The sequence below is a fragment of the Anomalospiza imberbis genome, chromosome 17 (assembly GCF_031753505.1).
Source record: "Anomalospiza imberbis isolate Cuckoo-Finch-1a 21T00152 chromosome 17, ASM3175350v1, whole genome shotgun sequence".
NCBI lineage: Eukaryota > Metazoa > Chordata > Aves > Passeriformes > Viduidae > Anomalospiza > Anomalospiza imberbis.
This window is the reverse complement of record NC_089697.1, coordinates 12,090,580-12,162,506: the sequence shown is the minus strand read 5'-3', so window position 1 is coordinate 12,162,506 and position 71,927 is coordinate 12,090,580. Positions and strand designations below refer to the sequence as shown.

At 44.6% G+C, this 71,927-nt stretch overlaps 1 long non-coding RNA gene across 1 annotated transcript; it reads left to right on the top strand.

The window, feature by feature from the left end:
• The first annotated feature begins 40,183 nt into the window (after positions 1–40,183).
• LOC137484309 (uncharacterized) lies at positions 40,184–69,437 on the top strand. Its single transcript, XR_011004821.1, has 6 exons — positions 40,184–40,412; positions 54,799–54,930; positions 55,826–55,978; positions 62,243–62,356; positions 68,701–68,753; positions 68,973–69,437. It is a non-coding gene; the product is annotated as an uncharacterized lncRNA (long non-coding RNA).
• The last annotated feature ends 2,490 nt before the right edge of the window (positions 69,438–71,927 follow it).

Genomic DNA, 71,927 nt, shown 5'->3' with positions numbered 1-71,927 from the left:
AGCAAGAGCAAAGCACTGCTCATGCCCCAGAGGCATCAGAAGCCAAGAAAGCAGCAGGATCCAGGGAGTGCACTAATCCATGAGAGGGCAGAGGAGCGGGCAGCCCTGGCAGTCAGATGGGCTGGGACAAAACTGTGCTTCCAACTTCATCTCTGAGCAGAACCACGGCTTCTCCACTTGATTTCTGCGCGCAAGCCTAGCTTACGTGAGGATGTGTTGTAATATGGATTCCAGGTGCCAAAGCTGCATTTGGGATGCTTTCCAGCCTGCTGGGGCCGGGGGCAGCTGGGAGGGCTGTGGGGTGGCACAGCAGCTCCCCCACCACCACAGGGGCCACGTGTTAGGCAGGGATTTGTGCCAATTAGCACTGCTGAGAAGCGTGTTTGTTACAGATATTTCATGCACCTGGAAGCGCCTATCAAGAACAAAAATACCCTTAAACCTGTGGGGGAAAAAAACGATAGAAATATTTGTTTTCATGTGCTTTTCAGATGATGTTTGGCTCAGTCATGGGGTGGATTCCAGTAGGTCCTGGACACCACTTGCAACAAGGGCCTGATGAGTATTGGACACTTTTAGAAATGTGTTTTTTTCTGTTGTTAAATAACGGCTGATATAAATAGTGGGTTTTTTTGCAGGGCATGATTCCTTCCAGATTTCCATGTGAGTACTGAATTATGTGGCTCTGCCAGCTGTGGGCTTTGTGCTGCCATTGCCAGGGCGTGTTAATTATCTTGGAAACTGAAATCCCAGGATATGGCAGAAGCAAATGATGCCACCAAAATAGGTGCAAGCGCTCATTTGTGTGGGGGAAAGTAAACCTATTTTAGTGAGTCAATTTTATAGTCGGTTTTTGTTTGTTTGTTTGTTTTTTTTTCATTTTTCATTTAGTGTAGATTTTTAAAAGCTCTTCTGCAGCCAGCTAATTAAACTGATGCAAATGTTTTCAATGTTCTTTTGGGGAAAAGTTTACAGAGACAGTTCTTGGTATAGGCTAATAAAATTCCAGTGCTTGGCCTTGAAATAAGCACGGAGGGAACTTCAGATGCAGGCAGTCCTACTGCTTTTAAAGTTAAGGAAAACTTTGGGGGATGGGACAGGAACTCTGATTGGCAGCTCCATTGAGATCGTTTGTCTCCCTTGTTCTCCCAGTGTTAATGCATTTCACCAATACTAAATTCACATCTGCCTGCATGATAAGGAGAGGCAAAAAAAATCATTTTCAGTGGATGTTGGTGCTGTCTGGTCATACCTGGGGACAAAAGTTGTGTGTTTAAAACAATTTCAGGCTGTGCAAAAACCATTCTGAAAGCAAATCCACCTGTTCCATAAAGCATTCACTACCCAAACTGCAGCATTTAATTGCTCTGAAGTGAAACCCCAGTTCAGAGGGGGAATTTTTGCTGTCTTCAGCCAAGCCCAGGATTTGTACCACAACATTTTCCCCAGCCCAAAGACGCAATGAGCCTGTGTGTGTGATGTGATTTCAGCCCTCGTGTGCCGCCCCGCCGTGAGTTTCGGTTTGCTGCTCTGATGATGGTTTAGATGAAGATCTTTGCAGCTGGAGCTCAGTTTGGTTCCTGCAGCCAGCCTGCATCCCTGGAGCTGGCTGGGGAACACGCCTGCTCCGACTTGATCAAAGGCTGTGGGGTTCCCTGCTGGTGCCGTGGCGATTGGGAAGCAGCATTCCTCAGCAGGTGTAAAAGTCCCTCAAGAGAAGGGCATGGAGCCTCAGAGCAAAACAGACATCAGCTAATCTCTCATGCCTAGATGATTTTACTGTGACGCTCTGCCAAGCACCCCGAGGCAGTGAAAAATAAACTGCTAGCATTATAGTATCATTACGTTTCTGATTCTCCAGAGAAGCCAATATTTGTTTGCTTTTCTCTGAAGTGTTTCATGTCACCACGTATGTTCTCTCCCCTCCTTTTCAGAGCAGGCAGAGGGGGAGGAGGGGAAAGTTTTACAGCAACTACACAGCCTAGATTTTGTGCTGCTTTGGGGCTGGAGGGCTGGGGGCTTTGTTGCTGCTCCTTTTTTATACCTATGACATTTGTAAGGATTATTTGGCAACCTGTGAGCGCGGTGTCGAAGTGAGCATTGCTTCGGAAAGAGGCCAATGGCTGCAAACAAATTTTGCGGCCAAAAGTGCTGTAAATTTGATAGGTGTGAAGGCAATGTGAAAGGGGCTCCCGGGCTGAGCCCCAGGCGCTTGCTCTGAGGCCAAGGTCCTTCCTCTTCTCACCCGGACTGTGCTGCAGCCGAACCTTTTCTGCATCCGCGGAGCCTCCCAGCCCCGGTGCGGCCCCAGGGCTGATTCCTCCTCCCCCGTCCCGCGGGGTTCAGCGGCCCCGAGGCTTTCACGAGGGGAAAACCCCGGCGGGGTCAGGCAGCTCCCCGGGGGGACAGGTCCCGCTGCCGCCCGGCCGGGGATGCTCAGCCCGGGCTGGCGGCTCAGCCCCGCGGGCAGCCGGCGCTCCCTCCCCGCTACCTGGCAGGCTCCCCGGCTCCTCCCGCAGGGCAGGCAGCACGGCAGCGTCCCTGCTGCCCTGCCCCGTGCGGCTGAGCCCAGCCGGAGCGGCTGCCGCGGGCAGTGACGAGGGAGCGCTGCGCTGCCCCGGGCAGGGACGGGCGGCGCCCGGACCCCGCGGAGCCTCGGGCTCAGGGGACACTGAGCCAGCACCGCCCGGAAAATGTCACCTCACCGAGCTGCTTCCGAACCTGCCGCCTGGCTTCCAGTCCAGAAGAAAACGGGACAGGATTTTTTTATTTTTTTTTCCGTGTGTAACCACTAATTTGCCTGCCCGTAGTAAGAGCTAAAGGCGCTGAAATGATTCCCGATCCGTGATGCCGCTATGAGAGCTCCTGGCAAAACGATTTTATGGGGTTATTGTTCTGGTTTGGCTTTATCTTTTCAACCGCGGTGATTTCAGCAGAGGCTGTGGGTGGCTCTAAGCCCAGAACTGACTTTAGGAGCGGTTCTAGAAACCCGCTCCCGGTTCTGGGGAAGCCCCTCGGGGCGCACATCAGAGCAGAGCGAGCAGCTTCGCTTTTCGCCTCTCTCCTGCTACCTTTGCAGCTGATTTCAGCTGATAAACATCATCCTCCTGCTGCTCGGGCAGCTGATCTCAGCTGATAAACATCATCCTCCTGCTGCTCGGGCTGGTGCTAGCGGCACCGTGAGAGCTCCAAATAATCAAACTTTGGGAAGGAGTCACTGGCCGGCTGCTCTGTCCTGGAGCCGGCTCTGTCCCTATTGTTCCCCGGGTGAAATGTTAACTTGCTTTCCTTTGAAGGCTCTCACAGATGGGAGAATTACCCGAATTACCAAATTACAGTATTCCAGCAGCCTGGAAGCCGGCGTTCTCCTTAGGCATCTGTCCGAAAGTTGCTTTTTACCCTCGCAGATGATAAAAAATATAAATGAAGTTAATTATGGGGTTCTTTTTCCAGTCTACTATCAAATGCTGAATCTTAATGTGAGGTTAAAGTGTGCAACATTTGGGCTGTTCTCATGACTGAAATGCATGAAAAAATAATGGAAATTGGGTCACTTATTTCATTATAGAAATTTTCAAGGGAAGAACCTCAATTGTATTCTTAACTCATGATAACCCTTAAGAATTTTCTTTTCTTTTAGCTTCAATTTTTAAAATATTCATCTGAAGTAAAGATATAGGAAAGGATATCACAAAGGTCAAAGGTAGAACAAATGAGCAGGAGATAAAAGATGCTATTACAAAAAAAAAAAAAAAAAAAAAAAAAAAAAAAAAAAAAACCAAAAAAGAAACACCTTGAACATTGCCCAGCTGTTTAGCAGCACAACATTTTCCCTCTATTTCTTATATCAACATTTGCCTGGAGGAAGGGAAGGAAAGTGATGACAGGGTAACGTTATGATGGGAGAAAGATGATTAAAGGTGACATTTAAAAATAAAAATAATGGTGAAAAGTACTGTGAATAGCAATGCCAGTTTGTCTGCATTGTGATTCCACAATTTACAGGTAATAAGGATTTATTGTTTATAAACATTAGAAAAACATACATTTCAGATTCTAGACTCAATCTTTTTCTTCCATGTTTTAATTTTTCTGGATCCTTATTTAAAAGTTCGGTTTCTAGTGATCAATTAGCATGTCTAGAGTATGTTGTAAATGACTAATACTAAATAGCAGAGATGCAAGATATACCAAGACAGTTCCTCAATTTGCTAAACTTTATGAAATATGATAAACCATTAAAAATGGTTGGTTGGCTCATTCTCTGATAGGGGTAGTGGATTCCTAATTATGGTGTATTAATCTCTTTCCGTAATACTTTTAATTATAATTTTTTTTTCCTGGAGTTATTTGAATTTATCACTTTTTTTTTTCTGTTTTTGCACAAGGAAAATCAGCATCCAAACCTTTAGAGTATTTTTAGAAAAATACATTAAAAATTGTCACTGGCATCAGGGGATGGATTTTATCAGCAGTTTGCACCAGAGAAGGATCTGCCTCCCCACCTGTGTGCTGAACTGTGGCTGCCTCACATTTCAGTAACAAACCCTGGAGACTTCTTGGCCTCTCTGGAAACATTGGATTAGCAGCACTCAGCCTGTTCAGCTCTGGCATTGCCTTTCATTTGCTTTTTGGAAGGGAAAATGGTGAGAAATATTTGCCAGGATTCCCCAAATCCCTCTTGTTTCCAAAGACAACTCCAGCATGTTTCTGCATTAGTCCAAGTATCCCCAGGCTTGGCTTCATTTTTTCTTGGATAAAGGAGGACTTGCTGTCTGCTCTTTGCAGAAAATGGAATCCTTGAACGGCTCCTTGGAGGGGAAAATTTGGCATAATGAAACAAACCAAAAGAAAAATGGGAAAACCAAATTTTTGGGAGAAAAACCATTTTCCCCCACCTCGCAGCTGTTCCAGCATTTCAGTGTGTTGTGGCCACCACAAAACTGATTCCCTTCATTTCACACTTCTCACAGAAATGAATTCTTGGGAGGAGCTGAGGGATCTCCCCCCAGCCTGCAGTGCCTTTGGGGAGGGATCTGGGGATGGAGAAGCCTGGCTGGGATCCACAGGCTGCCAGGGCTGGCTCTGCACAGCCAGAAACGACCTCACCTGTGTGCCCTGGCCTGTGTCACCAGCTGTGCCTTACCTGCCACACGGAGTGCGGGTGACTTGGTTTTCTTTTCACTGAGCAACAGCAAATCAATATGGTTACAAGGAAACTTAGGGAATATCCTGCTTCTTTTCTGTATCAATCCGCTCAGAGTAGAGACAGTTAATGGCTTGTGTCTGTGAGAGGAGAGGGTGAATATTACTGAGACAGAAAGATCAGGAGCAAGGGCAGAAGCTTTGTTGTCATCAAGCCTTTCTGACACTGCTTCACGGTAGGCAAAAATGAACTAAAATTGCATCAGGAATGAGTTTGGCTTGGAGGATGCCTCCTGACTGAAGGCTAGCTTTTGGTCCACTTTGATGTGTAGAAGAACAAGAACTTCCAGTACCAATTCTGCTTATGCTCATAAATCATGGGGGTGGGAGAGGAGGAGAAGTGACACACTGGTTCTGTTTCTCCACGAACGTGGGCTGCAGTCCATCATAGTGGCTATAAAATATCTACAGCTGATAATAAGTGCTCAACACTATCTAAGTCAAGAGGTCAATAAAGCCTGGAGTATTTATACACCTGTGGCTTGAATAGCTGGGTAATGAATGACAAAGCTTATTCTTGCATGTGTGGTTTGGGTTTGTTTTTTTTTTTGGTTTTTTTTTTTTTTTTTTTGCCATTTCTAGCTTACACTGCAGCGAGTCTTGTGCCCTTTGGATTGTTTATACCTTGTCGAACCTGTTTTAAATAAAGCATCGTGCTGTACTTTCGGTTTGTCAGGGAAATTGCTGCCCTCTCCTGGTTTGAAGCGATTCTCGACCAGCTAAAGGCATCTCCAAGCAAATGCCAGTTGCAGTGTGATAATATGATCCAATATGAAATTAATTAAGGCTACACAATAGTTTCTTTAGGACTAAATCAGAAAAGAGAGCAGGCAGCCCTATCTGGGACAATAGGATCGGATCCAAATGCAGTTTTAAAGACGCATCCCGCCTCCCCTGATCAGAGTGCATTTAATGAGATTCATGCAATTTCTTTCTGAAAACAATAGCTTTAACCATTGGTTGCATAACCCAGGATATCCAGCTGAGGCCCCCCAAGTACAGAGTGTTCCACAAAAAGGAATGACAAAAAGTCCTCTAGTTCAACTTAAATAATTAAAACAAGATCTGGAGAAACGGCCAGCCCGGTGAGATGCCTTGCAGGGGATCAGGGAGTGGATGAGGCGAGATAAAACTCCTAAGGGCAAAGTTAAATTTGTCCATTCCTATTCTCTTTCTGGGGCTGAGCAGCACAAAGTGCCAAGACCCCTGAGAGTGCTCAGCCCCCTCGGCCTTTTGGTGGCTTTCAGCACCTTGCAGGATCAGGTCCCATGGCCATAACTCAGAAAAGGGTATCTATTGTCTGCACAGAAACAGAGGAACTCGGCAGCATATACTCCCTGAGACGTGCTGGAGTTTGGGCTGTGATTTGTGGCTCTCATTTTACACGAAGTTTAAAGTTTCTTGGCTCCTGGAGATCCTACCCTGAGCCCAATGATCTTCTGCCATGGAAGTGGGTGGGAACAAGACATGGCAATACAGGCAGTGCTATAGACAATGCTTATTTATGATTGTGGAAGCACTGCAAACAAAGGGAAAAATTCCTCTTGCCCCTCCAGCTACAATAGCTTCACAAAGCATTCAGAGCAACAAATGCCATTTTCCAAAAAGTGTGTACCAGCAATATGAGAAAAGTGTGGCCTTGTGGCCTTCCTGGAAGTGTGGAAAGCCAAGAGCTGTGGCCTCTGATAGGCCATATTAATGGTGAGCACTGTCTTTCAGAAACACTTCATGTCTAGCAAAATTCTCATAGCAGTTTCTCTCCACTCCTCTTTTAAGATTAAACTTATTTAAGCTGTGCTTTGAAGATCTTGCCTTTGCATCCCACTGTGATAGCATGCAGCAACAATCCTGTTTGTCAGGTGATTTTGAAACAAAATGCAGCCTTGTGGCAAACAAAATCTCCTGTTCCCAAGGCAGAAATGAAGACAAATGCTAGGTGCTTCCCTGCTGTCTGCTTAGAGCTGCAGAGACAGATTTCCATTATTTCCAAGGCTCAGAACTTGCAGATGTAGTGCCTGTGAGCAAAGCTGAGGCTTGACTTTTATCTAGTTATTTTACAGGCTGCATTTCCTCTGCTGCTGAGGCCGCACACAATTAAAGCTGCATTACTGGTGTCTTTCACATATTTACTTATGACAAGGACAGGTCTGATTCTTCCTCTTCACAGCAGAGTATTTCACACTTCAAGAGACATGATTTGGTCCAGCAGGGTTCTTCTGCATCCTGTATTTTGTAGGCATCTGCAGCAGCATTTATTCCTAAATAATGTGATAAGTAACAAGAGAAGAATTATCATGAGTATAGCACAGGAGTTTCTTTACTTTGGCCAGATTTACACTGCACCCAAATCTGTTACTGATCTGTGTGTTATGTGTGGACACGTGAAAAATGGACATGCTCCCAACCCATCCTTTTCTGGTCACAAAAAAGCCAAAGAAAGGAAAACCAGGCTGGAGTGGCACAAATGGGATGTCCAGACTGCTTCTTCCCTAAACACCGCCTGAGGCTGGAACATGACAGGGATTTGACGCCTTTTTGAGGGGTTCCTCATCAGATGCTGCCTGACAGGGATGCCGGATAAACACAGTGGAGTTTGTTTCTCACGAGCTTGTTCCAAGTCTAATTCCACCCCTGTGATCACATTAAGGGATGAATTAATCCACTTGCTGTGAAGAATCTGTATCCATGACAGAGCCAACATTTTGTGTGAAACAGAGGAGGATAACTGAGCACTCCCTGTAAATTTTTCTCTCAAGGTGTCCAAGCACAGGCCAAGGCTCCTTCGATGGGAAGGAAAAAGCCATGGCCTGAGTGCCTGGAGGAGTCCAGCTGGGACTGGAGAATGGAGCTGGGGGGTGTTGGGGCTGTGCTGTGGGACATTTCCCTTCTCTCACTGTGGTCAGCCTTGGCCTGCCCTGGGGCAGCTATCACTGCCACACTGTCACTCCTGCTTCCAAGTCCACAATTAATTTTCCTTTTAAACTTGGGCAAGAATTCCAACAGATTTATAGGTTGTCAGAGGTATTTCAGTCTGGGCTGAAGGAGAACTGTAAAATGCTTTTATTTTCTTAAAAATAATCTGAATTTTGACAGAAGCTCCAGCCCAGCTGTTATTTTGTGAACTGGCCTATGCTGTCATCCCTACCTGGATGCGTTTGTGCCCAGCCCATATTTTTTCATCACCAAAACAAGGGACGAGGGCAATAAAACCCCCAAACCTACAAACAGCAACACTGCTCTGCCTGTTACCAGATGCCACTGTGGTGATCTCAAGCATAAGCTGTACATTTTTATCTTCTAAGTGGAGAGGTCCCTTGGGCACAGCCAGTGCCCCTGTCCACAGCTATCCTTGTCACCCGGCCGTCCTCCGCGCTCGGCGCTGCGAGGCTCACACCATACGGCCGCGTCTGCCGCGTGAGGAGAATAGCAGTGGACAAGGGCAGAGATCGAGGTCTGGGGTCCTGGGGACATTGTGGTTCTAAGGGGCTGGCATCTCGGCATGTGGAGTTATCCTTGGGAAGGGCAAGAGCGCAGCCAGGAGCAGCCAGGGCTCAGGGAGCTCTGTGCTTCTACTTGCATTTATTGTTTGCGATCGCAGGCGTTCATCTTTGGGTATTTCCAGAATTAAGGGGTAATGAGACAAGACAACAAAGGAGTCTAAAGCTGGCTGAGGGAGACTGGGGTACTGTGTGGCACTGCAAGACTGAAGCATTTCCAGGGCCCTGTTCCTGACTACCACATCTTCCCACTCTGGAGCCCCCAAATGCCACTGCTCCAGACTTGGGCATTGACTGCTTGCCCCTACTAAGGGCTGGTTCTAAGCTTACCCAGGCAGGTTCTTCAATCCTCATGCCTAATTTCCAGTGTGGGCTTATGCATTATCATGAAGTCCCCAGTTATTCCAGGATCCCAATGAGAATGGTTCCCAGCTGGATTTGCTCCCCACACCAGATGTGCACCATTCCTCTAGTGCAGTGGATGTAAAGAGGGGAAGCCCTCTTTTCTAGGGTCTGCTGTCTGTCTTGCATTGACTTTGCAACGTGGTTTCCTACCCTCTCCCCACAATTTCTCTTTGTTCTTGTGCAAGAAATTCCTCACTGCACATGTTTTCCTAGAGGAGCTCATTTCTACTCCATCCTCTCTCCATCTGATTAGGACAGAAAAAATGTGTTCTTGTCTGCCCCTGTTTGTACTTCAGTAAAGACTTGTTTGGTAGAAAGTGAAGGGTGTCAACTACACGAGTAATCGGCAGCATTTAAATCTGCAGCTTTAAATCTGTCTTTAAAACTTTATGGGATGTTGCCTGCAAGAAAAATTGTCATAGCTCTGTTTTGTACTTCAGTCACAAGTGGTTTGACCATGTGGAGAAAAAGAGAGAAAAACCTAGATTTATACAAGAGCAGATAATGTAAATGCAAAGTAATTAAAGTGGTCATAAAAGACTCCTCAAAATATGTATTTCCAATTACTCCTATCGTGATTCTAGGGCAGTTTAAGCAGCTGCTGCCAGATCAGAGCAGAGTGCATTCACAAGGCAGAAAAATCCCAGCTGTAAAACAAGCTACAACCCCACATGATTCGAATGCAAAACGTTTATCCAGTGACATTCCTAAGGATTTACAAAACAGGGGGTACTTGTGGAAGGTGACAAAGCTCCAAGCAGGCAGTGCTCAGTCCAGCCGGGATTTGCACAGAGGTGACAAACTCAGGGATGTTGCAACCACTGCACTGAGAGCTGCCTGGTGTGAGAGGAGCTGTGAACCTCCTGCCTGAGACATGCTTTCACCTGTTGCCTCGTTTTACGAATGAATATGCAGCTACAGAAGTTAACACTGAGAATACTTGAGCAAAACTTTAAACATATTTCATCCTCTTTTTTTTTTTTTTTTTTTTTAGTTTTTTGAGCTTGCGTGCACAGGGTGAGGGCGAGCAGCTGTGTGTCTTCCACTGTACGTGTTCGCATTTCCATTTCAAAGATTTATTTGGGGAAGATCCCTCTTTAAGCTGTTGGAGGGAATGAGGAGGTGTCATAGGGTTTCCAATACCAGGCAGTCGGTGGTCTCCAGCTGCTGTGCAGAAAAAGCCTCTTTGTATCTACAGAGCATCTCGCTTTCTGCGAGGGAGTGGCGAGTGCAAGCGCGGGGCAGCTCCCTGCCTGTCAGCCAGCACCTGAGAGGCACAGGGAGAGCAGCAGCTCAATAAATCATCCAGCAATAAATCAAACATAGCTGGGAATCGATTTGAACAATTAACAATGATTCCTTTGAAGCTGACAGTGGAGGCCCCAAAAGACAGGAGCACAAGCACAAGAGCAAACTGCTGCTCTCAAGACTTTGGCTCTTGGGAAACGCATTTTGTGTCCAAAGTGTGCTTGGATTTGGGAAGTGAGTGAGTTTCATGGAACGTGGGAAGAATTTAATATTTTTGTAATTTAGGTCCTTGGCTTTACAGTAGTCCTCTGTGTAACAAACACCATGGTTTAAATCTCCAGAGACCTACAAATCCTCAAGTGCTGGTCCTGCTCCACGCAGGGTCTCCAGGTGGGGGATGTACATAGGAGAGTCAAGGCTGAGCCATTTACCAGCTCTGAGGAGTGTGAACTGGATGTTTCTGAGAAATTTGAAAACATTAGAGAAGTAAATGAAGTGAAAATGTAACAAGGCTGGCCTACACTTCAAACATTTCAGAGTTCAGGCGGTTCCAGAAGGCTGTACTGTACATGAGGATCCTCAGGGCATGGGCACGGATTAGGTGACCTCTGGAGACTCATTCCAGCCCAGTGATTCTTTGAGAAGACAAATACACTGGAAGATGCAAATCTTACATGAAAAGTGTAACATGAGGCCCACTTGTGGGATCCCATATACAATTTAGGTTTTGCACAGTTGTGGAAGAAGGTTCAATGAATAACTGCCAGTTGTTCTGGTATTTGGAAGATGAGACTGAAAAACAAAGCAATGAAGACTAAATGAGAAGGTTAAATTTCAATATTTCCTACCTGAGCTGCAAGGTGCTCTAAAAAATTAGTATTTTAGAAATTGCTGCCTTCTCAGAGAGAATGAGACAATGCTGGACGTCTCTCGCAAAGAAATCCTCCTGGACATGGCTGTGCAAAACGTTGTAGGAGATTAAAGCAAAGCATTCCAGTGACTTGTTTGAACATATCTTCTTATATCTCTTTGCAGCAATCCTTAAGCCCCAACCACCAAAGACTATCTCCTCCGAGCAGTGACAAATTCCAATCCCAAACAAACCACCTGGGGCGTGCTGAATCGCTAAACACAAATGTCAGAGGTCTAGATCATTTCCAATATTCTTTGACATTGCTTATGATGTGGCCTCTGGCACATTCCCAACAGAAGAAAGTTCAGTTATATTTCTTTCAATTAAAGAATCTGATTTAGCCACTAATCATGTCAAAGAATGTCTGGGGGAGGGAGAGGAAGACAACGTGAGCGAGTGGTGGTGAGTTCAGATGGGATGGCTCGTGCTGTCTGCAGGGAGGAATGGGCACTGTGGGATCAGGCTGGGACAAAGGCTGGCACAAATAGAAAATCAGTGTATGTGTGTCAAAAATATTATTGGTTTGATAAAATCACACAAATCCTATTAATGCACAACCTCAAGCATGCTGCCGCAGTGAAAATCCCACTCTCAGGATTCCTTTCTTGGGAAGAAGACGAGGAAAGGCTTCGGGATGGCAACAATCAGGATATCAGTGAATGGGAGGGCTCAGCAAGGTTTATCCAGCATCTCCTGCATTCTCACCCAACCCCAATTGTGTTCCTCTGTCAGCCCTAGAAGACCCCAGTGCTGGACATGAGGGCAGGACAGGCAACTCAGAGGGGATGAGACTGACACTGCTGCACCTCTCTGTACAAACCCACTTGAGGGAAAGCCACAGTCCAAAAAACAACATTCTGAGCCCCGAATTTTGAGTGGTTAAGGACATCTAGGATTGCTCCACCCATGTGAATATGTTCCTCAGGTCTTCAGGGAACAGTGGAAAAAACAGACAGTTCCCAAACCTCAGAAAAGGTTTGAGATCCTTGTTAAGAGGATTTGCATTTGGAAAATTTTGCCAGGTTACACAAGCAGATGCAATACTTGGAATATTTCTGCTTAGGTTTTCCAAACCCTTTTTTCGAACATCCCCGAGGTAACATTGCTTAAGATGGGAACGGATGGACCTTTGTACATAATCCTGGGTGAGTCTCGGTGATTTCTGAGGCTGGGGTCTTGCTGGGCACTGTGGCACACCAGTGAGACACCAGCCAGATCTCCACGTGCAGGAGGGATGCTATAAGAGCAGCTGAGACATTTCTTATTCCTTCTCTATAGCTGTAATATAGAGGAAAAAATCAATAAATTGTGAAAATATATCTGAAAATGAACCACAAACACCCGTATGGCCATGAGAGAGACTATGCAATCTTTTAATGTTGCTCACATATATTTAATTGTTATAAAATCCTAGCAATCACTTTTTTGTGGGTTTTTTTTATAGTTTTACACCGAGCGATTTTGCACATTCATTTTGACGTTTTCACACTGGGCTAGCAGCGTCTCAATGGGAAATTTTAGCACTGAGTACCAGAAGGAGGGAAGTTTGAGCTGGCACTATGGACTCACCAAAATCTCATCCTGATGCATCTTCCTCAGGGCTGCACTGGTGCTCCCAGCTGGGTGCACACCCCCAAATGCAGACTGTGCAGCCTCATTCACACACAACTCCATGGCCTCATCCACAGAAATATTTTCTTTACAAAATTGCTCTGGCCCATATTACTCATTAAGTGCAGCAGTATTGATATGAGGGTTCTGCATGACTACACAGATGTGTGAGATACCAAGATTTTGCAATATTCCATGAGTTTGGGAAATCTGTTTTAAAAGCAAGAGCACCAACTGCATTTTTCTCAGTGACAGACGTGGCCTCTGCTGGAGAGAAATCCTTGGTGTGAGTGCTAAGGTTTCTGTAGTGCCTGGACCTTTAGGTAACACCTTGGTCAAGGATCAGTCCTGTTGCTAACCTTGCACTTGGAAAGCTGACATCTCCAAGGAGTGAAATATTGAGGACAGATGTAGAAGCTCTCGGGACGTGGCTGTGTTGCCAATTCTGTGTCATGCTGCACATCTTACATACATTAGGGAGCAAATGGGCTCATTCCCACGGCAGCAAACTTCACAAATCAGAACAAAAATTATTTATCATGACAGGCAGGTGGTACTGCAGACAGAAATGTCTCTTGACCTTGTGGAAATGTGGTTGTGATGGTCTTACACAGGCTGATTTCTTTTCTTCCTGCTGGTTTAAGTGAAATCTTCTGGTTTCAGGCATGGAAAAATATATTTTAAATGGTGATATGTCTCAGGCATGTGGATTTTATAACTTGCTTGCTGTTTGCAACGAGTTAAGGTGTTATACGTGCTGTTTAAAACATAGTTTTTGTTAGAAAAGCAGCATCTGCCTGTGTTTGCACTAAATCTACACCAGCAGCCACTAGAGCGGCCAGCACACGCCAGCTTGACTGGAACAAGGTAACAATACTGCTCCCCAAATCTCTGTGAAATTGGAGATAATTCCATGCAGGGCCGATTTTCAAAGGCCTTGTTTAACATCTCTAAAGGCTCAGCTGAGGGGCTGGGGAATTTTTCGGCAGTGCCCTGCTGCCTGGCGCCTGTCTGCATTCTTCCCGGGGAAATCCTGGAGCCGCTGCTGGGAGTGGAGCAGCAGAGGCTGAGCCCTGGCTCCTGGGGTACTCCTGATGGAGAGGTGGAGGTTGTCACCTATTGGTGTCAGCTGTGGATGCTGTGCAGCTTTCTGCCGGCCCGGATTTTGGGAAGATTAATTCAAACAGCATCAGAGCTATTCATAGGATGCAAAAAGCTTTATTTGCAGGAGTGAGCTTGGTGTGTTTGTTTTGGCAATATGAATGTGAAAGGGAGGTGGGTTTGTTCTCTCTGGGCTCGACTGAGGAAGATAAAAGGAGAGGGAGGATTTTTAAGCTAAATGACAAATGTTAGTGCAAGAGCTACTGAGCAGGGACTAGCCAGGACACCTTGGGGCTGGAAGTGAAAAGATTTATAGCCATGAAGGCAGGGAGGTTTTCTTCCAAGAAAAGGAACGGGAACAGGAACAACACCTTCCCCAGGGCACTGTTAGGATGCCCTGGATGAATCTGTGAGATGTGCTAGGAGATGGAGACAGGAAGGGGCAGAGCAGAGGGTCAGGATGGGTTTTGTACCACAGGATGGTGTTGGCAGGGACGTGTGTCACACATTCTGCACTTGCACTGACTCTAACACACCCAGAGCTGCAGAGCCCCCTGAGACACCCTCTGACCCTACAGCAGCCTGGGCAGCTTTGTCCCCTCTGGTGCCCAGGCCCTGAGCAGTGTTAGAGCAGGAGCGAGAAGCAGCAGTGCCTCCACTCCTTCACTCCTTGCTCACATTCCTGCCCTGCTCCTGCACTTGGGGGCTAAGGCACCTTTTTCAGCATCATCTCTCTTCTCTCAGACACAGAGGATTCACTGCAATTTTTGAAAATTGGAGGAAGTGAGGGGGGGGGAAGCACAAACATGAAGATTTTGGTTTGTTGAAGTACAATTCTGGTGGTTTTTTTGGTTTGTTTGGTTTTGTTGTTTTTTGGGTTTTTTTGTTGGTTTTTTTTTTTTTTTTTTTTTTTTTTGCTTTGCTTGTGGACGACATATTTGCAAACCAGGGGTGCTGCAGGGGAGGAGGGAGGGATTCCTCAACTCTGTTGTGGAATGAATACACTGCTGAACTAATGAATAGAAACAAGATGTTTTAACCACCACCTAGAGAGGTTGCTGAGTAGCCATAATCAGTGCTCCCTAGGAGGTGGCCAAAATGTCTCCTTGCCATTCATTAGATCAGAATAGCTTTTGGTTTATAATGTGATCCTTCTTCCTGACCTTCCTTCTGTTCTTAAGTGACTTCAGGACTATAAATTCCTTCCTAGAAATAGCATTATTTATTTTACTGTCTTGTGTTTGTTATGGTCAGTTGTGATCTTTCTTCAGGAGATGTCATTTTGAATCAAAATGGAATTTAGTGGTGACAGGGTTTGGTGCCCCCCAGTTTTAATACTGAAATTAGCCTTGCATGAGCTAAGATTAATCTGTTTGCAAAATGTTCCTGCTCTTTATAACCTGTCTGTGAGAAACATTCTGCTGTATTAGAGCTCGTTGTACCAACATTTCTGGGCTAATTTGCTGCTGCTTTAAATATCAAGGAAGATTTTTCAGATGGATCCCTAAGGCCTTGGCTATGCAACTGAGCAATACCCAGCTCCCCGGGCACAGGCGTGCTGTGGCACTCTTGGGACTGCCTTCTTCTGTTGGGCACACCAGGTCTCTGTTCCCAGCAGCAGAGCAGGTGATTTCCAGTGCAATCCTGTCCTTGCTGAAACCCCTGGCACTGTCAGGAGCTCAGGCAACCACTGGGGAGCAAGGAAAAATCTCCACGGTTATTACACTTCATCAGCTTCTCTAACTACTTCAGGCAATTTCCTTTTGGGACTTTTTAAAATTTGCATGATAGGTATCTTTACATCCCTGTGAAAAGCACTAGATATTTTAAATTGCATTTCATCCTTAGAAAGTGCTGGGGCTTCCAGCTGAACTCCAAGAGGCAGCTGGGGTTGTTCACCAGGGCATGGAGCTCCCAGATTCCTGCAAATCCCTTGTGAACGTGTCCTTGTGCTGAGAGAGGAGACAAACTGCTGCTGGTTGAGATCCCTTCTGGGCCTGTCTGTGGGAAGAAAATTTGGGAAGTGCAGAGCTGTTGCCTTGCAGGTTTAGGATCTCCTTTGTGTGACGGAGAAGAATAAATGGATTATTTGTATATTTGAATTATTTGTAGAGAGGTAGAGTGGATTTCTGTGCAGAAACAAACATGAATTAGTAAAAATTTTATACCAGAAGGAAGTGCCTGTGGAAGGGTCAGACTTTGAAAGGTGAGTTATAAGAGGACAGAGAGTTTAGGCAAAAATGACAAAACTTTTGGGGCTCCAAAACCCATTGAGTGATTAATAGCAAAACTGTACATTTAAAAATTCATGAGCCTTGGCTCTGTGTGTTGGTTCTCAGCAGCTGGAAATGCTGAGACCTTCAGGGCTTCCAGAAACAATGGATATTGACAGAGCTGTAGGAAACCTCAGCACCTGGAAACAACAGTTGTGCTGGCAGGAAGGGATTTTAGGAGGAAAAAGTACAGGATCTGCTGAATTGCAGACACTGTTGTAGAAAGGTTTAAAATATTTAAACCTTTAAAACTTTATGGACGGCTGTTCACGTGTCCTTCCTGATGGGTGAGGGAAGTGCAGGTTGCCATGCTATGTGTGTTCCACTTGTAAATCTGATGGATATTCCCAGGGGTCTAGAGACCACTGTGAGGACCTTAAGATCCATTTCCAACAGACAGTTTACCTGAATTATAATTCTAATAACTTACTAGAACCCTGCCAATGGCAGAATAAAATGGGGGTTTGTTTGTTTGTTTGTTTGTTTGTTTTTTAAGTGCAGGAATATGGTTTAACTAAGCAATATGGAAAATGTCTGCAGTGGTGTGTGCTGGATGTTATGAAATAAGTGGCTGCATTGAAACCAAACCAGTGATTTGGTTTTCCACATTTCTCAGGAAGTTACTGAACTTAAAATAATTTTTGTTGTTTTAATGAGAGGGTAATGAATGAATAAATAAATAAAAGCACCAGACCAATCTGCAAACCAACAGAGACTTTATGTTTTATTTTATTCTTTGTTTATGAGGTTCATAAAGTTCAGTTTATGTTTTACTGGAGCTGAGCCTCACACACTTCCAGCTTCAGGGCCAGATGTGGAAAGTACCTAAATGCTGTAAAAAACAGTTTGAAAGATTATCTGAGTCTGATGGAACTAAAAACCACAGAGATCTCAGACTCTTGGGAAACTTCCAGCTGAGATTCCCAGATTCCCAGTCCAAGCCTGGGCCTGGCTTGGAGATGGGGTGACCCAGGAGTCAGACACTTGGACTAGTAACTTCTCCAGCAAAATGTCCAAAGCTCTCAGAAGTTTTCCTAAGGTTAAGTGTGTGGGGAGAGGAGCTGTGATTGTCAAACAAATTGTATCATACAGTGCTTTGTAGCTTCTGAGTTCAACAAAGCATGTTCGTTTTGGAGATCAGTGGTGCTCTGCCAGATCACTTGGGGCTGGGTTCAGAGCTCACTTGTATTCAGGAGTGACTCCCTTGACTCAGTAAACTCAGACACTTCCTCTCAGTTTTGAGGGCCTTGCCAGCCTTTTCCTGCTGATGTAATGACAGCCAAACCTAGAAAATGCATTTGCTGCTGGTACCTGCAGACGGGCTTTCAGCCCTGCTGTGTTGGCCAGAGATGTTCCCACTGCAGTGCTGGGGACTATTCAGCTTGTCCAAGACAAACATGAGCAGTGAACCAAAATTACATTTCAGCCTCAGCTACTGCTTAGCCCTGAAGGCTCCTGGGGTCTTGCTGCCCTCTGGGTTGTCCAGGTGTCTTGAGTGTCCTGCCAGGATCGGTGCAGAATGTCTCTTGCAGGGTTCAGCATCTTTTCTGCACCAAAGGTGTGAAACCCACATCCAGGGGTCAGAAATTAAGTGTTTTCTTCCCTCTGTTCCCAGAGAGGCATTCAGGAGCATTCTCAGAGCAGGACACACTCAGACTACAAAACTCAGCCATCCCTTTCCATCCCAGCACCCACGGAGGAGTCAGAGGTGGTGCAATGGCAGGGGGAGGCCAGGCACATGGGCTAAGATCAGGTTTTGAAAACTGAATCGAGTCAGACCGCAGATTTTGCAGAAGTATGTAAGTGCTGTGCGTGCCAGATTCTGGCTGATTACAACAATCCAGGTGAAACTGTCCTTTAATCCCTCTGAACTCAAATCCAGGACAGATTTATCCTCCTTACTCTCACTGCATTGGATTTACATGTGCAAACACCTTTTCAAACCCAGCCTTGCTTCTTCTGCCCTGCAAATTAGTGCATTTCTTCTATTTCTATTCTACAATAATTTTGTGGGCTTTTTAAAGCTGAAAATGCCACAGTCAAGATTCCTTGGTAGAGCACAATGTTGATAACCACTTAACAAAAAATGTCTCTGGCAGATATGTTTAGTTTACCCAAGAGTTAATGGAAAGCAGTGTCCAATTCCAAGTGTTGACATGATTTGTCAAGTTTGCCATTCTATATGCTTGAAGTTTCCTTTGAGTGGAACTGACCCAAAACTGTAACACTAAATAAACACCCTCTTCAAATAACCAATGGTGGTTTCCTAAATTGCCAATCAAATCCATAAATAAAGACACAAACTCTGAGTGTATTTAAGTCGTGTTTAGCAGAACAGAACTAAACAATGGCATTCTTGTTAAAATGTATTTTCATTTCAAAGCCGTTTTCCCATGAACATTCCAAATGTAAACAACACTAAAGATTTCTAAATTATCTTTGCCTTTGCTTCTTGGGTGGATGGGAGAAAGAATTAATCTGAAGCAACATTAGAAACACTGAAGTTGGATATGAAAGTCACAGAGACACAATGCTGCATATTGTCATAATTATCACTTCGTAAAGAAAAGAAAGAAAAGACCAGTTGACTTGGGTAATGAGGGCTGGGATCTAAGCAGCATTTGAAGCCGTCTTATGTTGCAAAAGAAAAGGAAATGTGTCTTAGTTTCGTTCACAGAAAACACAACACCCCCCCAGTCTGAGCTCAGACATCCAGGATTGGCATCTACCTTTGGATGCTCTGGGTAAAATCAAAGCAAAGAGGAACTCTGCTCCAAATCGCTCTCTGTAGTCAGGGCTAAGCAGGGAAAAGAGGGCGTGAAAGCAAGGCAGGAGAGAGGATTAAAACTGAATTTGGATTCAAGGTCTGCTTTTCTGCCAGGTCAGCCTGGATGGCCTTTGCACTCCGGCCAACTTTTCTCTCCTGTGGCTCTCAGTCCCTTCACTGTGTGGGATCAATCCCCTCTTCCACTTGCCACGATATTGCGCCGTTCTTAATGTCCCCGCGAATTAGGCCACTGGGGAGAATGAAGAAATGCCTCAAGGAAGCCATCTGCTCTGAAATCCTCCTTGTCCTCCCGTTGGATTTGGCATTTTCGTGGGATCCCTGGCTGCAGAGCTCTTTCCCAAGGCCATTGGAGTTAACAGACCTTAACTGCCTTCACTGAGCCCCACTGAGATCTTATCTTTCACAGACACTCAGTTCTTACTTCAAATAGCCTTTCTCATTCAGATCGCGTTCAGCTGGTTCCGGGAAGATCTCAGAAATCCAAACACATCAGTGGCCCTAAAAACGGGGAGAGATTTCTGTGCAAAAGGATGCCCTGGAACACCAGCAGCCCCATGCCTGAATTCCCGGCTCGTTCCATTCCCATCACGGCCAGCGGGGCGCATCCTGGCAGCTGACATAAAACCATGGAATCACAGAATGCCTTGGGTTCGAAAGGACCTTAAAGATCCTCTAGTTTCAATGCCCTGCCATGGGCAGGGACGCCTAAAGGAGGCTAAAAGCCAGCAGAAAATCTCTTTTGCCTTGCAGGAGTCTTGCAAAGATTGTCTCCATCAGGTGCTTCCAGAGCTGCAGTGGGGGAACTGAGCACATTTGGAGTGTAGGTTTTACCCACGACTCTCGTTATTTCCCAAATTTCAATCCATGCTGTTACTTTGTTGGGTTTTCCCCCTGAGCTAAGCCAAATCCGTGCCAGATACCTCTGCAGCCGTGGGGAGAAGGGCATGGACTTGGGAAGGACCTGCCCAAGGCGCTTTTTTCCTCTAAATGTCCATTTCACAGCATCAGTTGTGCCACCACCTCCCTCGGGCCGTGCGTTCCTCTGTCCCTAACCCCGAGCGTGACACCCTGGTCACACACATCACTGCAGTGTTGGATTAAGTTTGGTTTCTTTTTTTTTTTTTTTTAATTTGGAGATGAGGTAATTGAGAGGGTTTTAAAAAGTTTTATTTTATTTTTCGTTCAAATGTGAAGGGTGAGATAACATAGATGTTATAATTTATGTTATTATAATTAGAAGTTAATTATTTTTAAATTACAATGTATCATAAGTGGTTTAGGTATTAATATTTTGGTATTGATATTTTTAATATTTGGTGTCATTATAGTGAGTTGTTTGGTGTTGTATGGACAAGGTCTGGATGTAAATTCCAATTAAACCGTGTCTCCCCGCTCTCTCCCAGACGGGAGTTCAGCACAATCCCCAAGGATGTGCAGAAGAGCCCCTTTCCCACTTTCCAGACCCCGCGGGCAAGCCCAGGATCTGTCCATCCCTCCGCCCATCCGCGGTCCTAAACCCAGAATTAGCGTGCCGGCGCTCAGCAGGTCATTCTGGAGCGGAGAGAGTTAATTTGCCCAGGTGAATCAATAGCTCTCATCGCATGATGGGGCTGAAACCTCAAATCCGTGCCAAAGCTCCGCATTGCGCACACACCTCTGTTTTGCCCTCGGGTGCAACACGCAGTTTAGGGAGAGCAAAGATGCCAGTTTCTGTGCAGGTATTTCACATTATCATTTAGATTTGCCCCAGGCTAAAAAAGGAGGAGGGAATCCTCCGTTTCAAAAGGATATTTAAGTCTACGGGGCCACTGGGAATGTGTTTTTCTAAGTGCTATCTACAAGCAACGAGAAACAAAAGAGCCGAGAAAGACTCAAACCAGTCTTTGTCGCACACAAGGAACACCACAAAGAGCACATTTATTTTTAATCTGGTATTAAGCCGCAAGAATTAATCCGCGATATTTAAACTCTTAAGCGTTTAAGTCACATTAAAGCTCGCTGTTTTTTTCGGAGCGCTTCACACAAATAATTGTGGGTGCCGGTGGAAACAGTAGCTGGGAAAAAGCTGCCTTTTGGTATTCCTTCGGAAGAAATCGACGGCTGAAAATGTCTGCTGCATTCTGGTTCAGTTAAGGATTCCCCGAATTTTAAGTTTCCTGGCAGTATGTTTCTGACCCTTCCCACAACCACTGAGACCCCTGAAGTTCGTCAGATGACAGGGAATCGCTGGTTCTAAAACAGTAGGAAAATTATGGATTCACCTTTTAATTTACTCTCTCCTTACTTTACATAATGAGCCTTCATTTGAGCTTGTAAAGTGTTTTAAAACGTTGTGTCTGGGCACAGAAGATATTAAAGAACCCCAAACTGAGTTATGATCCTCCCATGAGAAAGGTGGGCAGCAGTAGGGATGGGAGAAAAAACCACCCCAAATTGCCCAGCTTTTGGCATGGGGCAGGAGCAGGCAGTGAGACACCACTGCAGAGCAGCCAAAAAGTGCTTAAAGGAATTTCTTTTCCTGACTTTTCCAGCCAAAAAATCCCAATGACCAATAAAATGGCTTCAAGATTGGAATAAAACTATCAGTACACACATATCTTCGGGTTTTAGCTAAAACAGTGAATGTTTTCTGCTTAAGAGACTTTCTAGGTGAATTTTTGCTAAGAAAGTAGAGAAAGTTCTGTCAGCTGAGAAGAAAGGGTTGGCAGAAAGTTGTGTATCACCGCAGTAAATCTTCTGAGATGTATTTTTATAGCACCTTTTATCTGATCCATAAACCTGTGAGGCAGAAGAACGACATCGTTCTTCATTCCACAAAAGCACTCAGAGGTGAAATGATTAACCACAAATCACACTGATTCTAATTTTATATTCAGGATTGTAACCTGGAGTAAGGTCTTTGAAGGGAAGACATCCTGAATTTACACCAGGTCAGCACCTGGCCAGTAGCCTAAAATGAAATTTGGGCCCTCCTTTCCTATAAGGATGAATACTCTCCATTCAAAAAAAGGAATATCCTCACAGTGGTGTTTCTAAAAGCAGCTTTTTGGGTTTGTTACATGGTGCCACTTGCTTTTGTGGTACTTATGAGGAGTTTCATTCTGGTTGAACATTTATGTGGTGCAGGCCATAATGAGAAGTCTGGGTGTGAGGCTGGGGAGCTGCATCATATAGATTTCCTTTCCAATGTATGGATAAGTTTGACTCCATGTTTTTTTTGACACCCCCTCTAATATCCCTAGGTCGTGTAATTCAGCTGTTGTTGAAATGTAGTTTAGCTGGTAGAAGTCTAGGCTCTGACTCAGACATTTCTTATAGGAATAAGTCTGGATTTCTATTTTTAAAAAGTATTTTCAGTGGTTTGTTTCCTTCCTTGGAACATCCCCGTGTCCTAAAATCCCTGTATCTCTTCCTCCAGTTCCTACAAACCCCATGCCTGGGCTCCTGTGCTTGGGAAATGGCACCAAAAGCACTGATGTAACTTCATGGGCTGGGAATTCATTTGTGTTTCGTTTTGGAAGAGGCTGCGGGCATGGCTTGAGTTCCAGACAGGACAGGAGGACATTTGTCAGTTCTATCATTTTCTAGACAGTTTCACAAAGTGTGTAGTGAATGTTAAAGAGCCAGTGAGAGGCTTGGAGCGGCGGGATGATAAATCAGCCCGTGAAACTCAATAGGAATTGTTTCCTTTGCTGTGTGATATGTGAAAACTCTGCTAGAGGGGATGTCTCTCAGAGCTGCCCATTACCTAAATTCCCTTCAGCTCAAATGTAAATCCTTTTAAGAGACTAAAGATGCTTTGAAGTTGAAGAGTAGCTCCCAATGACAAATATATATTTTTTTCTAAATGTTGTTAGTCCTTTGCTTCTCCCAACAAATCCCTTCTCCCACATTCTGTAAAATACAGACAAACAAGCCTGCAGTTATTAATAATTTTTAAACTGTCACCTCCTGATTTTTCACAAGTTTGATTGCTGTTGTTATCCTCACTCTGTTTTTCTTATGTCATGTCATCTTTAATGCTGTTGGAGGGTGTGAAAAATGAAATTTGGGGAGAGCCCATGGAGGCTGCTGATCAGCAGTGAGTGCCAGCATCCAGGAGCAGATGAGGACTCAGCTCCCTCCTGCTCTCTGTCCCCAGACAGCACAAGCTGAGGTGAAATCCTTCCATGCATCAAGGCCTGAAGCACCAAAAATTGAATGTATTGAAGGCTGGAGTTAGCACATGCAGGTTATCATAGAAACTTCTTGTTGGCTGAAATCTGTACTTTCAGCTAACAATGAATTCTTCTAAGAATTTTCTTTCACAAGTTTTCTTCAGGAAATACAATTTTCTTTTTCCATGAGGAAATCTAAAACTCTTTTAGAACTTTAGCTGCCTGCTTGGGTGGAAAAAAGTTGACTTTGTTACAAAGAAATTTTGTGAAATAGATGGGGTTTAAAAAAAAAAATCCAAAGAAGAACAGTTTTGAAACTATCACTCTATTCCATGGGATTCCTCAAAACACACAAACAGATCCTGGTGTTCCCTGTGGGACCAATGTGGACAAACAGCTCCCACTTGGATTAACAGGACTTGTTAAAGCCTCTGCGTGGCTCAGCCTTTTATTTTACTCTATAGGGACAGAATTCCTAGAAGGAAAATCACACTCAGGCTGTTGAGAAACCCACAGGAGCCACCCTGAGCGTGCAGAAAAAATCCCAAACTTGGTAGAAAGCAGCATAAATGTTGTGGGATTCATCGTTGTGTGTGGAGAACTTTCCCAGAAAGAGTCTCTGACCAGAGACCAGTAGTGCTGTTTTCCCACATCTTTTCCTTATGTTCACTTTGCTTTCTTTCCATGCAGTTGCCTTAGGGTTTTTTATTTGGGAACTGGGGATGAAGCTCTTCAGGAGGGGTGAAAATGAGCTTGCAGAGCTCCAGTCTCTGGAGTTTGGGTGACACCAGTTGTGTTCTGCGTTCTTTTGCTGTGCAGGGCTGAGGGTGAGACTTCAGGTTTGAGCCTTCCCACATTTCAGAGATTTTTCCATTTTGCTAATTAGTCTTCCCTGAAAAGCCAAACTCAGATTCCATTCTGGGCTTTCTCATTTTTAAGACCTCAGTTCATTTAAGCCAGGAAAATCAATGTTTGGACACACCATTTTGCCTGAAAGAGGTATTTTTTAAAATCTCAGGTCATTTTTTTCCTTTGTGAGATGAGCTGCTAAAATCAGAAATTACAGAATTTAGGATTTTTTTTTTTTCTTCACAGGGCTGGAGGTGACCATGACTAACCAAAAAGGTATTCCCAGGTCCTGATACTGTTTTGCAAACTGCTCTATATTAAATATCATCCCTCTAGTGAGAGCTGTCAAAACACTTTCATCTAACCTTCACCAGTAGAAAAATCTTAGTGATGCCACATAACAAACATTATACAAATAACTGTCAGAATTCATTAAATCTCCTTTGAAAAAAATATTTTCTCATGTGCTTTGAGTATTTTAATTTTTTAAGGTGTCATTTCTAAGCACTCCAGTGATGATTTGCTTCTGGAACCCTTAGATCTCATTTTCATTAATTTTTATGGAAGCTGTAAAATGCAGAACACTCGAAAATATTTTCCTATTCCTGTTTATATTGGGTTTATGCCATTTCAGTGACACAAAAAGCACTGGCTCTTGCTTCAGATGAAGCAGCTGTGGATGTTTTCATGTCCATTTTAAAAAAGTTGTGTCCATGCTTGGGGCAGAAGAAGATGGAAACTGAATATAGAGGCTTTAGGCAGCCCTAAATTATATATGGTTTCAGTGCCAGCAGAGTGTAACAGCTTCTGAAGCAACTTGCCCATCTTGATCACCCAGCAGCAGCAAAAAATCAGCCCATCTCAGAGATGCTCCAGCTCATGAAAAGATCTAGATTCCAAATTAATTAATCTGGATCATTTACTCGTTGTAGCATTTTGAAACTCTACTTTGAGGGAGCTGGACAACACATAGAACAAAATTATTGTTCCTACCCCAGAGGCAGGACCCAGGCAGCAGGTGAATAAAAGAAAATGGTAGGAAAAATTGAGACCGTATTGGTCTGCAGCATCAGCAGGCAGCAATTTCCTCTCCTCTGTCACAATTTCTGTAAAGGTAGAACTAAATAAATTGCTATTTCACACACAACTAAGTATTGAAACTGTGCAGGAGAAAACCTGTTCTCATCTGGTGTGGATAATGCAGCTGTGAGGAGCAGCCTCAGGAGGGAACTGCCTGCAGTGAAGATATTTCCCTGGGCTGGAGACTTCCCTGCTGCTCTGCTGGCACGTGCCAGGGCTGCAGTCACCCTGTGGTCACCCTGTGGTCACTCCTTGGGGTCTCCAGCTGCCTGGCACTGCCTGGGCAGTTATTACCTGTGTCCAGACCTGGCACTGTGTTAGCAGAGCTGGGAGCTAAGCCAGCAGTGAAGCTAAGCCTGGAGTTAGCCCTGGCCCTGCAGGAGTGGTGGCTCTGGGGCAGTCCCACACAGCCACCAGCACTGTCCCCACAGAGAGGTCTGGGGTTTCTTTCCTTGTGGTCATGAGGACCTCGCTGGACTTCGAATGCACTGACATTTGCTCTGAGAACAGATGAAAAATAAAAGACACATAAAGTTCCCAGAGATGTAAAAGCAGAAACATGTGTTTGGAATGTGAGCACAGGCTTTTTCTTCTTAACTAAGTTGAGCAGTAGGAGATAGGAGTTTGGGTGACCCCTTCCTCACAGTGGGTGTTACACAGACTCAGGCTTTAAGCACTTCCTTAAGGACTGTCAGGAGACTGGGAAATTACTCAGTCAAAGAGGGCAGCACAAACAACAATGTCGAGGGAAGGATTTTATATTTCAGTTTAAGTGAATCCATTTGTTTTCTTTTTAATGGGAACAGCGCTGTGACTCTGCAAGAGTTAGGAATGAGCTCAGCAACTGGAAACTGAAAAGCAGAAAATCCTTTGGCTCTTCTGGCTGAGGTTTGGGCCTCACTGTTGTAATGATGGTTTCAGTGGTCCAAGGCATGGCTCTGATTAGCCCTGCCTTGGTGTCACTGTACCTGTGCAGACCACTTGAAATCCATCATCCATGGGCTGCTCATCCCTAAGGAAATGTGTGGTGCTGCTTGCATTCACTTTTGAGGGGGTTTAGGGCACATAAAGATCTACAAACACTGCTAGTCAGAATTCAATGCAGAGATGCTTCCATTCTATGTGCTTTGTAAACTTCCTAAAGTTCCAAGACAGCTGGAAGGAGTCACATTTTTGCTTTCTGCTCCTCTGCAGCCATCCAGCACTGTGCTGGTTCATGGCTCACTCACCTCTCCTGGCTGAGTACAGGCTTGGTACCAGCCAGAGCTCCAATAGCAGCTCATTTCCACCTAGCAACCTTACAAACCTCCTGACAAGGGGGTCTCCACTGGCACAGGGGGCTCCAGTACTCCAGGTTTAATCAAGGAGCCCTGGTTTCATGTTTTTTGCTGTCATTCTACTAGATTTTTCTGCTTCCCTCTCTACAGTTTCTTAAGTTTTGCATTTGAGAAAGGGTGATGCTCCTTTTATTCTAGGACATTCAGAGTTTCATTGTTTTCCTCTTTAGTCTCTGTATCCTCTGGTGGCAAGACTTGGAGAGCCAGCAAACCAAGCTGGGAGAGTTTTCCAGGCTACTGTCGAGGGGATTATTTATGTCTATTACAAAAATAACTGCATTTCTAAGTATCCATCTTGTGGGGCACTCTTAGCTCACTGTAACATTTTCATCATGAATAACCAATTAAAAAACCTTATTTTGCAAAGCTGTGTTAAAGTGCCCATTTGGGGAAACTGCAGGCACTGGCGCTGCTGGGCCAAATACACCCAAAAAATGAACTTTACAACGCTCTTCAGAAAGCCATGTATTTTTACACTTTCTGAGAGTTCTATCTTTTATTAGCTGGACCTGTTCCAGTGTTTGGCTTGACTGGGTTCCTGGCAGAGGTGCCAGTGCAAATGCTGCTTCGCATTTGTCCTGGCTGTCTCCAAATGAAGCTGTGTGGGCTGGGGGCCCAGCTGCGTCCGTGCTGCTGCAGCCTCAGACCACAGCAGGATGGAGCAAATGTGACCTTTCTCAAGTGCCTGGATGTGGATCTGAAGGGCAGGAAAGTCCCTCCCTGTCTGAGTGAAGGGATTGCATTCGACACCTGCCTGCCAAAGCCCAGGCTGGGGAGAGAGGCAGAGAGCAGGGCCAGGGTGCTCGGAAGGGGATAATGTGCTTCAGCTGTTCAATGCCTGTAAAAGTCAGGCCACTGCTTTTGGTGCTGGAACAGATGTAGGGTTTTGAGGTCAAAAACCAGCATGGATTTCAGTAAGGGAGGTTTTCCATAAAAGCTGTATGGCTGTGAACATATGAGTTAATTCAAGACTGAAAGTGCAAGGTATTGGACCCATTTCTCTTTTGACAGGTATTTGCCCTTTCCAGACCCCTCTGCCCTCCTCACCTATGATATGAAGGCAAGAGGGAATTTTGGAAGCATAGCAATGAGCCCCCCATGGCAGCACATGTGCTGGGGTGTGGGCCAGGTCAGTCCCTTGCCTTCCACCTCACTGGGATTTATTTGCTCACGTGCTTTTCCACAGAGACTGCTGGGCAAAGCCTGGCTTCCAAGAAAGCCCTGCAGAGCCTGAGTAAATTTGTAATTCCTGTTACTGAGAGACTCGGGAGTTTAAATGAAGCCCAGAATTGCATGGAGTGTTCCAGTCAACACATTTTTGGTTTTCCTTCTTAAAACATTCATAAAAGCATTCTGTAGCCAGCTGTGTGGCAGCCAGCAGCCGTTGCTTCCTTCCACATCAGAACAAGTAGGAGCATCTTTTTTAGTTGGGAGAAAACAAAAAATCACACTAACTTGATTTTCCCTTTGATCCCTCATATTCCCTACATGCCTTCCTCTCTGTTTATAGCATCTGACATAATTCCTTTGGTCAGATTTTATGCCTGAAGTCATTTAGGCCAATTTTAGCTTCTTTTTTTTTCCCAGGGCTTTGACGTCTCGAGCAAGTTAATCTAGGTCAGTAAAGTACCTGCTGTTGAAAGGAATTTTCTTGAGTAATGTTTTGATGTCAGAAGGGCCTTCCTTGGCATGTGCAGATCGGAGGTCACCAAGCCCATGCAGGATGGAAAGGGCAAGCCACTAGGTGTTAAATATTGGTCAAAAAGCGGCCTGCAGGGATTTAAATGAATTTAGATTTTAAATGAAGAATTTTGTGATTTTTTATACAGCTGAAGTGATGTAGTGTAAAAATCCCAGCAATGCTTCCTTTGGGGGAGAATGTGCATGAGAAATGTTTGGGTTCAGGATCACAGGAGCAGCAATTACATTGATTGCAATGAATTCCCAAACCAAACCTAAGTGCTGAGTTTACAACTGGGAGCTCATTCTGAGAACAGCCACGGGATGTGGTAGCTCATGAAGGAGCAAACCTGATGGAGCCAACACTGCAGTGTTAAAGTTCCTGCTTTTTGGCTACTTTAAGGAACATTTTTGAGGACTCTTATCACAAGTCCCTTTATCACAACCAGGCCTGAAGGGCAGGTCTCCCTTCTGGCTTTCCAGACACCCAATGAAGACACTGGGGACAGGGAATTATCACTGTAGCCACGGCAGAGAACTGGGAGAAAATGGAAGAAAAGTACAATTTATTGCAAAAGCACCAGGACTAACACAGATTTTCTTTTCTGGGTTTATATTTCATGATTGCTTTACTTTTGTATCTGTAAAAGGGAAGCTCTAAATGAAGCTTTTCAGGTTGTTGGGCTTGGGTGTTAGCAGGGACCTTCCTTCTGTACCTACTCAACTGTTTTCACAAGAACTGGAGGAATTTAAATTGCTATTTATCTGACCTTCTGTCACATTTGGTTAAGACGGGTTCAAACATAACTGAGGTGGGTCACAGGTAAAATGGCAAAAACTCAGCAAAATGTATAATTGCTCTTCATTTCCAAATAACAAAAAGCCACCAGGGACAGCCCACTCTTCCCCCTAAATCTTTAAAAGAAATATTGTGAACTACATTTATCTGTTCCTCCAGTCCTTTCAAAGCACAGCACAAGCACTGCTTTAGAACATCCCCTGAACAATCTAATTTGAATGACATTACTGGAAAAGAAAGTGATTGTGTATGTGCTTATTTGGCTCATCACTGAGGAGCCTATCAGTCCTACACTAACGAGGAGTGATATTTTTGCCCTTCTAAATTGACTTGCCTTAATTTGTTACATTTGGTTAGCTGGTTTCTGGTGGATTCAAGTGTGATACAATGGTTCTCAAGTTATGCTCTGCAGAGCATTTTTTGGTGGGCTTGATCACTCCCATGGTCATGAGATGCTTTCCCCCCCCCCCCCCCCCCCCATTTCCAATTGAGGAGTTGTATTATGAGGCTCTAAAAATATATTCACATGCTTTCATTAAATTGTTTCTCCATGGCAGCAATTGTTAGAGCTGCTGTGTTCATGCCTTTGATGACTATTGGGAGGAGTGGTGGCTTTTGTGATTGGAAATGGATGAAGCCAATCCAAATATGTGTTTGCATGGAGGATGTGTTTTGTGAGGGAGAAAGAAATCTATTTACATGTGCACTAAGCAGAATAGTCTTTTTTTTTTTCCTTGCCTTTTCATCCTTCTATGAACTTTTAAAGTAGGAAGATTTACTTAAGTAATTTATTTTTTCTAAATGTATGGAAATGAAAGGTGTGGGATTTATCTCTGGGAAGGTCTTACACGTCTGCATAAAATGTTTTGGTAGGCAAAGAACAACTTAAATGCAACTGTTGCATTTCAGCAAAGGTCTCTCTTATTCAAACATTTCTTCAGGCATCTGAGTGTTACAGGGGGTTGCCAAAACAAAGCCTTGAAAACAGAGTAAAACACCTTTTCTTCTGCTTGTTCAGCTTTCCTCTTTTAAAAAGTGAGATTATGAGAGGTCACCGTTCAGTGAGTTTCTCTTTTACCATTTTCTTTCAAGTTGGGATCTAAAGAAACAAAAAGAAACTAAGGAAACTAAGACATAAGCTAAGGAAAATGTACATTAAATAAATATATACATATGTAAATACAGAAAGGTTTTATATCACAATTTTAATAAATGAAAGAATAAAAGGTGATTTTTTTTTCTTTTTCACTTCCCCTTTCAGAGTTAAATTTTAAGCTATAAATTCAATCCAGAAGGTTTCTCAAAAGGTGTTTTTTAACTAAAACTGGTCAAAAACTGATTTCCCTGCCCTGAAAACTTTTTGAGATCTCTTAAGCAAAATCCCACTCCACACTGCCTGAAAAGTTCAGACTCTATCCCCCAAAATTTTGCATCTCAGAACAGAACATAAACCTATAAATAGAAATAAATTAAAATATTTTCATACATAAAAGTTTTAAATTGAGTAATTTTAATAGTATAGTTTAATTCAATACCTAAATTAGAAGAATTTAATTTTGAAACAGAGATCTTTTGGTTTTATTTGAAGTGCAAGAACACCCCACTTAGGTTTCACAGGGAATTCTTGATGTTAGTTGGTGTTCCCTGGAGAAGGTCACCTGAGCTGAAACCTTTGCTAATCGAGCAAGAAGCAGAATTCAGCAGGATTTATTTCTTAGCCTTGTTCTTTTGCAGGGGTTAAAAGTGAGCCTTCCTCCTCTCTGCAGCTATAAACACTGCAGTCCACATGAAGAGAAATCTATTTAAAAGTGGCTGAATAAAGTCAAGAAGGTAAATTAGAATCATCTGCTTCCCAAAGCCTTTCTTGTCTCCATAAAACAATGCCCTCTCCTGCCTCCCAGGCTGTGACTAATTCTCTAACAGTCCTTTTGTTCCAAATAAAACTCTCATGGAGGCTGACCATATTTTAATGAACAAATGCAGGGAAGATTGACTGTACAGGATTTTTTTTTTTTTTTTTTTTTTTTTGGTCCTCTTTAGTTCAGTGGCAGTGAGTAGAGGGGACAGAAGTACAGGACATGGGTCTCAGTGTAGGTGCTGAAGGATGGCCAGAGGATTTTTTTGCTGCTGTTTTTTTGGCACAGCTATGGGTCCTGCTATGGATACAGTTAATTGGGTTCATAATTAGGAGTGTTTAGTACCAGCCTATCTGTCAGGGATCTCTGTGAGGAAGCAGATGCTGAAATTCCCTGGAAAACACTAATGTCCCTACTTTGGGGAGAAGCAGGAGGATGGGATTTGCTGCAGAAGGCTGTGAATGGAGGGTCTGTCACATTGCTCCCTTTGGAGGCCACAGGACCAGCTAGTCCCCAGAGGGCTGCCCTGGGAAAGGCACAGGAAAATAACTGGGGTTTTGAGCTTCCTGCAGCTCAGAATCAGGTGTATTTCCTTGGCTGGAATAGCCCACTCAGAGGGAAGGGTTAAAAGGAGGGCGCTGTGGTCAAACCTGCAAAGAACCTGTATCATTAAATCCCCGTCATGGGAAGTCTGATATCCTCACACAGTTTAAGGTGAGCTCTACCTTGATGTCTGAAAGCCTTAATATCCCTCTGGAAGTGCTCACCAGGCTCTGCCAGACCTTCTCCTGAGAGGGAAACCTGCTCTTGTGGCACCTGAACCACCCGGTGAAAGGCAAGGAACACTTATTTGGAAGGGCTGAGGCACTTTGGCCAGCTCACATTCTCACAGATTTGACACTCTTTTACACTGACTTGCCCCAAAGTAACTGAACTTGTTTCTCTAGTGACTCCACTTGCAGCTCCAAGACATAGTCTTCCAATCTGCCTTCCTGAAAATTGAGGAATCCCTTGAATCATTGGTGGTCATGAAGAACTCTATCTCCCTTATGACTTCCTTACCTATTAAAAATCAGAAACCAATTGCAAACTGAGCTTCAGGAATAAATCTAGAATAGTTCTTTTAGTATCAGCAGTTACCTCAAACAATATCATATGAGAAAGACCGGAAAATACCAACTCCATTTATTAATTTTATTTAATCATTTGTTGCTGTTGTTGTTGCTCTTCCTAGGAGATCTTGTTAATTTGCAATCCTCTGACTAATATCCAGCATTTCAGGAAAGTAGGTCTTGTTTATATAATTTATATAAATCCATAATTATATATTATATATAATCCCATAATTTTTCTACCTGCAAAATTTAGGCTGAAGCTGCAACCTGAATTCAAGTGAATTTAAAGGACTACATAAATTTAAGAGGGATTTCAATCAACTCAGGCTAATTCCTCTGATCTTCTTCTATTGAAAATGCCTGACTTAATTCCAGTGAACAGGATCCAAGATCTCTTGCATGAAGAAAGGATCCTTGGGGGTAAAGAAAGGGAAGTTAAACCTGAAATTTTCATATGATCTTACATCATATGAAAATGATGTAAAAAAGTTGATGTGAAGAGTTCCTACAGAACTTTTTTCCTTGGTCACTTTTGGATTCTGCTTGGGCTGACTGTTGTTTGTTAGCTCAGGAATGTCAGAGATGAGAGAAGAACCTTCACTCATCTTCCACTCCCCCATACTCTTTGTTTTCACGTTCTCCAGCAAAGTCCTCAAGCCTTGTGTTTGCTTGTTTATTTTTATGAACTATTTGCTCTTGTAGCTCTTACTGCCTTAAAACTATGCAGGCTAAAGGTCTGAATAGTCAGATGAAGCATCCTTGATTTGCTGGTTGTTTTATTGCAGTTGTGAGAGCATTGCAGCAGTAAACATGCTGGCAGCCCATCAAACTGGGGATGCAGAACCTTGTAATGCCAGCACTGCTATTGGCTCTGCAAACCCAGACAGCTTCATCAAGAAAATTCTGTCAAAAAAAAAAAGTCGCTGGCACAGATGTGGCTGATACACTTAGAATCCAACATCTTGTCCCTTGGACAGAGTGCCCCAGGCTCCAAACACAAACAAATCAACCCTTCATAAGGAGATGCTTATGTGCTAAATCCTTCTTTTCCTTGGCTTTGGCAAACATCAATAAACATCTTGGCAATAAAGAGCAAGAGATTACATGTTATATATGGGCGGCAGGCCTCTAATGCAGCCGAGGGAGGGAGGGACCATATCTGCTCCTGATGAAAGCAGAATGCTGAGTGTTATGCAATTAGTCATGTGAAATGCACCCAGCAGCAGCCTGGTGGTCAAAACCCATGTTGGAGCTCAGGGGTGTCTTGTCAGGGCTTGGTGGACAGAAGTTGTACCTTGACTGGATCATTTTCTGAGAGATTATCACAGTTCAGTATTCCTTTGCTTCCCCTTCCCTTCTTCCCAGCCATTCATGACTCAGGCAGTCAAAATATTGCTTGAAAATGGCAAATGATTACTTGAGAAAAAAAATAGTGAATTGAAAATAATGTCTTATTTTTACACCCTGTGTCTGTAGGGACAGTAATTGCTGTTTGTTTTAGTGGCAGATGTATATGCTCAGAGTGATTTTTTTTTTCACATTACAAGTAGGACATCATTTACACTTAAGTTGCTTGTCATACCTTTTAGAGCAATAAAACTCCCACAGATGAAAGCTTGCTTCACGTAAAAGAACTGTTGAAAAAGTGTTTCTATGGACATAAAATCTGACATGATGATAATCTGAAACTGCTCACTCCCCAAGGATGACAAAACTCAAACAACTTCAAAGTGAAGAAAGACTTGCCAGAGGGGAAATTGTAATTAAAATTAGATAACCTGTATGAAAAGCATCCAATTTGTAGCCTGTAAAAGCATTTTAGAAGCACAGTTCTTCAGCCCCAGGACCATAGCTGTAACAATTATCTCAAGACTTTCACAGTGGAATCAAAACATGTTAATTTGTTAATGAGTCAGTATGTAGCAGTGAGGAAAAGCTCTAATGAAGGAACACAAACATGAAGACTGCATTTTTGGTTTTAAGTGAATGCACCGTTTAAGTCCATGCTTTGGTTGCTGTGGAAGTTCCCCATCTCTTCCTGAAAAAAGTGGCTTTGAACTGAGTGAAAGGATCTCTTCCCCCTTAATCCTAGCCAAAAGTCCCAGTGGCTCACTGAGCCTTTCACTTGGAGAGGTTTCCTCTCAAGCCTTTTCTGCAGGAATATTGGGATTCTGCAGTGCCTGTGCCTGGCCAGGAGCCCTGGACACCCCACAAACCCCATCTGCCAGCTGAGACTCCTTGAGCCACCTCTCAGTGCCACCACACACAACTTCCAGGTGATAAAGGATGTAAAATAAGCACAACCACCTCTTTTGGCTGCACTCTGAGAAGTAACAGCCTCGCTCCTCTTTATCCACCTGGAGCAGGGAGGAAGCAGCTGGACCAAGGATTAGATTGAGCCCTTCAGCCCTGACGTTGTGGTAGATCTCAAAGAGCAAAGAGGAACCTGGAACCCAGCTGAGAAGGCAGATTGCTTCTTGTTTCCCCACTTCCCAGCAGAGCTTTTCATCCACCCTGTGTTTTGCAGCAGCTAATCCATAAATCTGGCATTTCTCCAAAGTGGCTGTGCTGCAGTGGCTGCTCCCCCAGCAGGGCAGAGATGGAGGTTTCCCTGTTACTGTGCCAGCACAGAGCTGCAAAAATATTAATTTTCAGCTAATGATTGTATGCCTCAGATTAGGAGAGGATTAGGGACTTCTTTGGGAGTTTGGGTTGTTGTGAGGTTGGAGGGCAGAAGTGCAGTGGGGAGAAATAGGCAGTGGAAAGAAAAGCCTGGAGAGAGATATGAAAATGAAGAAGAAAAGAGGCAAGAGGGATGGGAGGGGAGGGAGGAAAGAAAAAACTGTATATGAGGAGGGAAGTTAAAGTAGTGGAAAAATCAGAAAAAAATTGGTATTTTACATGGATTGGGATTTGCTAAAACAAGAGAGCTTGAGCCTCAGGTCAAATAAATCTTATTTCTTTCTTCCACCACTGCATTACAGCAGTCACTCTTAAAGTAAGAAGAGTTTAGGGCCTGGTCATATCAATACTGTCAATGAGTGCAGAACTAAGGGAAGTTTTAAGGCCAAAATAACCCTTTCCATCACTTGGCTGCCAAGTGCACCATCACTGCATCTGGGAAAACCCAGACAGAATTTCCATAAGGAGAAAGTGTCCTCAGCTGGCCTGCTGGTAGGCACAAGGAAACCCTGTGGTGTGCTGGCAGGATGGCTTACCTGGGAATTAGGGACTCTGGGAGAACAAACTGGTCTATCAGTACCCAACAGCATTTGAGTGTCTTTCACTCTATCTGTTCAGTCTCTTTGTTCTCTTTTCTATGGTCAGTAAAATTTAGGATGCAAAGGTGCATCCAAACCCACCTGCCTCTCACTCTTTCCAGGTCCATCCTTTAGATCAAATCCTGTTTGCTTTTCCATCCTCATTCAGTAGCTTGTAATTTTGGTTGCTGAATGAGCCACAGAGCACAATAAATACACGGTGTTCCCATACTAAAATGCCACATCCTTGCAAGTGACAGCAGAAAAGCTGCCCAGCATCATCACCTCCCTTCAGTAAAGAGCTCACAGAGCAGAGATGTTGAGAGAAGGAAAAGGGCTTGGAGGGAAAAGTCAGAATAGCCTGGGTGTAATAATGATCTTCTGGAACTGAATCTCATAATTAGCCAGGGCAAACTCCTCTTTGATGTAGGATTAATATAGAAAGAAAAGATTAATGTACAATGTTACTTCCTGAGTGAGCTGTTTCATTATCCTTGGTAGCTTCACAATATGATAATAATCACAGGACTGGATCTGATCTTTTCCAGGTGAGACAATAGGGAGGAGGTGAGTGTTATCTCTGCCTTCCTCCACATGACACAGTAATCCACTCTGTTGTTCCTGACAGCTGCAAAAGCTACACATCTTCCTGAAGGCCTTGCACATGGCCTATGCTTGCAAGCATTGATAATGATAAAATATTCATTATATCATTTTTGCTTAAGGCAAATATACATTCTGGTGATCTGATGTAAATGCATGGAGTTATCTCCTGCTGGTCTCTATTTATGGGAGCAGTGACTCCAGGTACTGCTATTATTAGCACTCTTATGAACACTGTTTGCTTTGTTGCAACACTTCTCATTTAATCAAACATCCCAAGGCACTTGGAGAAAAAATTGTCCTATATCAGTAGTGCCAGTTTTAAGTAAATATTCTCCCAGCCAAACATTTACCTTTACCTGGGAACTGCAGGCTGCTGTCTGCTGCACGGGCCCAGAATGCAGCCCGTGCCTGGAGCCCATTTTCAGTTGTTGTAAAGGCTTTCTCTGATGGAAGAAAGGTTGTCCAAAGTTTAAAACCTTTGGGAGACTAGAGAGATGGTGAAGCAAAGGAGCAAACTGCCAGGTTCTTTGCCTCTCTGAATTTTTTCATATCAGGAAGAGGCTCTGTGCCTTCCATGAGGTCCCTCCCAGTGTCAGGCCGTGATTCAGAATCTGTGTGTGCCAGAAACTTAAATACCCAAGGGAAGATTTTCATTCAGGAAACAGGGACAGCAAAGCATATCTGCCTCAAACAGGGTGGTTTTAAATCTGCCTAACCAGGGACAAATACATTTTTCATGTTTATTTTCTGTGATTCTGCTCTGGCTTTGGAAGAGGTATTCCACTGCACTTTATCATCAGCCTTCCCACTGCTCCACGCGAAATGCGGAGGGTCGTACCAATGCCCTGAATCATTCACTCAGCAGCATTGTTTGGGTTTGGTTTGGGATGTTTCTCAAATTCAAGTTGAGGCTGGTTTGATGTTGCACTCTTCAAAGATTTTCAGCACCCAGCCCTTTTGTGGCTCCGTGGAGTTCAGAAGTTGGCTGGAGCCTTGTGTTGTATCGAAGCTTTCACAACAGCAGCCAAACCAATTAATCTTGTCCAAAGATGCAACGTGGAAGACTACTGCGCCTTCTATTTTTATGGCAGTGTTTTTGCTTTATTTCTCACTCAGACCCTAGGCTTCATCTTTAGATGCTCAATAACTCCTTACGTGCCGAAGCTATAACATTTTCTCACTGCAGCTCCTATAAACCAGGGAAATATGCCAGTCTAGGATTGTCTGTGAGCAAATCTACACTGACCTGCAGCCTTCCCAGCGTTGTCCTTCATGGCACCTTTCATTTGATGGGCAGACTGTAGATTCCTGACCTTTAAATTAAAAGATTAGGGTTAGAACCTGGGATCTGTCTCACATCCCAGACTGTCCATGTCAGCTGCTCTGGGTTGGACCACTGGGATTTAGAGAGAGGCAATAATTATCATTGAGCTTTTGGGGGCTTGAGGCTGGACATCAGGAGGAATTTGTTCACTGAAAGGGTGGTCAGGCATTGCAAGGGGATGTCAGGGAAGGTCGTGGAGTCCCCATCCCTGGAAGTGTCCAGGGAAAAACTGGAAGCGGCACTCAGTGGTCTGGGCTGATGATAAGGTGGGGACCAGGCACAGGTTGGACTCGATGGTGTGGGAGGCCTTTTCCCACCTCACTGATCCTGTGTTTCTGTGACTCTTTTGTGGTGGTGCTCATTTGCCAGCACCCATTAACCGCACACACTCACTGCACAAGTATTTACACAAATACCTCCATTTGTATTTGCAGTGAGTGTGCAGGAAAATAAAAATGTTGCGTGCATCTTTCTCATTCCACTAAGTGAGAAGAAAAATCTTTCCTTGTTTTTTTTTTTTTTTTTTTTTGCCATGGCAGGACTCCTAATTTGAAATTAGATACTAATATTATTTTGTAACTAACACTCGATCCACTGTCAGCTGCTGCATTGCTTGTGGACCACAACCTCAGGAGAAGCTAAAATAAGAAAGTTGCTTTAATAGTGAGTTTGCTCGTGGCCTGGACAATCTGGAGCACCACTGGTGGGAAGTTTGTCTCCCTGCTCCACAGCAGCTCATCCCTACAACAGGGATGGGCAAAAGGAGGAGGCAGTGTAATGCCAGGAGAGGTCTAGCAGGGCCCAGGGCTGCCCAATCCGAGAGCTGCCAGCAATCCTTGCACCTCTCCAGGTGGACATCCCCCCAAAACAGCACCAGAGGTCACCTGAACCCTTCCACTCCTGACCCACCACCTCCCCATGGGCTCCAGGGGCAGCTGGAATTGCTCTTCCTGATGACTCGAGCAGTACAAACAGTGAGGGAATCTCTCCCCCTGTGAATCACCAAAAATGGAAAATAATAATCTTAAATTAAAGATATAATCAGTCTGCAAGCACTAAAACTTTGTCAGCACAAGAATAAGACATTCTCCTTAATCCTGTCTGTGCTGAAAGAAGTTTATTCAAGTATTTATCTAACCTTGTATTTAACCAGGAAATCCAGCTGAGCTAATCACTTTCTGCCAAAGAAGTATTTGGGCACTTGTCTGCCATGACATTTCTGAGTGATTCTGCACACTGTGGCCATCCTTTTAATGGCTTAATCACACGCAGGAGGAACCACGCATTTTTCAATGATGTTTCCTTCAGAAAATCAAAGAGCCTTGTCATCAGGGAAGACATAAAATAATGTTGTGTATTATTTGTAGAGGTGATGCCTCGAGATGAGAGGCCAAGGGGTTCTGCCTCGTGTGCTCTCTATGGGCCTGTCCCAGTTCACACCACTTCAGGCTGCACTTTACATCTCTAACATGCACTAATGCTCTTTTCTTCTGAGATTTCAATCAAGAGGCTCCTTTTCTTGTGCCTAACACCCAAGAGTTTGATGGCTTGGTTACCTCTACCCCATAAATAATACAACAGTGCACTCATGTGTCTCATAAATAATGAGATATTCTCTGTGCACAGACAGATATGTGCTTCCACACTGAGTTTGTGGTGATTTTATAGGTAGAAAGACACAAAAGACAATGAAGAAATTATACTCTTCACAGAGATGAAATTATGTGGCTAACAGCAACACCAGATTTGTAGTTATTCTGGGCAGAGACTTGCACACTGAAAGTCTCAAGGACAGTTCATTAGGGAAGTTCCACCTCCAGGTCTGCAACACCACGTGACTCAGTTTCCCTGCAGAAAAAATGGTGGTGGTTGAGCTGACCTCAACCAAGGCCTCTGGATGACCAGTGCTATGGACATTTGCTCCTAATATTGGTGTACTCTCCTACCATGGCAGCGCCAACGGGATAAAAAGAACCCAAAAGTGCCCTTGGATTTCACCACCTCGTCCCACCTCTGTCTGTGCAAGACTCACATGTTAGGATCATGAGAAAAGAATAAAAGATAAAGAAATTAAAAAAAAAAAAAAAAGGCAGGCACTTGAGACTAATCCCCCTCCTTGCCTCTTGGAATAATTATGCAACAGAAATAATTGCCAAATAATTAGCTGCCACCACCCCCTCCATTATCCCCTCCAAATCACTGCCTTGCTGGGTCATGCTGTCCCCAGAGCATCCTGCATGGACCTCCCTGACCCAGCCTGGAGCCATCCGTCCCGAGGGGCCCACAGGTGTCTTAGGGTCCCCTTGGGCATCTGCAGGAGCCCTCTGTGCCCTCTGCACCTTCCAGGATCAGGCCTTGCATTAGAAAGTCTTACAGACACAGCCACAGCCAAATGTGAGCCAGCTGAAAACGCTGCAGCTGGGCACGTTGTCTTCAGATCAGGCCCTGCACGAATTAAAACCAAGTGTGTGATCTGAGCAGGCTGAAATGAACTCCAAATGAAACTGGAGTTAGGTCTCCCTAGCAGGGAGCACGGGATCGGATTGTTAGGGTTTAATAAAGTGTGGCCAGTGCTTTAATAAAGTGTGGCCAGTATATTACCCAACATGCTTTTACAATTACTGAGAAACAAGGACAGGAACTTCATTAACACTTTACAGGGGAAAGAAAGCTGTGCTACAGGCAAGTGATATATTGCTATTGTGACTGTAGGTGTCCTACATTTAAGAAAGCAAGGAAAAAAAATCTGGGGAAGGGAGTAATTACACTGTCAGCAAATGTGTTTGTGTTCTCAGTGAAGTCACCCTCCCAGGTCCCACAGCTGCCGGGAGCCTGCGTGGCAACATGGCAAATTTCTGGACAGAAGTGACTCTATAAACACAGCCAGAGCTGTAAAGTGAGAGACAAAACTCCTGAAGGGAAAAAAAACCCCAACATTTATAAGTACATGCAGAATCATTTACAAAGTGTGTTTTCCAGGGCTGCAACTACCCTGGGCAGGGTTGCACTCCCCACTCTTGAAGCAGAGGGGAACTGCTTTGATAAAGCACAGGTGAGCTGCATCTTGTGAGCTGCATGTCAGGCAGGATTAACTCCCTGGCAAATTATCAAAGCCAACTGATAGCAAAACAAGTTGGGACTCTCCTACAGTGGCAGTTTAAAACTAGGTGTAACTTCACCTAAAACAAATGAATAGAGCGGGGGTGTAAGGGGACTACCTAACTAATTAACCCCTTGATTAACTCCCAGGCAGATTACAGCATTTTGTGGAAATCAAGGAGGTCTCAAGAAACTTGAAACTGCATTGGGTAAGTTTAGAGTAAAATTCAATTACTCTGAGAACTCTTTCTGTGTGGTTTGGGGATTCAAAGAGGAAAGGAAGAGAGCATGAGGTGAAATGTTTTACTGGGTCTGCTCCTGCCTTTTGCTGCTCAGCTCTGCACAGATTCCCACGTTGCAGGAGCAAGCTCACAGTAAAACACACACAGTGTTCCTCAGAGTAGGGAAAAGCTGCTCAGCAGCTTCGAAAGAGAAGTTCTAAATAACCCCTGAGAATGTAAAACCACCCCTTGAATTGCCACACAGAGCTTTGAGACAGTTTTTATACTGTTTTGTATTAGAGCAGCTGAAGCACACACACACGAGGATTTATTAATTCCTCCCATTAGGATCCAGGAGGAGTCTATAACCCCTGTGATAGCACAAACCATCACACACAGCCTCAGAAATGCTGCCCTTCGTGTTTTCTAACAATTTCCTACTTTTGCATTTCTGTGCCCCTGCAGCAGGAAACACAAACCATTGTTGGGTGTTCCAGGGAGCGCAGGGCTCCATCTGCCATCCCTGCCACCCCAACGAGGTCCTGCAGCTTGGGGAAACTCGGGGAGCAGCCAGTCCCGTAACACTGCATGTGGGAAACCCCGGCATGCAAAGTGGGATGCTGGGCTGAAAATGTGGCTTGTCGGGGCTAATGAAGGAGACGGGAGGCAATTAAAAAGTAGAAAAGTGACAATCTGACAACACGCTCAATTAATGTAATCAGATTTTACTTTCACTTCATCAGTAGTAAATCAAAGAGTAGTAGGAATGATATGAACTTTTTTAATATTAAAAACTACTCCCATAATATGCAAAGTCAGGGAATACCAGTAAATTTCTGTCTGTTGCCGATCATTAACTGATTTAGCATAGACCTTGTTGAGTAATTATGTTTAATAAGAGCTTGTCCATACAAGCTGCTATCAGATGTCATTTTGTACAGTTTCAAGCCAGATATAATGGGCAAGATGCACATATTACCTTTCTGTAATACTGCACTGGCTTTTTATGGGAGAAGGGTGGGAAAATTCAAAACTGATAATTGTGTGGCTTCCTTTCAGACAGTTGTATTTGATCTAATTTGATTTATCGCTGCACATTTTGAATGAGCAGAAATGTCTGGAGGGGAAAAAAGATACTTGTTACAGTAAATGCTCGTGTTAATGTATTTTCACCTGCTTGCTTGGTGGGCTCCAGAGCTGGCTGTATTTATTACTGTTTGGAGTCTTGTGGATTAAAAATACCTCCCCTCTATCTTTTTGCTCTCTGTTGTAGGGATATCATGAGCTTCCCACACCCTCCACAAGCAGTGATTGTGTAACTAATCCATGCTGGCATAACAATGTCTTCACCTAGATCACTGATATTGCTAAAGAGAAATGCAAGATAAAGGCTGGTGTCTATTTTCCTGAGGAAAGCACAGCTGTAACTCGTAGGCAATTTTTTCCAGGTGGTTCTAGAGCATAAATATCTTGAACCTTGTAGACAAGTGAGCCTGGAGGTTTGGAGTTCCACTCCTTTGTAGAGAAGTGCATAAAAGTTTTGGTGCTAGCATTACTTGAAGGCACAAAACCACAAACAGTTTTCCTGGTTGCTTAAGGGTTTCTGGGTCCCCAGTGCAACTCAGCTGAGTCTTTAATGTACTGCCACTGTTTTTCTTCAGCAGTGAGACATGGGGAGATGAACCAGTGGCTTTTCCATCATGCTCTTTCCAAGAAAGGCACACACACTTAAAAAAACATGCGTAAATATCTGTGAGTCTGAGCCACTCACCCTGCAGCATGAGGACTCAAGGTTCTCCTGCAGTTTAAGCACAGAATTAGAAAATGAGAGCTCTTTGGGATGACTTTGTCACTGACTTTCTGTGTGATGGCTGGAAAGGGCTGTATCTCTGCAGTGACTTGTTACATATCAAGAAGCAGTCTGAGTTTAGGAATTTATCAGCATTTACACTTCACAGACTGCTGGGCTCTGTGATCCAGGCCAAAGCAGGGCAGTAGCACACCTCAGGTGGCTTGTGCCTGCGCCTGCACCCGAGTGTTGTGTGTCTGTAGGGCCGGGGGCTGTTTCTGGAGGGACAGCAGGATGTGTGTCCCAGCTCTGGAGTGATCCCCACCTTTCACCAGGTGTTGATTGCTCCTGCTCAGTGTCCCCTTTGAACAGCATCACTGATGGGCACCGAGGAGTCTCTGTGGAAACTCAGTCACCTGAGTTCTCCTGAAAGCAGGGAGAGGGACACGACAGGCATCTCTGCACCTGGAAACAGCAGTCAAAACAGTGCAAACTTCCTTAGGTGGGTTTTCAGTTCAAATTAGGCTTCCCTGCCTTATCTAACTCAGGTAAGTCTTAGTCACTGGCATTGCAAGAACTTGTTACGGTTTTGCTTGGCAGCGACTCTTCACGCGTTCCTCCGTGTGGATTGCAGGGACACGTGTTTGCCTTGCCAAGGGAGATCTCTCACATGAACACTGCCTACCCTGTGAATTTAAGATTCTCTACTAAAGTTTTCTGGGTTTTTTTTGGGTGCTAATCTGCTTGGGTCAGCCCTGACTTTGCTCTGTTGGTTACATGGACAAGGCTCCTTCTCTCAACACACGAAGAACTCCTCTGTGGTTGTTGCTGGTGGTTGGAAGAAATCCTCCTGAAATAGATGTTGACCTGTTAGTTGTTGGTCAGGGAGGTAATTTGTTCTGCTGACACTGATTAAAAAAAAAAAAAAAAAAAAAAAAAAGCAGATTTTACATAAACCTAGGGGAATAGGCATTTATTTCAACATAAAAGTGGGGGAGGACTAAGAAAAGAAGGCATTGTAGACTCATGTTCTCCTGATGTGTTTGGTAAGGTTCCTGTTGACATTTCTCCTGTTACAGCATAAGTTTACGGGGTATTTCCATATGTCTCTAGAATGGCCTGAATGAGAACAAATCTGTGGGAACCTCAGATTTCAATCTCCATCTAGATGCAAAGCATCATTTTCTCACCCGCATTTGCATTCTCAGATATACAAAATACAGCAAACACAAACGTTTGGCACTCAGGGAAGTCTCTGTCGTTTGCATTCTCATCTCCAGCCCTGCACGTGCCACCATAGGCTGGGCTGCCCCTGCATGGGGTGACAGCACTCCCAAATCCAACACCCTGCACACAGACTCTGCTTTTTCTCACATGCATACTCGTTAGAGAATTTTTCTTATTACCTGGGCTATAATCCCTCCCTGGGGGGGAGGCCTGGTGCACAGAATTAATTTCATTTGGCCACAGAAACTCCCTGTGCCTTTGGCATCTCAGTCTTTATACGCAGAGGAAAAGCTGTCTGAGGCAGAGCTGCTGCATTTACAAGACCCTGTAGAAAATATCTCACACCAAGCTGGACTGGAGGTCATTGCTGAGCTAAACTCTGCCAATGCTTGCTTTAAAAGAGAGCAGCTTGGGGTTTCTTCCTCTCCTTTCAGAAGCCTGTCTGGGGCTTGATCTGCCTTTATTGACTGAGCTGAGTAATGTGCAGGAGGGACCAGCCGAGTGTGCTCAGCTTTGGAGATGGACTAAAGGCAAGCCTGCACCTGGCATCTCCTCTGCATCATTCTTTACAGCTCAAATGGGGTCCAAATTTTCCACATTTCCTTTCATCTGTTTCTTCCTCTCTTTCAATTATACCTGGCATTTTCAGAGGTAAATGTTTTTGGGGATTTTTTCAGCAACAAAGCAGTTCTGCAGAAAGTACCTGACTTTTTCTTTTTTTCTTTTTTTTTTTTTTTTTATTTTGCACATGCATTTTTTTCATGGAAGAAGTGAAAATTAAAAGTTTAGTTGGAAATAAAAAACATTGCTCAGTCCAAAAACTTCTGAGCTTTGAGTGTAACTGAAATGTTTGAACAGTTGAAATTCCTGCCGAAAATGGAGGAAACCAAAACATGTTTTCACTGTTTTTAGTTATTCCAGTATTTCACTGGGGGTATTTTGAGGGGGAAGTTGGTTTTTCCACAGCAGTTGCTACTTGATTTCTCTAATTTCCCCTTTTTATTGCTTTTCCCACATTTTATACCAAATTCTAATATTTCTTATCTCCCTCCCATCTTTCAGGCTGTGCAACACCCAAATCTTGCTGTCATTTTGTATTCATGAAGGGGGTGGAGGAAGCAGACACAGCTGAAAAGTGTAATTTCTAGTGATGATAACAAAAATTAGAACTATGGCTTAGATTTTACTTTTCGGGGGAAAAATTCTGAAAAAAAATATTGTTCCCCCTCTCTGCCAAAACTTGATAGGCTCTACTTGAGTGCTTCTTAGATGGCGTGTGGATTCAAGGGCTTCACATTTCATCAGCATCCTTAATGAGCTTGAGGAGCCTCTAATAAATCTCAACCCTTTTAATGAATTCTTTATAGCTCTTAACTGCTCCAGATAGAGATTGACGAGTGTAACCGGTAGCACAAAATCTTGGCAGGCAATAAGAGGAGCGGCCCCATCCTTTCCCTCTGGCATCCCATCTGAATTTCTGCAGCAGAGATAACCAGGAGTCTGTCACTGCTATGAAGTTTGTGAAATTTAATTAGGAAACTAATAAAACAGCTCTCATCTAGGGCTGCAGTTACCTAGGAGATCTGATGTGCTGTTTAAGGGCTTCTCCCAAGGGAGCGTGTGGTGGAGAGCTGTTGTCTGAGTAGAGAGTGTGATTGACCACTTCTCTGTTGTAAACCCCTTTCTAGTAGGGTTAATACTTTACTAAAAGACATATTTGCACTACTTGAGTGAGCCATTGCTACGCCATTGATGAGCAGAGGCTGATGGTTGATATTTAAACACCACTCACTTTGGAGAGGCACGTGGGGGTTTTTTCCTTTCTTTTAATTTCTGTTCTTGGTCGCATTCTCAATCAAAAAGGGCCCATTTCCCAGTTCTAACTCCAAAGTCTTGAAATCATCTTAGCACAATTGAAGATTTTCTCTATGGGCTTTTTAGAGGTAAAGTTCTCTCAGCTGGAGTGGAGGAACCAGAAATGATGGTGAGAGTGGAATTCAGATCAGATTCAACCCAGTGGCTCTTTCTGCAAATCTGCTCCTGAGAAAAAGCTGGGTGTGATATGTCCAGACCAGTCTTTTCAGCTCAGTGAATGTTTTGGCACTAATTTCAATCAAGGGAATTTCACTTTAATGCAATTATTGTCGATATGTCTCATAGTTAGTAGATTAGATTTTGGTTTGTTGGTATATTCTGGAAAACAAAGTTCTGTCATTTAATCCAGAAGTATATACAGTTTATTTCTAGTCTTAGAATTCAGAAAAAAATGGGTTCATTGTACCTTGAGACCTTTTAAGATTTCAGATGTTTTTCCCATACCACAACAGAAAACCACTCATCTCTGCCTTTAGATTTTTTTGGTGATAAGTCAACTTATATTTGAAAATTAAAAGCTGCTTCAAATAAAGAAGATTTTATTCAGTTCTGAAAATGTCAAAGAAAGCTTCTTTGACCATTTCAAAGCCATTGTTTTTAGAAGAATAATTGAAATGAAAAAAAATCTACTGAAGCCATCCCACCCCTCCCAACTATATCTGTTTGGGCAAAGCAGCATATTCTAGCAATAAACAGAAACCACATTAAAAACTATTGACCAATTCTACTTAATATTTATTCTTCTTTGATAACTGAAGAGAATAGAAAAATCTTCTCAGCAAGGCACCATGAGAAGGATTTCTTGGAGTGCAGTTTTACTGAGAAAATCATGGCTCCATGATGCATATCTCAGCTGAAGACCTGGCCTTTTGGCACCTCAGGAAATGAGAATTGAGGAGGTTTTTGCACTTCCTGGAAGCTCCTGGCCAGGGGATTGTGTTGTCAAAGGATGTAGATAGTGCAGTGAGCTGAAATTGGGGCAGTGGTGTCCCCAAAACTCTTGGATTGAGAGGGTGGAACGTGGGCTTGTGCAATAGCGGGTTTGTCAGAGCCTTCCAGTGACAAGGTTGTTAAAGTGATTTATTATCAACATAAAGGGTGTTCAATAATAATAAAACAATGACCAATCCTCACTTTTTGCTAAAAGGCAGCTGCTCATGGCCCGTGGCAGGCAGATGGCTTGTAAGATGGATTCTACAGAGTTCAGAGCAGTAAAGTCAAATTGTTTGTCCCTTCGAAATACTGAGAGATCTTTAGCATTCCAGTGCCCCAGAATAAAATACCCCAAAAAGAAATGTATTTTCATAGCAACTCACAGCCTTGTCCTAATGCCTGGTCAGAGGTTTCTCAGCTGTGGTGTGTTTGTGGTGCAGAAAGTACCTTTATCTGGTTGCATCAAGGGAGTTGGGACTGGCCTTTATTGTTCCATCTCCTCTGTCTTGCAGAGGTGCCAAGTGACTCATTTGACCTTGATGAACAATACTGAGGTGCTGTGAGCAGCACCTGAGTAATGAACATGACACTGAGCTCACTGAGCCCTGAGCCAGGTTTATGAAATATGCCCATGTTTGACCTATCAAACCTTGTGCTGAACCAGTGACAGTGTTTGACCAACACATCATCAAGACTTTCTCATGGTTAAGGAGCAATTGAGTGAAATTAAATTATTTTCCTGCGGACTGAAAAGCCCTTGGGAATGTTATTTGATTATGGAGCTTCCTGGCTCTCAGGTATGGAGAGCTCTCAAAACCAGCTTTATTAATTCTTCCTGAAAAATTACTTTTCCAAGTCCTTGTCTGGAGGGGCTCTGCTCCAAAGGGATGTCCTCAACATGACTTAAAGTCACCTTTGTCCTAAGGAATATTGGGTGGAATATACAGATAAATATATGGATGTGCCACAGGCATCACTAGAAATGGAACATCTTGGAGTAAGGATGGAGTTAAACTTCCATCTCTGTGGTGTAATTACTGAGAGTAATGGGCTGTTTGTAATTATGATGATATTAAACCTGATAAAAATTTTGGGCCAGATTCTTGCCTCGTTTATAGTGGTATGAACCAGGAGACTGTGAAAGGAGATCTTGGCCCAAAACAGTTCTTGAGATAAACCTCAGGCTAAACAAGATTGAAATCTCCCACACCCATGATACCCCTCCAAACATCTCTTTTATTCTTGGGTTAAAGGCCAGGTATATTTATGGTGCAAACTATATTAAGATTATCACCATTAATTAACTATGTTCTGAAGTTTTTAATCTCTACCTCTTTCAGGAGCACTGAAATAATTTACATACCAAAACACTAGTGTTGAAAACGTTTCCATCTGTTTTCCATCTTTTTCCAAGAAATTTTTAAACACTGGCCATTTTCCCAGGAGACCATGTCCCCGAGGAAGTGTATCCTGACCAGCACTCCTTTCCAACTTCACTAATTGAGGTGTTTCTATGAGTCATGGGGACTTTCCTCTTCTTTCCTAAGATATGAGTGATGCTCTTCGGGCAGAATAAACAAATAAATGAATCCAAAGAGTGTTACTAAAGGGCTGGAAGAATGATAGCCTGTAAATTCACCTGATTTTAGCTGATACAGGCAGAACCCTGTAAGGGTTAGACTTTCAGATTATCTCAATAGATTAGTTCCCCTGACTTTCTGATGAGCTGTCCTTTTACACATTCAATGTAAAAAGCAAATAGATGGCATCAGTAAATCTGGTGTAGCAACATGGTTTAGGATGTAAACCATTCTAAATGCTGAACAGATTTAAAAGCAAAATGAAAAGGTATTTGTGAAAAAAAAAATTATCAGAAGAAAAATCTAAATAAGCAAAACCTTATTTGTTCTCAATGCATAATTTCGGCAGTTTTATTTATAACAAAACCTTAGTTCTCTTAGAGATAAAAGCTGTCATGCAATGTTTTCTCAATGACTATCTAGTAATCATGCTTGATTTTATTTACTTAAACACTTGCAACTTTTCTTAGCACATGCAAAGTGATGAGAAAACCTTGATTGCCAAGTATAATTTCTCTAAATTATTGCTCTCATAACACAAGTTCAAAAGAAGAAATGAAAACAGGAAGCTCTCCTACAGCAGGCCTCTCTACTCCTAAACCCTCCTTGCAGCTAAAAAAAATACAAATTCCCATTTTTGTACGTTCTGTACACTGTGTACACAACCAGCAGTGTCAAAAAAAGTTTGCAATTAAATTAGTGGTGTTGAATTTGTGACAGAAACATGACAAAAATTTGGTCTGTGCCAAGTAGAATGAAGTTGTGTGTGACAAAGAAAGGGGAAGAAGCTGTGTAGAGAAAAGGGTATATTCTTTTGTGGAGTAGGCAGTGGAAAATGACATCATAGCAAGAAGTACCAAAACTGTTATAGTGACCCCAGGTTCCTGTGGCTTTCTGTCCGTACCGCTGTGGTCCAGTTCAGGTCACAACTGGAAAAGAATCGTCTTCAAAGCCAAGCTTTATGCCCAAGGGCACAGGAATATCACAAGAGGAGTTGATATTGCAAAAGTTTTGTTATTTGGGACAGCTTCTGTACGCACTTCACTCTTCAGCCAAAAGAGAGTTGGGCACAACAAGGTGGGAATTGCTTCTGCCCAGTATAAGAATGGTTTGGTTTTGTTTATTCTGGTGCCATTCAGGTTTACCTCCAACCCGTGCTGGACTGGGCCATGATCTGAACTGGCCCCTGTGTTAAAGAGGAGCAAAGCAGCAGCCAAAGCTGCAGCCAAGCCCCCTTGTGCCTGGAGCTGAGGAGGGCAGGTGGGGAAGCAGCACCTGCCTCCTGCCCAAGGGCACCCTTGGCCATCAATGGCAGCTGTCCTGGGAAATGGGTATTTCTCCTTCCTCCACCTGAGTTACATGACCCAGACATGGACCAGGGCAGCAGCAAGAGGGAAAGGACTTTGTTCCTCGCCTCCCTTTGAACCGGCAACTCACATCATCCTTCTGTTTTCACACAAAAGGGTATTTGGTAATTTTGTATTCTATAACAATGAGTCTGGTATTTCCGTAGTGATGCATATTGTTATAATCTCTCTGCTTTGTTTCCTCAACATATTTTTTTATTAAAAAGTCTTCCCAGCCTTAAATAAGTACAGAATAAGTGTGGTCATTCTGGGAACATGAGAGGCCTGATTATCTGACCATCAAAGACTATGCTGTAAACAGGATACTAGTAAACAGGAACTGAACCCCATATGGAGAGTTTGTGGTTTTCTTCAGCCTCTGTTTGTTATGTCTTACATCCTGTTAATTATAGAAAAAGAGCTGGAAAGTTGGAAATAATCTTTTCTCCAGATTATTTCCAGCTTCCCTCCGATAGAACAAAATGCAGCATAGTACTGCCTTACCTTGCTTCCTTCAGATGTAAAGAATTAAGACTATTCATTCTAAGGGGATCACTTTTCAAGAGGATTACAAGCAGATTTTCCCCCCTTTTAATTACAAAATGAAAATTTAGATCTTATCATCTTATGCAGGGAATCCTCACAATTGTTGGATCAACACTTCAGTGGATTCTTTGGATTTTGTCTGGGAGCCTTTGATACCTTTTAGATGCTGTTTGTATGACTGGTATAAATCATATCTCGCTAGGTGGGTTCCTAAAATGAAGATTTTGTTGCACAAAACAAATGGCAGAATTTAAAGTCATCTGTGTTGTTAGGTGTCTTTCCAGGCTGTCCATGGATGCAGAAGGATTTCTCCAGAGCTGGCTGAAGCAGTGGGCAGAGCAGACAGCTACTCCTGCATTCCCACTGCTTATCCTTGACCTTTAATTTGCATAAATGATTGCCCTTCTTTCCAGCATGGTTCAGTCCATGCTTCCAGTGCCAGCAAACAGATTCATGAGCAAAAACCTGGAAAGTGTACAGATCTGGAGCTTTGTGTTTTTGAGGTGCGTTCCCACTCTTCTTTAAGGACCTGCTTTGGAGTTTTGGTGCTTGAAGGAGCCACATCAGAGGAGCAGTGTGAGGGGGTCATGCTTTGTTTAGGCTTATTCTTACCAGATCAGGCTTTGGTTTTGCAAAACAGAAAGCCAAAATCTGTTTGGTTCAAGGTCCCACTTTAGCTGTGACGAGCAGAAAGTACCAACCACTGCTTTATATTTCTTAGACAGTCCTGGACCAGAGACCACAAATAAATCTCCTGTTATGTTATTGTTCAGCTCTCCACTCTCAGTGCTGTCTCTTTAAGCTGCTCTCTGATGCCAACCATCTGCTCCCAATTGCTGTGTTACTCTTGAGATCTCTAAAACCAAGTGTGTGCTCTCTGCCCCCAGCATCAAACTCAGGCCAAATCCCTCCATCCTCGAAGCTCCTACCCATTCTCATCCTTGTGGAGAGGAAAGGGAGATTTCTGCCCCATATTTCCCCAGGCTCAAGGTATTGCAGCACCTCCAGTCCTGGGGCTGCCACTGGGACAGGGAAATAATGTCAGGATTATGGGATCACCAGAAAGAATTAAAGAAATGCCGACAGAATTGGCTGCTTGTGAACAATAAGGTTTGGATGCTATAAAAATGCCCTGTTCTGGTGTAACTCTGCTCCCATCACACTCAAGGAATAAAATTCCTGCCAGCTTTACTAGGAGCAGAGTGTGGCTAGTGCTGAGAGCTTTTGAAAATCCCACCGTATAGCTACACCCACTTTATGTATTCATTTTAATGACATGATTAATAAAATACCAATGGAGCTCCAAACAGTTCTGTGTTCGTTTTCCAAAGCACTTTGACTCATCCGTAATCATAACCAGACTTCAAATTACACTGGATTTTAATTGTTCTCCTTTAAGGATAATTACTAGTACTCTGAAAAAAATTACTATGAGTAGCTGGTGATGAGTAGGAATAGGCATCCTTGCTTCTCTCAGTCTGTTCTGTCATTTGAGTTACGAGGAATGTAATTGGATATGTGACACCCAGACAGAGAGTGGTTTCCAGGATCTGAGAGGGCTCTGTTTCAGTTAATGTGTTAATTTGGGTTCCATCTTCTCATTTGTTCTGCTTTGATCTATCATTTCATAAAGCCAAGGCACCAGATTATTAAGTGTGTGTGCTTGATTTATGTGCAAGACTTCATTTGCATACACATTAATATTTTTAAAGTTTTGGTCCAAATTTCTGCAAGCCGTGGTATGGAGTAATACGAGCTGTAATTTCATACTGCGTGGCAACAACTGGTGGGAAGAAAATTATCCTGTGATTTGGCCATATTCACACACCAGGAGCTATTTTCCATTTGGAAATTTTGAATATTGCCAATTGAAATATATCTGTAAGCAAGCTGTAAAGAGAGGTGTTGCATGAGCTGAAGGGCTTGGGGCAGGAGGTTGAATCTCATGCTCAGTGTATGAGATTATCAAGAATAGCACATTAAAACCTCAGCAAGTAGGAGCTACATTTCTATTTGCCTGAGAATAGCCAGGGACTCTCTCCCCTGACTGGGAGGAGAGTTGGGGTTGAATTTGCTGCAGTGTTGCCCAAGAGGTTGGATTTGTGACTGTTCCCAGCACAGGGCTGGCTTTTGGCATGGTTGTATTTATGCTCTCCTGGTTAAAGTGCCAGTGCCAAGATGCTGCTGCCATTTCTCCATAAACCAGATTATACAAATGCAAGGAGGGTGTCATTGTGAAAAACTGGGTCTTTACAATTTTAGGCCTCTGAGAAGTTAAAGATTTATTTTTAATCTGACACTTAGCCCAGAGAGGTTAAAACAGAGCTGCTAAGATCCAGAAGTTGCTGTACTTCTCTAGCACTTTCTTTTTCAAATACGTGTAGGATACCTTCAGACATAAAGTATAGAATAATTTAAATATGATCACCTAGATCATCTATTCATTGAAAAATTTTTATAGTAATTATTTGTATTAGATGAGTATTGTTTTACTTATGCTCTTTTTCTTCAAATGACTCCATAAAATCCATATTATAATTAATTTCATTATTAAATAAGAAGATTTCCAGTGGAAAATACTGACCCTGAGAAAAGTGTAATCTTCCTTGTAAAATATTTGTTCCAGTGACACTTCTATTTGTCATGGCAAAATTTTGGAAAATTTCTGGAAAAAAAATTGGGATACAGATCTCAGCCAGTACAGCTGAGGGAAGGGTGAAGCTCTCTGGTTCAACCTCTGCCCACTGCCTTCAGCTGAGGCTCTGGGATTTGGCACTCTGTAAAACAAGGTGTTTCTTGAGCTATCAGAACAGCTGGACCTGCCCTGCTCTGGTTGGAAATGCTTGGATTTGTTCTCTGCTAGACCTCAAATCTCTGAGTTGGTTTGGTTTCTGGTTGAGCAGTTAGTGTCAGAGATGCTGGTTTGTATTTTTGCTGCAGTAAATCTGTCCCATCACTGCCGTGGCTTTGCAGTTATGGTGGAGACAATCGTGGAATTTGAAGATCTTTGAATTTCCTAAAGGTGGTTGATGGCTGTGTTTGCCTCCCAATGTCCAAGATAATATTCCAGGGAAAGATCGTCTTAAATGTCATCTGCTGGATAATGGTTTGAGTCTCCCACAGAGAGATATGGTTGTCCTGCTGCTCCATGGCCTGGTCCATCACTGACTCTGCATTCTGAAGGTCCCCGGCTTGCTTGGAGCTACCAAACATTATCAGATCTGGGTTCAGATCTGGAATTAGAGGGTTTTGTAAGTTACCCTTTCACTTTGAAGCCATTGCTTCCCCTCCATTTCATTTCTGCTTCATAAATGCACAGTACAATTTTGCCTCCTTTTAGCTTGTCAGGATAATCTAATCCAGACCCTTCTGGTTTAAATTACAGCCTTTTCCAACACACAGACTTTCAGAATCGGCTTTCCTTTTAATCCCTTTTTATTTATTTATTTGTATGTATCTTGCCTCAGCAAATTATGTTGCTTCATGTCATCTTAAACGATGTGGTGCAAAATTAAAAGAAAAGCCACTTTGTAATGTATCAAAATGTTATTTAAAAAACCCCCCAAAATGTTTGTCATTTATTTTGCTCACAAGTAATCCCAAGTGGCAGCACACTGTGAGGTTTTCTGTGAATGCGCTTACAATAGGAGCCAACCACACATTTCACTGAATCAACAGGCTTGTCTCGAGATATTTATGACATGAATGCTCAGACTTCTGTTTAGTCATGCATCCCCAGGGTAGGCAGCATTTCTGATAGCGCCTAAAGGAATTAGGCACATGTTGTCAAAAAGCTCTTTGAAACTCCTGAAAAATCACTGCAAACGCGGCTTTGATGGCTGAGTCATTTGGGGTCTTGCACATGCTGTGCTGAGCACCTAATTCCCCTCGCAGAGGCTGGGAATGCAGCTGGAGCCAGCGGCAGCGCTGCTCTCCTCGCCATGCTGGCACAGACAGAGCGGTGACAAGCCCATTTTGTCGCAGGGACCGAGAAGCTGCATTAGCTCTGGATGTGTCACCTATAAAAACATCATTGTCTGTCTGCACAGCTTCCAGGCTGACTTTGTGTCAGTCCCAGGGAGGATGCTGCCCTCCTCTCACCCAGGCAAGGCTGGATGCCTCCGAGCTGCCTCTTCTGCTGCAGCTCCATGTTCCTCAACAAGCTCCTCGTTACGTCTTTGCTCTCCGAGTAAACTCCAGAGCAAACAGGAGTTTTCCCCATGCTTAGGGCTTCATCCACAAAATCCCTCTGCAGCTTTAGCACCAGAGGCCGAGGCTGGAAAGCAGAGGCATGCTCTGCATGGCTGGGAGGGCAGAGGAGGCTGATGCCAACCTCGGTCCCAGCTCTCCACCAGCTCCTCTCACCACGGCCCCTCGGGTGCCATCTGAACTATTTTTCCAGCTCGAGCCAGACTACTTCATCATGTCCTCGGTATGAAAAATCTTGCAAAGGGGGCAACCTTTGATCCCTAAAAGCTTTCAGAAGTGTTAATGCCATGTCTGGGATATTGTCACGGAGCGGCCGAATTCCAGCACGCCCAAAAGCGCGGGCAGCGCCCGGAGGTGGAGCTGGGCCGTGTGGAGAAGGGCATTTCTTGCTAGGCTTTGTGCTCGGGCTTTTATGATGCTTTTAATATGAGAGACTCTTATCATGGTTCATTTACTTCCATGCTTGTGGTTTTGCCACTTGGGAGCAATTATAGGAGTCTCCGATTCGTGCTAAGGGAAGGGCTGGCGTTTGGATGGTGAATTATGTGGTTATTTTTTGGCTATTTTCTCTAGATGGTATTGAGCTAGAAGACATTAAGGCACTTTGGTCCAGTTTAGTTGGCATTTGTCTTGTGTGTGGCCACATTTTATTTTGTTACCTCCACTCCTGGACTGTTTGGAAAGGAAATACTGATAGAAGTTTGAACACAAGCTGTTGATAATTTGTCTTTGCCATAAAGAAGGCGGGCTCTTAATTAAGATCCATTATGAGGTTTTTTAAGTGCATTTTTTAATTTATTATTTGCTTTGACTTTCCAGACCATCTATGCTCTAACCAGTTCATTTTGTTTCTGGTTTTGTCCCACCAGTATTGATGTCACTTGAAGATCTGATTGTCAACATCATAAAAACAGTGCTAGGAAAAGCCACAAAATATTGCACAAGACCCAGAAGGACTGAAAGTTGGAGGATTTCTTTCAGGGGATATATTGTTTTCACTGGTGAGTAGGTGGAGCCATTTTTTTCCCTGATTACAGTCTAGAGCAGCTCAAGTTGCCGTGACTGGAATTTTGATTTTATGGATCATCTTGCTGAAATAATTTGACAGCAGTAGAGTTTTTCTCCAGGGCCCTTGCTGTAAATTATATGTGTTTCATGCGCCATTATTAATTAAAACCAGGGGTTTTTCCATTTAAACAATGTAATTTCTTGAGGTGGGAAGAGGGTTTTTTGGCTGGTAGTTGTTCATTAAATTGGGAGTAGAAATGGTTTGTATCTTCTGAAGTTGAAGGTAAATCTGGCAAAACTTTTATTATAAAATCTAAAATTGGGCAAAACTCTGGAGCCCTGAGATCAGATGAAGTCCAGAGAGATGGTCAGAGGAATCCTAAAAGAAGCCAAAGGCAGCAATTTTGAGGAGGATAAAAAAAGTTGAATATTTTTTCTCCTCTCAAGCATTCGAGGGAATTAAAAATTGCACCCAAAGTGGAATGTGAAATTCAGCCTCAAATGTGGAGACTATGGGACACATGCTTGCAAACCATTACTCAGGCAGCAGAAAGATGAGGTTTGAGCAGGAGAGATTGTCCCCAAATAAATTGTCCATTCTGAACATTTGTGCATTCATGGCTCACTGTGTCTCACACTGATAATATTCTTCCCCCAAATTTATGTGACCCAGGGAGAAAGGAAAAGTAAGAAGACATGATTCTTTCTTTTTTGGTTGTTATTTCCAGAGCTAAAAAGAGTTTATTTATTTTCCAAGAAATTCGGCCTCGCCCTAAGTCCAACTATATGTCACACAGTCATTGAAGTCCTGTTCCTTGAGGTAGCTCTGAAATCTTGAAAATCACAGGAAATCTCTCTCTCTCATTTGAATTTTTTTAAGCACTACAGGGGAAGACTGCTCCAAAGCTCCAGCAGGATCCACGTGGGCTGGGACAAGGTGGGTTTCCTACCTGAGCTGGGAAGCTGCGGCCCACAGGATGTGATGGGCATTCCTGTCTCCTCCAGGACTGGATCCAGGAGAAGCTCTGGGAATGTGCACAGGTACATCATGGGATGCTCTCAGTCCTGTTCTGTTGGGCTGCCTTTGCTTCATGGGCTGTGAGCAAAGAAGGTATTAGAGGGCACAGGAGGCTGATCTGGCTCTGCTTTCTGATTCAAGTAAGTAAATAGGCCAAAGGATAAAGTGACCAACAGCAAAACTTGTTACAAAAATCCAGACTTATTTAAGAAATGAGGAACGTGGATAGCCCATTTAAGATTGAGAACAGGAGAGGAGCAGAAGGCAGTGCAGTGATGTCCCTTGGATGCTAAATGCCATCTTAACACTTTCTAATTACACTTATTAATACACTTTATAAACTACAAAATGGAATCATTCTTTGCTGCCTGACATCCTAACCCTGCTAATAAAGCAGGGGCATTTGATTTCCATGAAAGGAACTCAGAAGCACTAAGACAGTTTCCTAATACAGGAATTTTAAGAGGATTTATTAAAAACAGATCACTGTTTAAAAGTGACAAGCTGGACTCATGCCCTGGAGTTCTGTGGGGCAGCAGCAGCAGGGACAGAGGGCTCTTAGAAGGTGAAAAATGGGAAGTGGACCTTCAGGTGATCCAGGCTCTCCCATTTTTCACCAGCCTTGGCTTAGTCTTTCCCTGCCTTGGCTTCACCCAGATATTTGTGCCAGATGAGCTTTAAAAGAGCAAAGCAGAAAGTCTGTCATTTGTGTTTAGTGCAGAACAGTTTCACCAGGTATCATCCTTGTGCTTACCCTAAAACTCTCTAAAACATCCTGTCAGTTGCAGAATATTTACTGCAAATAACACACACTCATGGGGCTTAGGAGGATGAAATCCAGATGGAAGGACAGAAAACACGGGCCAAACCTTAACGTGCTGCAGCCTGGCACTGCCACCTGAGGACAGTGCCAGTTTACTGTGGGAGAGCCCGGACACATTTTCCTACACAATTTCTTGCTCAGGCTTCCCTGCTGCTGCCTGAGCTGCATCCCCAGCACAACATCTCTCTTACAGTTACCTGCCAGGGCTGCAGAGAGCTCACAGGGACGGTGCTTTCCATCCAGCCACGCGTGATCCTGGGGATGGGAGCTGGGGCAGCAGCATGAACATACCTTGTGTTTATCCCCTGGGCTGTGCAGCCAGCAGCTGCTCCTATTAGCACAATTTGCATGTGGCCTCGGCAAGGCTTGGAGTGAATCAACTGTTCTTCATGGGTGGGGACAGAAAATCTGCCTCCTTTGGACTTGCAGCCGTTGTTGTAACCTTAAACCTGTGTTTGGGGATGAGAGAAAAAAATTGATTAAAAAACAATGGTCTTTTAAAATGAGGGTTTTTAAAATAAAAAAAGCCATAAAATAAGCGGTGAAAGAAGATGAGCAAGGAGTACCTGTGTATATTCATAGTCATCTAAATACAAACTTCTTCTGTTTTTGGATGCTGATCTCTGCCTCCCCCCATCCTTCCATGTCCCCTGGCAACAGGGCAGTGCAGGCCTGGAGAAGCAACAAATCTAGCATTTAGTGTCAGTTTTATTAATTCATGTCACACAACCTGAGTAGATTATTGCTTCAAGACCTGATTTCTGTGCAGGTGTGTGTTGGTCAACACAGGAAGGTACAGCTTGGATAAATCCAGGATGAGTATTGGGTGTCAGACACTTTTGAGTCAGTCCTAAAAAGTGTTTTATGTTCTTGAATGACTCTTCTAAGAAAGCAACAAGAGGGTATCAAAATTAAATGATCAGGTGGCGGATTCAGAGTAAGGAGAATGAGATCCTTCTTAACATGTTCTGTATTTAGTCTATCCTTGAACTCCTGCTAGGGGACACTCTGAAACTTGGGTTCAAAACTCAGCAAATTACAATCACCCACTAGCATTCCCATGCTCCTCACCAGGCAGGGCAGCCGTCACTGCCCACTGCCAGGGCCTGCTCCACAGACCTTCAGCTGGGATCCCTACATCCATTCCTGCTGGTGTTAGGGAGCTTAAACAGCTATTTCACAGGGCAGCTCTGAGACCTGACTAATATGGACGAATCACTTTGAAATTTTTGGATGACAGGAGCTGCTAAGTCCAGCCCAAAACTCACTTTGCACCATGTGCAAACCATAACTGAGCTGGCAAAACTCATTAAATGGGGCAGCTTTATCACAGGGGATAATCTGTAAAAACGTTGCAACACCAAATGCTGGCAAGTTACCAGCACATCATCATCCCATTTCAGTTACAGAGCAGTGACCTGGTGATAAGCTCCTACTTGTTCAGCATCCAGCTCTCCTGGGATGATGCATTAGGAAATTCCCCAGTGGCTACCTCAAGTTTTATCCCAAGGGCTTTGTGCTGGACAGGAGGGATGGGGCACTTCCCCCACTGGTATTGTTGGGGCAAAGGCTCCAGCAGAGCTCCAACAAACACCAACACACATGGGCAGCACCTTCAAAAGCTGCTTTAAAAACGCTGTTTAGATTTCACAATTAGGACAGATGTCAGTCTTTTGTGCATTAAGGCAGCCTGGTCCTTCTCGTGCAGCTGATCTCCACTTGAAGGACATAAGGTTTGTTTGTTGGGTGTTGTTGTTACGAGCAGACATCGTTAAGGTCTGGATCATCAACATTTTGTCAAGGAGGCAAGGAGATTGAAGAGGCTTTTGGCATGGTGATAGCATTTTGGAAAGGTTTTGTGAGAATCCAGATTTTTTGCTGCCATATGGAATAGAGGAAAACTGGGTAGATATCCCAGATTTTCTCACAGTAAAATAAATTTTAAGTAAAGAGCCCAGTGTTTTAGCAAAATGGTCTGCATAGCATAATCCTATTGTTGAGCTCACAGGGCAGTGTAACAAACAGCATTTTCAAGTGGTTTTGTATTCCAGCTATTTCACAAACTTGTTCTGAGCATTTATGGAACCCTTTATATTTTCAGAGCTCCTGAAGACAACAGGCTTGCTAAAAAAAAAAAAAAAAATCAGGCACTATTTTTAGTGCTGCAATGTCTAAAATAATAGCACATTGACAGGAACTCCCTCAGTTGCAAAAGGAAGCCACAGTGCTTGGTGGTTTATGGTCCCCCTCCAGTTCCCAATTGGCTGAGCTCAGACAGATGAGTCCAGGGGATCCTGGGTGGGCAGGACCAGCAATCCTTCCCCACTGCTGGAATGCAGCCACCTCTGTGGTAAAACCTGCTCTCTTTGACCACCACCAGATCTTCAGCTCCAGCTTTCTGGTGTGAAGCCTGAGCTTGGAAAAAGAGTGTTTTCCATGGCAGTGCTTTGCCCATTTTACTCATTTTTTACCCTCTCTTTGACTTCCCAGTGAAATCTCTCAGTGCTCTTTCTCCCATTCCTGATTTATTTTCTCAGCATTTTGTGGCAGAGCAGAGGCTCTCTCCAAAAGAGATATAAAGATATCTGCACAGGGAGTAGGACTGACACACCATTCCCATCCCATGGCTACCTGAGCTGCCACCCGAGCTGCCTCTGGGCAGCATATCCATTCTCACTGTAACCCTGGTGTTTCTCCCAAAATGTAACATGAATCCAGGAGCAGCTTTGTTGAACTATAATCTGGGTCAACAGTGTCTGGTAGGTTGAAAGGTCATGCTGAAACCCCATCTGTTTTAGCTCTCCGTTGGAACCATGAAAGTACTTTTAACTTGAGATGTTCTGTAGCATTCCTAAATTACCAGTAATGTGTAGTGACACCAAGAACTGTGGTCTAGAAATGCCATGTTTCTCTCTTTTTCTTTTTGTTTTGATCTAACTGGGTGAAGCATCAGATTTAGGAAGTAAATTCAAATCAGCTGGACATAGGTCAGTGGCTGTGTGTGCAAAGGACAGTAGAGTAAGTGCCTCTGGCCCATAAAAAGCCTGTCCTACTGAGATCTGGCTCCAGGGCTTATTAAATACCAGCCATTTTTGACTAGTAAAAGACCAAACAAAATGTGCTTTTTCTCCTTTGATGATTAAAATCAGCCTGAAGTGAGTGGCATCATTTATATAAACACTTGCTTTTATGCAATGCTGTCCTAAGAGATTAGAGCATTGCATGCTCCCTTGTAAGACTTTTTGCTTTCAGGTGAAAGCAAACATAACCTACAGACTGAGGGACAGCTTCATAGGGTTGCTCAAAGCCCTGCCCAGCCTGGCCTTGAAAACTTCCAGGGATGGGACAGCCAAATTTCCCTGGGCAACCCTTTCTTGGGATGCGTGCTGCTCCCGACAGCCCCATCAGCCCCGCCTTGGCGCAGGGTAGCTCTGTGTGACCAGCACCTCCCTGACAGCCAGGGTTTAAAGCTGGACTATAAACCAAAGACCACACTGGTTCCTATTATTTATGGCTAACTCAGAGATGGTGACACCCTTGGTGACCTCCTCCTGCCACCTTTAACCTCCCAGCTCTGTCTGCTGCCTCCCCATCCTCACGTAACACAAAGATGAGAACCAAACCCTCGCTCTGGACCAGGGCGCGGTAATTGAGCGGAGTCACGCTCACGACGCAGAGGGAGTCTGCAACTGATTATGAGGTTTTCTTCTCAATTAATTGTCAGAAGCAAAGGCATGTTTGATGTTTAATGTCGTCTTCTTCTTGCTAAATGCGTTCCCTTTGCCACCCATCCTCAGACACTGGGAATAGGCAGAGCTGAACGAGGCAGAGCTGCAGAGTTTTCGGTGTGCTCGCGTAAAATCTGTCTCAGCGTCCCTGTGTAACACACAGCTCTGTAGGAGACCTTTGGTTGAGGTTTGTTGATAAAATAACACTGACATCTTACTTGGAGGCGCTGAATGAATCCTAAACCAGAGCTCAGGGTGGGAGATTTAGATGCTGTGTGTGTTCTCTGGGCCGAGAGAGGGAGGATGTGCCTCTTCTGATTGTGAACATGTCCTCACAGATCTGACTTTGGACACAGGAAGACAATTCCTCTGCTTGAAAATCCTCCTTGGAGCTGATGTTTCCTCCTGTGGTCTGAGCCCAGGAACAGCCCTTTGGCTGTCAGGAGTTTAAGCAGGGAAAAAGAAAACAAAAAAGGGAAACAGCAGTGGCAAGGAGATTAGCTCCCAGCCCTCTGCTGTGTCCACAGGTGGAATTGAACTGATTACAAAAAATCTTTGGAAGGTTCATTATTTTAGAACCAGTATTTTGAACATTTAAGAAGATCCAAAGTAAATCAGGAAGTAACAAATAATTTTATGAGACGGTAAAATACAGATTGGGCTCTTGTAACATGGAAATTTCCAGAGATAAAAAGTAGATAATTCTGCACTAGGCTGTATTTTAAGTTACCAATTGCACCAATTATGTAAAACAAATCTCTTAATTAGTTCTGATTTGGAAACAACAGGGATGCGGGATTTCACTCAAAAAACCTGATAAAAATTAATTTGAGGTATTATACACCCTTTTCCAGGTTTTTATGGAGGATCTCATGGTATGCTAATGACAGTTCACATTCTGTTTAACCATTTTATGGCAGCTAGAGGGGAGATTCCTATAAGTATGTTTATATATATATATAAATATACAAATAAAGTGAATAATTTGGCCATTTTTGATGTGCTGAGTAAATGGGATGGGGAGCAGGACTGATCCAGAGGAAATGCCAGCCCTGCACATGCATCTGCCTCACTGGTGGTTTTGGTGCAGTCAATAATTTCCCTTGGATGAGCTGCAGAAGTTGAGTCAATAATGATTTGTTCAGCCCAGATGCACAAGGCAGTGGTGCCCCTGCACCACCCAGCTGGCAGAGCCCTGACTGCTTGTGCCCAGAAGTGCACAGACCCCTGGCTGTTAGAGGTGAAGCTTCAACCATCACACAGCTCAGCTTCAGCTTTCGTGGGAGGGTTTGGTTCTCCCTCGTGCCCAGGGAAAAGATCACTAAAGTGGATTTTCATTTTGCCCTTTTTTCTCTTCTAAATTAACGGAATGTTTAAATGTTCTGTCAGGTTTGATTTCAGTTGCCATCAAAGTTGAAGTCACTTCTTGTCTTATCCAAAAGAGTGCATCCTGTCTTTACCTTATTGCACATGCAGCCTCTTTTGGATGTGTCAGATCCAGCACCCAAAATCATGAGTGACTTTTGTTAAAATTGGGCAGTATGAACACCCTGTGCCTCACTCAAGCAACCTCCCTCTGCTTCCCTAAAAACTCTCCCTAGCCTTCAAGCACAGGGCATGCCAGACAGCAGCAGCAGAAAGCAGGGAAGAATTTCACATGAAAAGAACACCACTGCAAGAGGTGTGCAGACCAATGCTCCCAGAATGCTGGATGAATTGATCTGTTCTTCTTTCAGGTTTATCAGACAGACCATCGCTTCCTGGATCCCAGGGTTATAAGGACAAGTTCAACTTGGACCATCCTTCTCAATTTCTTTAGCTGGCATTTAGCTTCCAGTTGGATGCATCATGTAAGTAGACACAAAACTGTGCAAGAGGCTGCATACAAAGTCCTTCTTTGAATTCCTGTGGGCATTATGAGATATATAAGGTAATATTGCTTCAGTTTTATAGTATTTTATTCAGGTTACAAGCAGCAATTGGAATGTGTGGGGAAAGGAGGGAGGAAGAAGGGCTTTTCAGATAAAACCAGGGTAAATACATTTATTTTCTCACTGGAAGCAGGAATTTGGTATTTCTGTTCTTGCTGAAATTTGTTAGCTCTTTGAGATGAGAATTTTCATGCAGAATATTCTGTAAGAAAATAAATGGCCAAAACGTAAGCCCAGCATCAGGAATTGCTGACCCACAGCTGGAGGTGCCAATGTGTTCTTGTCTGCTCCAAAATTCAGGGTAAGAGAGATGCTGGAAAGCTGCATTCAGCTCCATCTCTGCTGGTCTCTTTTGGAAACGAATGAGCAAGCAAGATGCCGGACCTCAGAAACCACCCTTGTCATCAGGTTGTTTCTGTCTTTTCCAGGAGCCCCAACAGCTCCTGTTGGAACTGTTCCACTAAATCACTTCCTTAAATGGTCACTGAATTAGGGGGAGGTAATAAAAGGTGGATTTCAGCATCCCCCCCAGCACTCTGAGGCTGGATCTGCCCCTGCCTTGTGCCTGCTCTAATCACTGACCTCCAGGAATAGGGAATCATCTCCCTGGGTGGGGGACACCCATCTGGGCAAGACTCCTGTTTGAAATTGCAGAAATGGCATTTTTAGTGAAAAAAAGGGGGTTGCCTGCATCTGGTTCTTAGCGCATCAAATCAGCTGCCGGGTTGGGTGTTGGGGTTGAAGAAAAGTCCTGACCACACCTGCAACGCAGACAGACTCCCACACTGGAGGTCTCCCACCACCACCACCAGTAGCAGATGGTGAGGGTGAGACATGTTTTGCCCACCTCCTCTGCTCTCAGGACGTGGTTCTGGGTTGGAATTTCTGTCTTTGCCCTTCATGCTGGTCCAGTTGTGCCTGTGGAAGTTCACAGTCTGGCTGTGCTGCCACACTCACGCCATCACTTTGACTCCTGTGGCTGTCAGGGAGGCTGATGAGGTTTGTTGGGCTCTGTTATCTCTGTTATCTCTCAGCCTGAGCAGGGAGCACTGCAGGCTACACACTGAGGGGCTTCCAAAACTAAGCCTCAAATCAAACACAGCAAATTAAGCCATGGCATATGCAACACATCATTTCAGTATTTATGTTTGCAGCCTCCAGCTCCGGCATCAGAAAGCCTCGGAGACGAGTGCAATAAATAGCCACTTCACAGAGGAGTTGGCAAGATTTATTATGTTTATGATTCTGCACAAATAGCGTTGACAGAATTCTTTTGATACAGAGATAGTTTGTGTGCTCAGATCACTGAGGAGAGCTGCACTTGGGAGGATTTGCCCCCAGCTGAGTCTGGATTTTTAGGTGCCTCTATTTCCTTGTGTGTTGTGTTTTAAACTCTGCCATGTGAAGGGGTTTTGTACAAATCACTTTACAGTGATTTTGTGCTGCCCTTCTGAGATGGCAAGCCCAGCCTTACCTCTTTGCCAGGTGTCATATCACCACAATTAGTGATAATCATGGCTGGCATTCAGAATCCCAAATGTGCCCGGCGTGCTGCAGTGATTAAAACACGAGGAAAGCATCCCATGAAATTTCCAATCTGAGGCTTTGGTGCAAGAGCCATGGAATCAATAGGATTTTTTTCCTTAATTTCAGTGGGAGCTGGATCTTGCCCAAATTGCACAAAGCAGCCTCCCACGCTCCAGAACAAATCCAGAGGCATATGGTTACTGTCAGGGGAACAGGTGGATGTTCATATGGTCTGTAAAGGAGCTGGAGACAACTTGTTGCATTTTGATAAGAAGGTTATTCCAGGCAACTGGAATAGTGTAAAAACAGGGAGAAGTGCAGCACAGGCAGCAGAGGCAGCAGCAGCAGGCAGGGATAAGACCGGGACATGAGGGAGAGGGGAAGCCTGGCACAAAGTAATGCAGAGCTTTGGAAATGAGAAGGGAAACTCTGCCAAATAGGTGCAGGATTTAGAGGGAAAACTGAACATATTTGAGAGCTTTGTGGTGCTATTTTGCCAGGGATGGAGGTGTTTGTGGGGGATGGAGAGACCAGGATGGTCCACAGGTGAGGGCAAGCTGTCATGCAGTAGATCAGAGATCTGCTAGATCTCAAAGAGATCTATCCAAAGACTATTCCAAAATACTCTGTGTAGCAAACTCCAGTGTATAACTTCAAATGGGAGTCATTAATAATAATGGGAGCCACTGTATTTTTGCCATTTGCAAAATGAAGGCAATAATATACAATTTCAAAAATGAAGAATCCTGTGAGCATGAGAGAATTTTGTAACTGGAACTCCTTGTTTATACACGCTCAGCATTTAAGCTTCCGTGATGCTAAAATAGAAATGTTAATAGTTTGGGAATGCTAAAGCAGCACCATAGCAGTTACTCTTCTAAAGGATGTGTTTGGGAAGCTATCAGGAGACATAACCCAGCCTTGTTGCTATTGTTTTATTAACTCTGAAGAAGCTTGAAGAGTCCTCTGAAGTATTTATCTGATACAATTGCCAACCCCAAGGAATGATTTCTGTGTGAGCAAGGCTATGTTCCTCCCAGAGAAGGTGCTAACCGGTTGTTCAAAAACCCAGAGAGAAAACCCAGCAAAGAATCCTTCCACAGTGATGCTGAGATGGCTCAGAGGTCACTGTGAGGATACTCTTCCATCCTCCAAGAAAAGTTTTCGATGCTTGTCTTTGAAACTAAATTTTCATTTCATTCTGACACGTAAACATTTGAGGAAAGTGTAAAAGCAGATCATCCATGGGACTTCTCACTGGAAGGGAATCCTAGCCGGCGGCTGTGAGTTGCGGGCAGTGCTCAGAGCCCGGGTGGCACTGCCAGGACACAGGGTCCATGTCACCGGGCACTGCCGGACACGGCAGAGGGACCTTGGCTCCAGGAGCCCGGCCGTCCTCCCAAAATAACAACAATTCACTGTACAGGGCTTGAAGGGCCCTGCCTCCCACCCGGGCTGGGCTGTCGGTGTTTGCATGTCCCTTTCGCTGCGCAGCGGCACACGGGGACCAGGATCCGCATTCCAGCCCCATTCCTAGCCCCATTCCCAACCCCATTCCCAGCCCCATTCCAGCCCCATTCCCAGCCCCATTCCCAGCCCTGTTTCCAGCCCATTCCCTGTCCATTCCCAGCCCCATTCCAGCCCCATTCCCAGCCCTGTTCCCAGCCCATTCCCTGTCCATTCCCAGCCCCATTCCAGCCCCATTCCCAGCCCCATTCCCCGTCCGTTCCCAGCCCATTCCCTGTCCATTCCCAGGACTAATCCCAGCCCCATTCCAGCCCCGTTCCCAGCCCATTCCAGCCCCATTCCCAGCCCCGTTCCAGCCCCGTTCCCAGCCCATTCCCTGTCCATTCCCAGGACTAATCCCAGCCCCATTCCCCGTCCGTTCCCAGCCCATTCCCGGCCCCGTTCCCAGCCCATTCCAGCCCCATTCCCAGCCCCGTTCCAGCCCCGTTCCCAGCCCATTCCCTGTCCATTTCCAGGACTAATCCCAGCCCCATTCCCAGCCCCGTTCCAGCCCCGTTCCCAGCCCATTCCCAGCCCATTCCCAGCCCCGTTCCAGCCCCGTTCCCAGCCCCGTTCCCAGCCCATTCCAGCCCCGTTCCCAGCCCATTCCCAGCCCCGTTCCAGCCCCGTTCCAGCCCCGTTCCCAGCCCACTCCAGCCCCGTTCCCAGCCCATTCCCAGCCCCGTTCCAGCCCCGTTCCCAGCCCACTCCAGCCCAGTTCCCAGCCCATTCCAGCCCCGTTCCCAGCCCATTCCCGGCTCCCGGCGCGGCGCCAGCGCCGCCTCCCGGCATCCCACGGCACTCGCTGCCCGCTCACGGCAAACCTCGGGATAAACGCAGGTGTTTGGGACTTTTTTACGTCCAGCGAGCACAGATCGCTCTGAGGAGGGGACAGGCGGGTGAGAACAGTCCTTTCCCACAGCACAGCGGTGCTGCTCCACTTCTGCCCCTCGCCCCCTCACCTCCCGAAGCAACGACACCATCAGAGAGATCGGCATCTGGAGCATCTGCGCGATGCACACGGGAAAACATTTACCGGGGAATGGCATTGCAGTGAGGGGAAAGGCTTGTGGGCTCCCACTGGAAGGTGCGTGAGGACAGAGCCACAGCTCAGGAGTGGCTCGGGGGGTCCTGCTGCTGGGAGGAGGGAAGAGGGCTGACAGCAAGGAAAAATCATATATATAGATATTGGGATAGATATATCTGTAGATAGATAGATGATTAGATAGATAGATGATAGATAATAGATAGATAGATAGATAGATAGATAGAGATAGATAGATAGATAGATAGATAGATAGATGTGTAAATGGAAATATAATGTACCTGAAACGACAAGCAGCCTAAAGGAGAGGACTTATGCATCAGACTGGTGCCCTGAGTCATGTCAGACACTGTGTTGGATGGCAAGGTAAAAGAAATCCAGCACCCACATAAAATGTGATTAAATATGTGTTTTTAAGTTAAAGCAGGACCATTTATGGTAAGTTTTGGTTCTGTAATTGTTTCTGGCTATCCTCCATCGATGCAGGAGCATTTCCATCGGATACAACTGGTACGTGCAGCTCCTGTCCAGCTCAGGAGCACAGTCACAGTTTTCACTCCAGTCTTGTGTGCAGTATAGAAACGTCACAGAAGTTAGCTCGGGGTGACAAAGTGGAGTAGTTGGAAAATGTTCTTCTAAGGAAAGTAACAAACACACTTGGTGGCAGTGCTGGTGCAGGTTCCCTCCCTGGCAGCCTGGGTACTGCTTTGCCTTGTGCCCCAAAGCAGAAAGCAGCGACGCCAGGCCCCGGCCCGGTGCACAGGGGGTGCAAAGGCCCTGCTCGGTGTCTGCACCTGCTGTGTTCATGGGGCTTTGCCCTCCAGGAGCAGGGCTGAGCCTGCACAGCTGGTTCACGCTCAGAGCGCTGGGATCTGTACCCCAACCCTCACCTCCTCGAGTGGCCCCAGTCCACTCCACACAGAGCGTGGTTTGGGGTGGCTTTACATTGCAGGGTGACTTAGAGAGACCTGCTGGTGCAAACAGACCCAGCCGGGTGCCGCTGCGGAGCTCAGTGAGCACCTGCTAGAGGAATGCAGACCTTTGTTTTTTCAGAGAGCAGCGTGTGCGGGCTGAGGGAGGGGATGGAGGAGTCCGGAGCCAGAGGATGGAGGCAGTGCCGCGGGAGGGGTCGGCGTGGCAGGGACTGGAGATTTGGTCCTTGATTTGGTGTTTCTGAGCCCTGCACTCTCCATTTCTCACCCTTTCCCTTAACACCTATTGCCGTACCTTGCTGGGTCTCCCCAAGAGCTCTTGGCTTTCCAGCTGCCCGCGCAGGAGCCGAGCAGCCCCACCTCGGTGCCGGTCCCTTTCGGAGCCGTTTCCCTCTGTCCGTGTCTCCGGCTCTGCGGACGGGATTTTCCATGCCGGGGATGCCGCGGTGCTGCCGTTCCGCTGCTCCGCCGCCAGAGAGCGGACGGGGATTTCCATCGCCGCCGGGACCAGCCCGGAGTCCCGGGACATCCCAGGACATTCCTATAGCACCGGGAACCCCCGGAATCCCCTCCCCCGGGACATCCCAGGACATTCCCATAGCGCCGGGAACCCCCGGTGCTGCCCCCCGGGACATCCCAGGACATTCCTATAGCGCCGGGAACCCCCGGAATCCCCTCCCCCGGGACATCCCAGGACATTCCCATAGCGCCGGGAACCCCCGGAATCCTCCCGGGACATCCCAGGACATTCCTATAGCGCCGGGAACCCCCGGAATCCTCCCGGGACATCCCAGGACATTCCTATAGCGCCGGGAACCCCCGGTGCTGCCCCCCGGGACATCCCAGGACATTCCTATAGCGCCGGGAACCCCCGGAATCCCCTCCCCCGGGACATCCCAGGACATTCCTATAGCGCCGGGAACCCCCGGTGCTGCCTCCCAGGACATCCCAGGACTTTCCCATAGCACCGGGAACCCCCGGAATCCCCTCCCCCGGGACATCCCAGGACATCCTGATACCGTCGGGACCCCTCCGGGACATCCCCGGTGCTGCCCTCCAGAACCGTTCTTTCCAGAGCACGACTAGTGCCTTCTTCTTCCTTTTACTCAATATAAAATTCTCCCTATTCAAGGAGACTTTACTCCTTTCCATGGGTGACAAATCCTTCTGGCCAAGACTTGGATTATTAATTAATATATCTAATTTAAAAGCTATTTAAATTTTACTAAAATTATGGATCTTGAGCTCCTGAGCCTCACTCTGTGAGCAATGTGAAATGATCCCATTCCAGTCACATCTCCAGGAGGTAAGAACAGTTGGGCTCAATGCAGTTTGTTAAGACAATCAGTAAAAACATATTTAGCCTAATGGGTGAGATGATTTTACCTCAGCAGAGCAGCTTCTGGTATTACCCAGTGAGATGGTCCACGTGAGTGGCAGAAATGGCAGCTTCTTCCTCCTTTCACCCACAGTGATTCGTCAGTGAAGAGTGGGATTCTGATGCCCCAAATTTTCTCTAAATTAGGTCTAGCTCTGGCAATCAGAATAAGCAATTTTGGTTTGGAAAATTTCGACAGACATACAGACTTGTACTATGGGGAAGAGATTTAGATCACAACAACGAGGGGTCTGAACACTTATTCCTGCTTGATTTCTGAAATAAAAGGTGATGTAAGGAGGAACAGGAGCGGGAGCTATTGAGGTTCTCCCACAGCTCTCTGGGACACTGCTCCCCAGCTGCTCCCTTGGGAATAACAAATAACAGCATCCCTTGATTCTCCTCCAAGAGTTTTGGACTGATTGCAGCAGGATTACACGTTGTCCCTGGGTTACAAACATCCCCGCAGAAAAACAGGATTACGTGGTCCTCTCAGTTTAAACCATGGGGAAGGACCGGCCCATAAGATGAAAGAGACTTTTATTCCTGGAAATCAGGATTTACTGAGGCCAGGGCTTAGCAGAGCTCTTGCAGTGGCGCTGGTGTAAGCTGTCCCCATCCTGCCCCCCTGGCACAGGGCTGTGCTGGGCCACAGGGCATTCCACAGCCTGTTCTCAGCCAGAACAATATCCACGGGTCCTTCCCTCATGTGCAGTGCTTTGCACCAGATCCCAGCTGGTCCCAGGGAAGTGGATGAGGTGAGTGAGGCTGTATTTTGGCACCTGTGTGGAGGCAATGATCCCGTCAGAGAAACTGAAGCCACACCTAAAAGTTAATGATTTTTCTCTTCTGAGGTCAAGTGTACTGCGTTGCCCATCTCCACGCAGAGTGAGGAAACCTCATGTGATGGATAAATCACAAAAGCAGCACTGAACATCTTTTCCTGTTTCCTCTCTGTCCTCTAACGTTGACCAAGTGTTTTAACCAGTGCACGTTCTCAGGGGATATAAACAAGCACAGCTCAGCTGCCTCCTGGGTAAAGCATTTATTTCCTGGGAATCTGGTGCTGTGTCTTAGGTCCTTGTATTTAGCATGGGGATACAATTACTTTTTTGTGGAAGGATATTGAAATGTGCTGGGTTTTGTTATTAATTTAATATTATCCAATTATATGATATTATAAAATTTGCAGATTCTGCCTTAAAGGTTTTAATCTCAGATTTATGTATTGCTTTGATACATTTAGATAAATATTGTAACTAAACACTCATTTACTCTCTCAGAAGCTCTTTTTAATGACTGTAGAGAGCTCTGTGTTGTGTGTTAATATTTTAAATTCTGTGTTAAAGAGTTGATCACGACTAAAGTAGGGAATATATTTTTCACTTAGATTCTTTTCATTGCGAGGTAGCAATTAGACTCAGCATACCAAAAATAGCATGGGCAAAAACAGTTGGGCTACTTAAAAAATGCCATGAGAGATTAGCAAAGTATACCTAGACACAAACCATATGCAGACAAGAAAGAACCAGGGCAAATCAAAACAGTTTCAGCAGGTAAGCAGCCACACAGCAGCTTGTGTCAGATATCAAAGAGGCACAGACTGTAAAACAGCATCCTGCAGCTGGCAGTGGGCAAAAAGTCTCCCAGTAAAAGCTGGATCATCCCTCTTTGGTTTCACAAGCTGTCCTGGGCAGTGATTGCAAAATTGAGTTGCAAGCATCAAAAGGAGACTGGAGTCATCCTAAAGCTCATCCGTGGGTGTCCCTGGGATGCAGGAGGCTGAGAGTGCTGAGTGCTGGGCAGGGAGGGATTCCTGCTCTCCTGGCAAGTCCCTCTGGGCTCCCTATCCAGAGCTCATGCACACACTGTGAGGTAAAGCCAGACAGCATCAGGGCAGTTCTGCCTTCTTCTCAGCATCCTTAATATGGGTGACATTCCTAATTCCCCTAATAATACTAATTCCCAAAATAATACCAAAAATTAAGCCTATTGCTAAGTGATTAACACACGAAGTGAAAAAAAAAACCCACCAAAACTATAACCCCCATTTTTATGTACACCCATTGTAGTAATACAATAGGGAAAATGCTATTTATTGTTCATGTATTTATCTAGCTTTCCACTGTTTTAGCTTGTTTTCAGGATCCTTCACATTTTAATTCCTGATGTAGGTGAGCAGCAATGTCTGGAGACAATTCCAGGCAGGAAGAATATGCAGTGTATCTTTTATGGAGATACCCCTTGTTTGGTGATTTCCCTGACTGGAATGAAGGTCACTACTTCCCATGTGCAGGATGGTCTCTATTTAGGGAGGGCAGAGGTTTTGTCACCATGTGAAATTGAGTGGTGGTTACAGAATTGTTTTTAAGATGAAATTTATTCCTCTTCCTCCCAATTCCTGCGGGAATCTATTGGTGCCTGGGGGCAGCATTTCTGTGTTTAGGAAAGGCACAGCAGGGAAAATGTCAGGTGACTTTCAAGGTACTTGGAATAACTCTGCTGACCCTGGTGGAAAGAGCAGGGCCGAAAGGTGGAAGGGCCTGATGTACCTCAGGCTACTCTGACAGAGAATTGGATCACAGCCTGTGTAAATAAAGGTCAGCACAGCTGGAAATTCTGCAAAAAGTTGAGCAGCTTGAGCAGATATTGCTCCAGACAGGAGCAGGTCCCCAGTGCCTGGGGAGGTCTGGGACAGCCAGGACCACTCAGCTTCCCAAGGAATATCCAAAGCCAGCACCTCCCTGCAGGCAAGAAGAGCTCTTTAAATGCAATTAGGACTTGGGTTACAGGCTGGCTTTGCTGTGTAATTATCAGCATTACCTCAGCATTATCAGCCCGGGATTTCACTGCTGATCCCGAGGATAATCCTCACCCGAGTGACAGCAGAGGCTGCTGCTCCTTCCCCGAGCTCAGCATCCCCTCCCACCCCACCGGTGTTTGCAGTGTGCGCTGAATTTTCTGCTTTGGCGTGCACATGGTGTGAGAATGGGCAAAAGAGGAGCCTCTCGGTTCAGCACCAAACCAGGGTAGAAGAATATTAGCAGAAATTAACCAAAAAATGTTTGTCTTTCCTGCCAATCCCTCTCAGGGACTTTTTTC